The 65,860-nt window shown below is 39.3% G+C and overlaps 1 protein-coding gene across 1 annotated transcript; it reads left to right on the top strand.

Annotated features, from left to right (window-relative positions):
* The first annotated feature begins 26,048 nt into the window (after positions 1-26,048).
* On the top strand, positions 26,049-59,207 carry LOC138838628 (zinc finger protein 25-like). Its single transcript, XM_070038031.1, has 5 exons — positions 26,049-26,243; positions 31,267-31,393; positions 32,592-32,681; positions 35,075-35,416; positions 58,354-59,207. The coding sequence occupies exons 1-5, from the start codon at positions 26,049-26,051 to the stop codon at positions 59,205-59,207; spliced, it is 1,608 nt and encodes a 535-aa protein (XP_069894132.1).
* The last annotated feature ends 6,653 nt before the right edge of the window (positions 59,208-65,860 follow it).

The following is a 65,860-nucleotide window of genomic DNA, read 5'->3' as shown; positions in this document are numbered from 1 at the left end:
CTGGCCCCCAGCAGTGGTAGTATGCTTACCTAGCATGCATGAAGCCCTGGTTCAACTCCTCACTACCACATACAGAGAAAAAGCAGAATGTGGAAATGTGGCTCATGTAGTAGGGTGCTAGTCTTGAGCAAAAGAAGTTCAGTGGCAGTGTCCATGCACTGAGTTCAAGCCCCAGGGTTGGGACATAAAACACAAGAAATATAAGCTGGGTGCTGGTCCCTCATGTCTGTAATCCTGGCTTTCAATAGGCTGAAACTGAGGATCCCAGTTCAAAGTCAGACTAGCCAGCAACATGTGTGAGACACTTATCTCCAGTGACCACTAAAAATCCGGAAGTGTGTTGTGGCTCACATAGTAGAGCACTTGAGCTCAGTGATGGTTCCCAGGCTCAGAGTACAAGTGCCATGACCCAACAACAAACAAAAAGAGGATAAAAGTATAAATAAATGCATCAGAAATACAGGATGGAAAAGTGAAAACTACACTGCACAGATAATCTTGGAAGCACACCAGTGTTTCCTGATCCTTTTCTCCTTGCCTCTTAGGAATTTACTTTTACAGAATGAAATTAGGTTTTCTTTATATTATCAGAGGTGCTTTTCAGTTGAAGTCTATAATCCAAATATGGCCTTTGATTCCCAGTTTTCATGAGGAATAGTTCAGCTCCACAAAATGGACATGCAAAACCCATACACTGGAGAAATAAAATCAGGTAAGAAAGTTTCCAATCCAATCCATCCCAATTATGTTGTATGTAAAGGATCACCAAAAATCAAAATAAGTTTTAGGAGACAAGTATAGGATCTCTGATTATGAGAGAGAGAGAGAGAGAGAGAGAGAGAGAGAGAGAGAGAGAGAGAGAGAGAGAGAGAGAGACTGTTGCAGACCCTGGGGTTCCTGCAGGAGCAGGCAAAATGTGAGCAAAGGCTTCAGGGCCATTGACTCCCACCCTCAGGACTGCAAGCCCTTGCCCTTTATGGTTTGAGGAAGTGTGTGTTCTAGCTGATTGGACTGGGGCTTTAAGTGAAGGGAAGCTTTGGTGGAAAACTTAGATTGAAATAGAATGAGGAAAGAAGTGTGCTGTTTGCACTTTTTGGCAGAGTGGGCTTAGACCAATATTACACAAGCATTTGAGAGACATAGCAGAATTGTGCCATCAGCCCACTCTCTGTCTCCTTAATTACCATCCCATTGGACCACAGAAGTCTTGCTTGTGCTCTGATGAGACTGGGGCAGGAGACAAAAGATTTATTCCACAGCTTAATGGATAAGGTCTGAGAAGACAAGTCTGAGGTCCCCTAGATATGTAGCCTAAAGCTACTGAGAGGAACTTTAAGTTTCAGAGAGGAGGTAAGACTACTAAAGAGATTTTCACATGCAAAAATGAAAAGACAAAATCAGACTGATTTGCAAGTGATTAAGCATTACATCAACATAGACCTACCCTAAACTTCACTTTTCTACATACCTGCATTCATTCTGACCCCCCAAATCACTCTCTTTGTAGGAAAATCAGGGTAATGTGCCATGTACTTCAGAATCCCTGTGAGGAAACTTTTCACTACTTACCTGAAGAAATTATTAAAGGACATGCAAATAGAGCACAGCAAATGCTCACAGATAGTGTACAAGCTCTGAGTTCAAGCCACAGGACCAAGAGCAAAAACAACAATCATAACACCCTTAGATGAAAAGCAAACTGCAGAAACAACCTAAAACTCCTTTGATTTAATAGATAGAATTGGGGATGTTCTGGAAAACTAATTGTTAGCTTTTTTTCGAAATGCAAATCAACACAAGGATTATGCTGCTTTTCCAGGTAACAATCTTCCTATTCTATGCCCTTGTGTACATTACAGCAATGGGAATTGACCTGGTATAAGTTCAGTGTCTGTGAGTACCTTTGTAAGATGGGAGGGGAGATATTAAACAATTGAAGGCAAAAGAGAGATATAATTTACATTCAGCAGAACACAGGAATGGAACAAAAAGAAATATATGAGCAACACAGTCACATGAACTCAATTTCATTATTAGAACAAAGAACCAAACAGTCAATGCATCCACTTGTCCCCATATATTTACATTTTGTGGCGGGTTTCAGGAAGGAAATAGTGTTTTACAAGTAAAATTCAGCTTAGCTCCTACAGCAGGGAGAGAAAAGTCCCAATGCATTCAAGCACTCTTGTGACCAGGGTGGTGCCGGGCATTGTGGGAATTGTAGTCTCCAAGAAGGACATTTTCGTTTATAGTCCTGGGTTGTTTTTGTTGTTTTGGAGGGCAGAGGTGGGGCAGAAGATCCTTTTGTGCATGCGTCTCCCCGCCCACCATGGGCATTTTAAGTGGGCTTCTTCTGGATTCTTTCCCTTTGCCTTGCTGCTGGAAGTGCCCTGAAGTAAAGTTTGGCCTTCCATAGGTGGGAGCCAGGAGTCCGGCCCACAGCTCTGTGCAGTGGAGCTTGGGAGCTGTAACTTGAAGGAATCTCAGGCTTTGGAACTGATGTCAGGTAGGAACTGTGGGATTGCTGCCGGAGTCTCCCCTCCACGGATTTCTTTTTCTTTTTCTGTTTCTGTTTGGTCATTGGTGTGGCTTAAACTCTGGGCCTGCAAGCACCATAACTGAGCTCGTCAGCTCAAAGGGAGAACATTACACTTCGGTTAAAGCTCCTACTGCCCCCTCCAGACTTTTCTCCAGTCTGGAGTTGGTAATTTGCTTGAGGTTCAGGAGTTTGTGCTGTCATTAGGCTCTAGGCCCTGAGGTACAAGAACCTGGTTCCCAAATATCTGAGAGCAAGCTTGGTGATTCTGCAGATGAGGAGAGCCCAAGAGCTGTGCATTTGTATTCCAAGACCAAGGGATTCTTCTATTAACCCATATGACTTTATTTGCTTTGCCTAGGTGTAAAAGAGTAGAGGAAGAATTCTAGTGAAATTGTAGGGTTTGTGACTGCCTTGAGTCCTCTTACATTGAAGTTGAATTTATTGCTTCTGTGTTGTTTCTCCTAGAGATATTTTAATCTGTTTGGCTTGAGTTTTTAATCTCCTGGCTTGATTTCACAAGTGTTTGTGTTCGACTTTGTTTCTAGAGACAGTTGTACATGGGATATTGGATATTGGTCCTGTATTTTTATGAACGAAGCCTAGCAATGTTTGAAGCAGAGCACCCTATTAATAGGAATCTCCATCATAAATGGACAGACCCTGTCAATTCTGAGAATCCCTAAAGGGAAAAACAGAAAACCACAAGAAGGGGAAGATGTTGCTAGCTTCCTTTGCCTTATGCAAAAATTGTTGCTACTTCCCTGAGCACCAGATTCAGGTGGGACTCTTTCCTACACCACTCTCAATCACTTTGTGTTGTTGCAAGATTTAAACTAATTTCTAGGAGTCGTGATGAGCTGGATTGAGGAATAAGCCAGAGCAAAGTTATCAAAGGATATCTGAGGCTGTGGTTTGGGATGTTGGAATAACTGTTATGACTGAAAGTATCTAGTCATGTAGTAATCCCTAATCCTCTTCTTGCTAATTTATTCAGCCTGTTAACAATGATTTTTAATATGTCATCATGCAAACTTACATTAAGTGTGCCATCTATGGATTTGCTAATGCTAGCTCTAATCAGTTGGTTGTGCCTGGTAGTACAGAAAGTGTTGGTCTGGGACATGTGGCCTAAAAAAGAAAATTCACAGAAGAAAACTTGAGGTAATATGTCTTACTCAAGATTGTATGCTTTGTAGGTGTTACTTATCTTCAGGTGTGTCACGCCTATATCGATTATTTTATGTTATATCTTTAGGATGGCCAAGGTTCTTCGCATGACTGTTTAGGGAAATGAACGTTAGGGACTTCTCAAATCTGGGTTACCTCATGTTTACTCATGTCCCTTTGGACAAAGCATTTTAAATGGCAAATTGCTAATCTTTGCATATGTGTGCAATGGGTAGAGTGAAATGTGCCATTTGACACCCATTATTGAAATAGTATAACATAAGCAATATATTCTATATACATTTTTCTATCTAACTTTGGGTGAAAATTACTGTTACATCATAAATGCCTTCCATGGTGTTTAAATATGTAAATGAATGTGGTAGAACACAAAACCCAAGGATTCCGAGGATACTTTTGCATTAAAAAAGCATTTCATGGGCTGGAAAAGTGGCTCAGTGGTAGAGTGCTTGCCTTGCATGCATAAGGCCCTGGGTTCAAATCCTCAGCACCACATAAGCAGAAAATGCTGGAAGTGGTGCTGTGGCTCAAGTGGTAGAGCACTAGCCTTTAGCTGAAGAGCTGAGGGACAGCGCCCAGGCCCAGAGTTCAGGCACCAGGACTGGCAAAAAAAAAAAAAAAAAAGGAAAAAAAGCAGTTCATACATCCTGAAGTATATTCAGTAATAACGAATGACTTTTAGTGGAAATATATGTATTTGCTTTCAATTATTCAATAATTTCAGTGGGAACATTCATTTTTTCCAATTTAGTGTGTACATAAATATATAAATTAGTAGGTTAAATAATATCTATTTATCAGGAAACGGGCTGGATTTGTGTTTATTGGACACTTTAATGCTCTGCCTAAGACATTAAAAATTCTTCGCTTATAAGAAGGCTTTATGTTTTCACAATAAAAAATAAATAAAAATTAAAAAAAGAAGGCTTTACAGTTTTCCAGTCCATGTATCATGTTTGCAAGAGGAAATTCTGGGCCCAAAATCTCACAGATTCATTTCTGAATGCATCATTTCCCTTAAATCCCAGCCATGCTTCCCGAATCTTCTGCTCATTGTCAGCAGCAAGACAGAATGAATGGATCTCTGGTGAGTTGATTTTTTTATTTTTCATTTGTTTTCCATTCCACTATATCAACCTAAAGATGTCCAACAATTAAAAACAATACCAACCACACAGATTCATCCTCAGTAACATTTTCATAAATCAGATAAAGAAGGCTTGTAAATTAGCAGATAAAGATTGCTTGTAGGTTTAGCAGATTGAATGGTTATATTCTAAGTTGAATTCAGATTGGCTTCAGAATGTCTAGGTTTCAACTTGTCATAAAATGTAGTCACAGCTGTTATGTGATGTAATGACACAGAACAGGTTACTTCTCATGGAAGTTGAAGGATAGATTGCCACCAGATCACTTCCTCATGAGTAACATTAAACTATCTCAATGAAATTTTCCTGGAATTGCTGAAATATTGTGGTCATGCATACCTTCGTGTGTGCTTAAGGAATGATTAACCTATATGTACTTAAATTACTTTCTATATATAGTTCTTGGACTGCTTCATGGTCTTGGACTTACTTGAAACTTAGCCTATATTTGTTGCTAAGCTTTATGGTCTTTCTACACATTCCTGTTTGTTTTCTAAAGTATTCTCAAAAGATTTGTTTCCTCTATTTTCTCTCTCTATTTTTGAATTTCTACTCACTAGTGTTGGTTATTTTTCTTAATCTCTCTTTGTATCTTTTATCATTTTTTTCTTTTTTAAATCTGTCTTTCCTCCATATGTGACTCAGTTGTGTCTTTTCTTCAAATGATCTATCTGGAACAAGATTCTCTTAAAGATCAGCTTTATGTTGCTGACATGGCTCTTAGGATTGAAATTTTTCTTACCCATAGTATAGGAAAATTGTTGCCTAGAGAGTTCTACAGGATTCCAGAAATAAAGAAAATTAGAGAAACACAAAAACATAAACAGATAGACTTAGGGGAAACCAAGGTTCTGAAGGCTCTCTGGCACTTGGTCCCTGGGTGCCATCAAGCTAGCATAGTTCCTTGAGTTCACACAGGGAAGATTACCATTGATAACATGCCAAAATGAAGTATCTATATTAATAGTGCAATCAGAGCCACAACAGGTTGTGAGGAAAACATGTTTCCTTATTCTCCTGACACAGAAGACTGGCTTCAAGAGAAAATGCAGACATGGAGTTCACCTTACCTAGCTTTCAAGGTCAACAGCAGCTCAGTTTCAGATGCTATCTTTCCAACAGTAAGGAAAAGGCCTGTACTCCAGTCTCTTAACCCTCTCCAGAATTCTCTTTTAACCCTTCTGCGGCCAGCTCTCATTTCTTTCAGTGGTGTCAGGCTGGAATTCCAACCTCTCAAACCTTTTCCCCTTCAGCTCAACTTCAGAATTCCCTACAGAAAAGTACTTACTTCTACCAATTGATACACTGCAAGAAAATCTGTTTTCTCCTGATTTTGTGTTGGTCTAACTTCATTTGATGTGCTATTCAGTTTTGTTTTTCTTTCCTACTACTTTTGAATATTTTAATTCATTGCCAGTATAAGATTGGAACTAGTGTTGAAAAAAAAAATACAGTGACAAGATGTTCTCTATTAGAAATATCACTTGTCACAAAATCTCACTGATGTTGGCTCACTAATTGATTTTGACCTCTGAGGTATTTGACTATTAACTAACACATGTGAAAATATAACCTTAGAGATCTACTGGAGAAAGGACTCAGGAATATGTAACACATTTGAGCATTTGGTCATATTTATCATTTTTGTCATCTTGAGTGTTCCTTGAGCCTCTCTATATTTGCCTTCACCTTCCATGAAGGGCTATTAAAATGAAAACCTTGTAAGGAATATTTTTTTCCCTCCACCTTTATTTTGTATTGTAGAATGTAGGCAAAGTTTACAAAATTTCATGGTAGCAGTTCTTTTTTACATGAGAAGGAAATATCAGGGTATCTATGACCACATTTCAATATTTAGCATTTAAACCAAACATGGTAAACCTCGGATATTTTTATGTGGGAATTAAATCTTATAAGGGCCTAATCAATCATTAGTTACTTTCTGGAGTACTGTTACTGTTTTTTTTTTTTTAATATTCATGTGGACACTGCTTTTCATAGATCTAGCAATGTTCTATGTTCTGTATTCCATGTGATATCCTGAATGTGTGCTGCTTGCTTTTGAGAGTACTTGTTAATAGAAGGTCTAAATAGGATTTATGGTGAAGCAGTATGTGTCAAACAGGAAAAATATTGGTTTAATTCATTTTTACCCTGGTATGTACTGAAATTTTATCAAAAATAATAATATAATTTTTCAGACACCTCCTTAGATTTAATGTTATCATGCCAGATTATTGTCTCCTTAGAGTTTTGATCTTGTCTCTATTGCTAGCAGCAGAAATGTGTTTGCATGCATGATGGAAACTGTAATTTTTTATTGGTCTTGGGCTTCAATTCTGGGCCTGGCTGTTTTTCCTCAGCTCTTCAGGGTAAGGTGAGTGCTACCACTTGAGTGACAGTGCTACTTCCATTTTCTGGTGGTTTATTGGAAATAATAAGTGTCTCATGGACTTTCCTGCCTGGATTGGCCTTGAACTTTGATCCTCAGACCTCAGCCTCCTGAATAGCTAGGATTACAGGTATAAGTCACCAGCACCCTGCAAATCTGTGTATTTTCATGACCAGGTTTATGTATTGTCAAATATTTCTAGTTTGGTATTTAATTCTCCTAGTGAATAGATAACAAAGCTAGCTGCAAACATTTTATGTAAGACAAAAGCATACCTGCAGCATAATGAAATTCCAGGTTGGAATTCTCATAACCCAGGTCTAATTTCTTGATGGAAATGTGCCATTATAGAATCTGATATCATTTGATGATGTGGCTGTGAACTTCACCTGGAAGGAGTGACAGGATCTGGTTCCTGGTCAGAGGACCCTTCATAGAGATGTAATGCTGGAGATCTATAGCAACTTCATGTCCTTGGGTGAGCAAAGGTTATTTTCACTTGGAAGATCAAGTGCCTTTATTTTAGTAGACATTAGACTATTTATGTTATTTAGGGAGAAGATTCCAGTCCATTCCCAGGTAAAAAACTGCTACTATAAAAGTCAGTCAAATTTGAGTCTGAGAGCTTGGTGTTGTTTGTCTTTCACACTAGTGCTTGAGCCACAATTCTATTTTCACTTTTGTTTTGGGGTATATTCTGAGTTTCCGTGCCCAGGTTGGTTTCAAGCCTCCTCTTCTGATCTCACCTCCTAAGTGTAGGATTACAGGTGTAAGCATTTGGACCATTACAATTTCTAAAAAAAAAAAAGAATGTAAAAGATTACAGGCCATGGGAAATGTTATTTTTTTCTAAGGGAAACTTCAACTTCATTATATGTAACACAAGAGCTAATTTTATTCTCGTTCTTAAGCTATGATCCACTAATAGGAGACTGACTTCCCAGACTTGGGTAATTATTATAGGTGGATCTACAGTCTAGAATAGCACATACATTACTACTGATAGTATGCTCTGGAAATCAATAGGTAAAAGTTTGTATTTGTAAGCCAAACCTGCTACAGGTTTTAGTGCTTCATGCTACCAATCCTAGATACTCTGGAGGCTGACATCTGAAGGTTTCAGTTTGAAACCAGCAGCTGTAGAAAAATGACCATGAGACTCTTATCTCCAATTAACCATTCAAAAACTAGAAATGTAGCCAAGACTCAAACTAGTAGAATGCTATCTTTTAGCAAAAGAGCTGAGTTCAAGCCACACGGTTGGCAAAATAAACCCAAAGCTGGATGCTACTCCACCATGGAGCTGTTAAGAATTTAGAAACCATGGGCTGGGAAGGTGGCTCAGTGGCAGAGGAATTGCCTTCCATGCATGAGGCCCTGTGTTGGATTCCTCAGCACCACAGAAGCAGAAAAAAAAAGCCGAAATTGGCTATGTGGCTCATGTGATACAGTGCTAGCCTTGAGCTGAAGATCTGCCGGACAGTGCCCAGAACCAGAGTTTAGGCCCCAGAACTGGACCCCCAACCCCCAAAAAACAATTGAGGAACCAGATTTAGGAGCAACCTTGTGAACAGGATGTCTGCGACCTTACGTTAATGATGACCCAACAAGAGCAATAATTCTCCACTATTTCTTAATCATAGGACACGGTGTTCCTAAACCTGAATAGATTGTCAAGCTGGAACAAGGTGCAGATCCATGGATAAGAGAAGCCTCAGACAAGAATTTTACAGGTGAGTTAAAGCATCTTGAATGGTGATGATGGGTCCAGAGCCCAGTTGGACTGTTTATCTTGAGCTGTACAGAGCAATAGAATTCCTAGTACCCCTGAGTCATGTGTGGCAGAGAACTAGGTGATCCTTTGTCTCAAGGAATTGTCAATCCAGAATTCACATGGAGGCAAACTGAATTTGGTGTGCCAGTGTATTTAATGTTAGCAATTCTTTGTCTGTAAAGAAGTCATTCTTTTTTTTTTTTGTTTTGTTTTTGTCAGTCGTGGGACTTGAACTCTGGGCCTGGGCGCTGTCCCTCAGCTCTTCAGCTCAAGGCGATCGCTCTACCACTTGAGCTACAGCACCACTTCTGGTTTTCTGGTGGTTTATTGGAGATAGGAGTCTCACGGTCTCTCCTGCCTGGGCTGGCTTTGAACCGGGATCCTCAGATCTCGGCCTCCTGAGTAGGTAGGATTACAGGCGTGAGCCACCAGCGCCTGGCAAAGTCATTCTTTAAGAGAAAAAGACAATAAGAAATGTACAAAAGGAGATCTCATTTTCTTTTAAACTAGTATTATGCAGGTAGGAGGAAAATAGGAGAATGATAGTGCTGCTATTCTCTCATCAGGACAATAGCTTATGAGTTGTGCTGGGCATAGAGTGACATTCAGAATGGAACCATTAAGAGTATGTTGATGAATAATTTCAGTAAATATTTCCTAGAAAAAAATAGAAAAATCTGAAATACAGAAAAACATTATTTTCCATTTTAAAATGTCAGTACTACATTCATAGTTAGTACATGCAGAGAAAAGTTTATATTCTACATAAAAAAATGCTTTGATATTTGAAAATCTTGTAACAGTTAAAATGTGAGAAAATACCTTTACAGTAAGGAATTTATGGATCTCATTTATGTTTTTGTCTATTTTTCTATTATGCATTTTAGATGTCCCACAAATGGAGGATGTGATTAGCACCTGTCAGGAGAATCACAATAAATATCTCTCTGAAGTAGCAGTCATGAATATTAACCCAGAGGAGGAAAAAGTGAGACTTATAAGAAGTTTTAATTTAAGCTCAAAACAGAAGTCAGAACTGATTAAGAATAATGGGAATTCCTTACGGATGAGGACAGAAAAGGTCACTGGGTGTCAGAAAATGGGTGTTTTCAGTGAACCTGGTAAGATGTGTGCTGTACATAGTCCCCAGGTTTCTTCTGTAGTTGAAGAATATAAACAATGTAAAAGGTCTTTCACTGAGAAGACAACCCTATTGTTCCTCAGAGAACACACACAGGAGAGAAACCATATGAAAGTAAAATGTATCGAAAGATTTTCACCAGTAAGGCATACCTTACTGTCCACCAGAGAACACACACAGAAGAGAAACCTTTTGAATGTAACATTTGTGGAAAGTCTTTCACCTGCAAGACATATCTTACTGACCACCAGAGAACACACACAGGAGAGAAACCTTATGAATGTAACATGTGTGGAAAGTCTTTCACCAAGAAGTCAAACCTTACTGTACACCAGAAAACACACACAGGAGAGAAACCTTATGAATTAATATGTGTGGAAAGTCTTTCACACATAAGTCACCCCTTACTGTTCACCAGAGAACACACATAGGAAAAAAATCTTATGAATGTAATGTGTGTGGAAAGTCTTTCACCCAGAAGCTGCACTTTACTGTCCACCAGGGAACACACACTCGGATATAAACCTTATGAATGTAACATGTGTGGAAAGTCTTTCACCCAGAAGATACACTTTACTGTCCACCAGAGAACACACGCAGGAAAGAAACCTTATGAATGTAACATTTGTGGAAAGTCTTTCACCCAGAAGATACACTTTACTGTCCACGAGAGAACACACACAGCAGAGAAACCTTATGAATGTAACGTGTGTGGAAAGTCTTTCACCCAGAAGTCATACCTTACTGCCCATCAGAAAACACACAGGAAAGAAACCTTATGAATGTCATATGTGTTGAAAGTATTTCAGCCAAGATCTATACGTTACTGTCAACCAGAGGGCACACAGGAGAGAAATTTTATGAATGTAAGCTATGTGGAAAATCTTTCACCCAGAACATACACCTTTCTGTCCATCAGAAAAAAACCCACCAGAGAGAAATGTTATGTATGTAGCAGGCATGGAAATTCTTTGACCTGGAAGGCACAACTTAACATCCATCACAGAACACAAGGAGAGAAACTTTATGAATGCAACCAGTGTGGAAAGACCTGGAGGTCACAGCTTAACACACAGAAGTTGATTCACACAAATGAAATAACTTAGGATTGTACCAAATGGGAAAGTCTTGGACTTGTAAGACACAGCTCATGGTTCATCATAAAACACACAAAACACAGAGACACACAGACACACACATACCCTCACACACAAGGAGGAGAGAAATCCTATGTAGGAAAAATAAATGGAAAGATTTTCAAGAAAAAGTCCTAACTCAGTTTGCATCAGAGAACAGACACAGGTGAGAATATACAAATGTAACAATTGTGGAAAGCCCTTTACCATGTATTCATGGATCCAAGTTCATAAGACACACACAGCGGAGTAATCTTAAAAATATTACAAATGTGAATAAGGGAAACCATGGGACCTATTATTTGCAATATCTAGTATATGTATGAGTCAAGCAGAAAAGGTCAGATAATGTGCTGTTAGGAAAATGAACCTTAGCTATGTATTTAAATGTTTTTTTTTCTTTCATGCATTTCTTTCTAATGCATTTATAAGATTATTTCTTTGTTGCTTTGTATGTCCCTCCGCCACAGTATAATCCCTGCTTTCACTATATTTGATGTCAGTATAATTGGTGGAGGAGAAGGGGAAAAACAAGTTATTTAAGCATACAGGTGAATCTGTTGCAACTATGAGAAGTACAAGTTGTCAAGTCGAAAATGACCTTTACAACTTTGGTGGGGGGGGGGGAGAATAGGGTGGTGGAGTAGGGTAAGGCTGGGAAAGGATGTGAGGGTAAACAAAGGAGGAGGCTGCAATGCTTGATAAGAAATGTACTCATTATCTTGCCCATGTAATTTTAACCCCTCTGTACAGTATGCTCACAAAAAAATAAAATAAAATGAAAACTATTACAATGTGGAAATCCTTTGATCAGAAAGAAATACCTCATGTTTATCAGAGAACTGACTCACATAGGAGAAAAGAAAGTAGTGCATAGAACATATGTGAAATGGCTTTCAATCAGAACTGAGTCTTCAGCATATGTGAGAGCAGAGACAGGAGAGAAATTATGAGTATAGAAAACATTTTGCCCGAAGTCCCATCTGTACAGGTATCAGAGACCTGGACACATGACAGAATCTCTGTAAATATAAACATGAGAGGAAGTCTTTCAACCAAAAGCCAACCTTCAGCAAATGTTAGAACATTAACCCAGGAAAGGAGCCCAATGTAGGAAAATCTTTGTCAGAAAACCTCTGTAAATTGTACAAAGAAATCCTTCATGGAAGAGGTAAGCTAGGTGTGAAGGGAAACCATTCTTCACTCTTCAGCTTTCTTTGAGCCAACATTTCTCATCCTCTCATCACGTTGAGTGGGGATGGTGTCATTCAATATTATCCTTTGGCAAATACTTTTGCTTGAGCTCAAATTTTAAGGGACTTACTGCTCACTGAGTTGGTAAAGTACCCTTTCTTTCTTTTAATTTAAAACCTGCAATTAAAAATGAGCAATGACACTACCTCATGCATGGTATCTTAGCTACTCAGGAGGCTGAAATTAGAAAATTAGTATTTGTAGGCCATTCAATGCAAAAGCTTCATGAATATGTTTTCTTAGCCAATAAAAGGATGGATCTGGTCATATGTGCCTATCTTGTTTGCTACTTGTGATATGTAAGTATAAAATTAGTGTGTTGAAAGGCACAGACAAAGAAGCAAGACTTTAAGGTGAAAAATCCGTGATACAAAAAGGCATCTGGTATAGAAAGTAAAGGAAGCCTCACTAATTTTGTCCCTGAATTCAACCTGAGGACCACTAATATGATCTGTGCAAACAATGCATTCTTCCAAATATTTAGTGGAAGAATTTGGACGTGGTTTACAGAATGATAGGTAAACAGTCCTTTACCAAGTGATTGCAAAAGGACCTTTGCCTATGTCAATATGATGTTATGAATTTTATATCGTATTCTGTGGAAACCATGAGTCCTGCTTGGATCAAGTAGTTAAGATCTCCTGATCTAACAGGGCACTGGTGCTTCACATTGGAATTCTTAATTGCTCAAGAGTATGAGTTTTAAAATCACAATTGAAAGGCCAACTAGGTAGGAAATGCTCTGAGACTGTTTTCACCTAATTTCCCACAAGTAGTGCTGTGAATCATGTTGATAGACTGTCATCACTTTTGGTCCTTTATTACAAAATCTCAGGGACAGTACCCAGGCCCTGAGTAGAAAATACTTCAAGGCCGGGGAAGGTATTTTTAAAAATGGGTTCTTTGGTTTTCGTGCAGGAAAGTTTCCACTCCTATAGAAACCTAAAATTCTCCATAGGGTATAGTCATTGTCCGTCAATTGAAGTTGGTATTGAAATGTCTTAAAGCCTGGGTAATGATAAATTGTCACAAATAGTTTGGTATCTTTTGTCATGTGAATAGACATGCATATACCTTTATATTTCTGACTAGTTCATAGGTCCTTGCAGAGGTTCAAGTTACTATGTAGGACAATGTGGTCCACATCTGTAGGAATTAGACATTCCAAGAGAGATCTCAACATATAAAATGTGGCCAAATATTTCAATATGCTTGAATCAGTATCATAAGAAAAGAAGGTGTCAATAGTGATCATTTATGATCCCAGAATACCAATATATTTGAATGAGAAAACAGTGGTCTTCTACTGTGTGCACACAGATGTAGGAGAAATAATCTTTTCAGTCTGTTCTGTCTATATGTGTAGAAGCAATTTTGTTGTTCTTCCCTTATGGATTACACTTTATTTCTAGGCCACACCCAGGGGTGAATGACAGGATGTTTAGTTTCAGCTCATTCTAAAAGCTCCTATGTCCTGAGAAGAAAAGTGGTGAACCGTGACTTGGGTACATATCCATCCTAGACCTAATCACTACAAGTGGGTTAAGTTGTATAATTTTTCAGAATGTCAATGGTCCTACCACAAGGTTCATCCTGTAGCAATATCCAAAGTTATGCTTTAGAAGATTTGTGCCTTTCTTCAAAGATTTCAACTCTAAATTAGATTATTTTCAATAGCCATTCATTGAACATTACTGGATAAAGTATACAAACAGAGTCACATCTATGTTACAGAATATTGTGATAGGCTGGGAAGGGATGTGAAGGGTAAACCAAAGGAGGAGGGTGCAATGCTTGGTAAGAAATGTACACATTATCCTGCCCATGGAATTGTAACACCTCTGTACAGTATGTTCACAAATAAAATTAAATTAAATTTAAAAAAATGAACATTGTGATATCATCAGCAGGGGCAGTTCATATGACCCAAAGTCATGACCCTGAAGAGTCTGCTCTCCAGAGGTCTAAGTATTTAACTAAAACCCTCCAGTTCCCAAGCAATCTTGATCCCAATGAGAGAGCAGGATTTTAGGTGAATCCTTGTTTCTTCCTGAGGTTAACCAGGAATGATTCACTTCAGAGTGACTGGAAGGGACAGAAGCTGGGATACTGAGCACAGTGGATACTGAACAAGGCTCTCATAGGATTTTCACTATAACCTCAGGGACCACCCAAGGCCTCCTTCCATTACCTTGAGCACTTATATCTTTATTGTTGTCCACCTCTAGGTCATTTTTCCTCCCATAATTAGCATGGTATTAAGTGTACATTTTTCCTCCTCCTTTGAGAAACATCTTACCCTAACCTCTCTTTTCTGTTTCCTCAATGAATTCTGAGGTTCTTTTAAATTTTTTTTGTTCAGGTTTCTGGATCAGAAACATCCTTGTATGAAGTCCCTGTTATAGAGTTGTCAGTACTTTGAGAAGATCACTACCTGGGGCATCCACAGCTAACCATCTTTTCTTCACTTGTCCATGGGGTCTGAGCAAAACCAGACCAAATCTTTATATGTGCATTCTAACTTAAATGTTTGTTACCAAAAGTTTGATATGGAGACTTCATCAGGTGTGTTGGAAGTTGGCTGGGCTCATAGTCTAGGCCAGAACTCAAAATGGAAGATACAGGAAAGAAAATATTGGTGAGGACACAGCCGAGGAAAGGAGCACAGTGCCAAAGTCTTCATGAAATATGCAAGCCTGGCAAGCCCCTTGGAACAGGAGTGAGGAGCCCAGAACAGGGCCTGTGCTACCCATCAGTACACCACCAGCACCACCTGGCAAATCTAGCATGGGACATGGTGTGCCCAGGTTTCAGGAGGGTTGATTGTTGACACAGGGACCTGTTAGTCAAGTTAAGCCAGTGGCCTGATGTAATTGTCTTGTCTTGTATAGATGATACAATTGCTGTGGACAAGAAGAATTGGTAATAAAACTATTGTCTGATGATCTAGTTAAAATTCTTCAGGATATTTGTGTGTGTGTGTGTGTGTGTGTGTGTGTGTGTGTGTGTGTGTGTGTGTGTGTGTATGTGTGTGTCCTAAGAGAAAACAAATTGAAACATAGTTCAGAGAGAACTCAAATGACAAGAGTGTCCAACTTAATTCATCAGCAAGATAGATCCATTACAATCACACAATAAGTGAAAAGGAAAGGTTTCCTTCACTTATTTTTACCTATCTTCACAAAGGCCATTGTGTTTAAAATAATAAGAAGAGAAATGTATGTGTTGCTGCTTACTGTTGTACAACAGTAGTTTACAAGTGACAGCAGAGGCAGAGAGTCTCTTCTGTGTGCGGCCCCTGCACTCACTGGAAAGGAGGACAGTAGTATTGGAAGTGAACTAAAGTCACTTGTAAGTTTGTCTTTTAAATTGCAGGGGAAGCATTGACTAAATGAGCAGATGTTTTGTTTTGCTGGTCCTTAGGCTTGACCTCAGAGGCCAGGTGCTGTCCCTGAGCTGCTTCTGCTAAAGTGTAGCATTCTACCACTTGAGCCACAGCCCCACTTCCAGGTTTTTCTGTGCATGTGGACCTGAGGAATAGAACCCAGCTCCTCATTCATGCGATGCAAGCACTATACCACTTTGCTACCTTGCTTGTACTATTAGTAGAGTTTTTATGTTAAAAGAAAAAAGAATAGGTTGGTATGGAGTATCCACCTTCCATGTGCAATTCCCAAGGTTCAATTACCCAAAGTGAAAGGAAGAAAGTAGAATATGGAATGATATGAAGTATACAGTTACAATAACAAAGAAAAATAGAAGAACAAAGGCAATGAGCAAGTATTTAGGTTTTTGTTTGTTCATAATTGTTTCTTTTTTCTTTTAATTGTTAGCTGTGGGGTTTAAACTCAGGGAGGGCCTGGCATATTCCCTAGGCTTTTCACTAAAGGCTGGCATGCTACCACTTCCAGCCAGAATGTCACTTCTAGTTTTGTGGCATTTAATTGGTGATAAGTCACAATGAATTTTCTGCTGATGAGGGGCTGAGGAGTGGAACCCAGTGCCTCATGTATGCAAGGCAAGCACTCTACCACTGAGCCACACTCCCAGCCCTGCCTCCTTACTGAAAATAGTATGGTTGGGGCTGGCAATGTGGCTTAGTGATAAAGTGCTTGCCTAACATGCATGGGGCACTAAGTTTGATATTTCAATACCTAACAAACAACAAAAACTACCAAACACCCCTAGAAGCACTGGTGTTGTAGCTCAAGTCGGACAGTGGTAGCCTTCAGCATAATGAAATTCAGGAACAGTTCCCACACCTTGAGTTCAAGCCCCAGGAATGTCAAACAACAACAACAAATGAGCAAATGAAAACAAAAAACCCAGTGTCAGCAAGTTTCATTGATAAACACCACACACACACACACACACACACACACACACACACACACACACACACACACACACACAAACACACACACACACACACTTTTTTTTTTTTAACGATATTTACCTCCTTTACTGTGTGTGCTCACCCTCCTGGCTCCAAATGCTACCTACATCCATAGGAGAACTTATTCTATGTTTCTGTTGTTTTTGCATTCTTATAAAAATTATTTTGGGGCTGGGAAGGTGGCTCAGTGGTAGAGCACTTGCCTTGCATGCCTGAGGCCCTGGGTTCAATTCCTCAGCACCACATAAGCAAAAAGAAAATAAAAAGCTGAAAATGGCACTGTGGCTCAAGTGGTAGAGTGCTAGCCTTGAGCTGAAGACCTGAGGGACATGGCCCAGGCCCCGAGTTCAAGCCCCAGGACCAGACCCCACAAAAAAATTTATTGTAAATGTGATATATATACATATACATCTGTACATACATATATCTGTATGTCTATATATACATATACATGTACATACACATATCTATGTACATACATATACATATGTATGTATATCATACATATTTACATCTATGTATATATACATATGTGTGTATACATATATACCTCTATGTATATATACATATATACATATATACATATATACACCTATGTATATATACATATGTGTGTGTATATATGTATATATATATATAGAGAGAGAGGTATATATGTATGTCAAAGTTACATAAGCCAGGTATTGATTTCATTACTTGATTGATTACTCAATTGATTTCATTACTTGTTGAACAATATGCATTTTTGCACAATTCCATCCCCTTTCGAAAGCAGCATTTATTTCCATATAACACAGTAAAATATACCAATATTAGGTATTGATCTCATTGTCTGGGTGCTGTCCCTGACCATTTTATCTTAAGGATCTATCACTGGAGCCATCTATCAATTTCTACCCCTGGATTTTTAGGTGATTAATTGTAGATAAGAGTTTCATTGACTTTTCTGAAAGGGCTGGATGAAATCACAATCCTCGGGTCTCAGGTTTGCTACCATGAGACCCTTGTGTCCAGCACCTTTAAATATTATTATATGCACTATGTTATTTGTGGTAAGTTTTCTCTTTTCATCATTCACGAGATTTGATCTCTGGGCCTGGGCTCTGTCCCTCAGCTCTTGAGCTCAAGGCTAATGCTCTACTACTGGACCCACAGCACCACTTCCAGCTTCTTCTGTTTATGTGGTGCTGAGCAACCTAACCCAGGGCGTCATGCATGTAAGGCAAGCATTCTCCACTGAGCCACCTTTCCAGCCCCTACAGTAGCATTTTCAAAGGAATATATTAGGCCTTATATATTTGTTTGTTGCACTGATTCAACAAACCATAGAACCCAAAGACTTGACAAAGTATGGTACCTATAGTAAACGTGCAGCCTTTGAAAAAACCGTCATTATCCAATGAACAATGCATTGTAACAACTATTTAGTAGGATTTAAATTGTAATAGGTATCAGAGGTGATTTACGGTGTATATAATATTCCCTGGAAATTATATGAGAGGTGATTTGCACTGTGTAGAACGATGTGTGCAGGTTACATGAAAGCAAACTAAGAAATACACATCAGATGAGACAAACATAATAAATAGCAAAGTAATCACTAAAATGAAACCATGTTAATATTGTAATATAAAAATAGTAACTATATCAGGTACTGTCTGATTTGAACAGAAGAAAACATACTCAAAAAACTCAATAAGCCAAAAAGACATACATTAATTATTGAGAAATAAAAGTAAATCAGTATAAACATACCATAAGCAACAATCAATACTGAAAAATACAAGTAGTCATAATAGGAAAGGAAAAGAACCTCAGCACAAATTGTGTTACCACAGATACAGAGCATTGATAATAACAGGCAAATTATAAATCTGTATAACAAAAGTTCTATTCTGAAAAGTAAAGTCTACAAAGACATGATTAAAAGGCCAAAGAATGATAATTTCTTTAATCTATCATTATGATGGGAGAAGTAATACTCCTCTTAATGACTGAGTAACTAGACAAAAGGTCACTAGAAACACATGGATTGCATTATCTTTACAAAATGCTGTTTATAAAGCACTATGCTCTTATATTTACCAAGACAGACACACTGAGATTAGATCTGAAGACAAATTGTCTTGAAATCAGTATGACAAATAAATCTATGATATAAGTACAATGAAATCCAACAATATGTTGCTAATAATCTAACAGTACAACAAACAGAAGGAAACTAGAATGAATATGTAAAAACATATGTATGCTCTCATTGTGATTTATTCAATATTCAAGGGAGCTACTTTCTTATTTCACTTGTGAAATAAAAACAATTGCTTTCAATTATGTATGGTGTTTTCACATGTGTATCTTCTGGTGTGTATGGCAGAGCCATAAAATGTGAGGGAAATAGGGTGATGAAAGTAAAATATACAATTCAAGAGTAGAGATAGGAGGGAGAGATTGGGAGAGATTGAAGGCATGGAAGACAATGTATGAAAGGAAGGGTATTTTTTACCTCACCGATATCATTATATCTCTCTATACATCACCTCCACAATAACATTAAATTACATTAATTATAAAAAATACCTCCAGCATAAATGATTTGCTTAGTGAAGAAATATACTGCAGTTAGAACAGTTACAATTGTTAGAAACACAATACAACACTTAATTTGAAAGATAAACTATTTCAGTTTATTTTGAATATTAATTCTACATAAACCAGTAACAATAAACTTTCATTGTAGTATCCAATTAAGTGTTAATGTTAAATGTTGAGGTAAGAAAAATCAAGGCAAGAACTTCTTGCTCAAGACTGTCATTTTAGCCTAGCTACTAAGGAGGAAACTGAGGTCTGCAAGCCAGCCTGGATAGACAACTCAAACTAAGCAGCTAATGAACAGGTTAGAGGTATGGCTCAAGTGATAGTGCCAACAGTGAGTGAGGAAGGTGACTGACTGTGAGACCTGCAGTTCAAGCTCCAATAGTAGCTCAAGAAAACCATGAAGTATGTGTATTACATGTGTTTCGAACTGTACTGATACTCGCAAGTCTTCATCTCAGATATAAAGGGAAAAGAAGATGAGTGGAGAAGGTGGGGAAGGGAAGCAAAAGGTTAGGGAAAAGAAGGAAGAAGAAAGAACAAGAGAGTAGTGGAGAGGAGGGGAACAGAGGGAAAGGGAAAAGAAGAGAATAAGAGAGAAGGGGAGGAATACTTCATGACATCAGATTTGATAGTTACTGGTCTGGGAAGATTGCTCAGTGGTAGAGTGCTTGCTTAGCATGCATGAGGCCCTGTGTTTGAATCCTCAGCACCACATAAGCAAAAATGTTTGAAGTGTTCCTTTGGTTCAATTTTTAATGTACTCACCTTCAGTACATTAAAAAAAAAGTACTTGCAGACAGTAAAATGATTGATTCTGGCATCATCTTCCCCTGCTCTAATATATATACTGCAATAAAATAACAGAATTTAAAGACAGATATAGTTTATAATGAATTAAATTGATTTGTCAAATTTTACTCATTACTTTCCCAGTTACTCCCAAATATCGTGTATGAAATTTTAAGAAGTTTTTGGTTATTTGTGTCTGAAATTTGCCTTTCCTTATAAAGTTTTTCCCTCATTTTTTATTGGTCCTGTGGCTTGAACTCAGAGCTTGGGCACTGTGTGCATTTGCGGTGCTGTACTTACTTGCCTTTCTTTTACTAATTGCTTCAGGAGACTAGTGAAAAGTTTCCTCCCAGGAGTTTCTTAGAAAATGGTACTCCTCCTCCAAGACTCTTCAAAAAAAAAATGGTTGTCTAGGTAGATCAGTATGAATGTGGGAGGAGGTAGAGTACAGCGCAGGTCTATGTTCATGTGAAGCTTGATTACTTCCTGCAAACCAGTGTGTTTTTACTTTTCTGTTTTTTATATACTATTTTGTTTTGATTTTCTACCTCTTCTCTGACCCTAGAAGTTCCTGTCAGCAAGTCTAGGTCACATATCTAGGGGACCTAAGACTTGTTTTCCCAGACTGTATCCATTACACTGTGCAATAAATCTTTTGCCTCCCTACCTCATATAAGACATGCTAAGCTTGTCTCTTAAGGGTTTGTTGTGATTGTTGATGATCCTTTCCCCACATTATGATTGGGAAGGATTGTGTAGGAAATTTTCATGCCTGTTATTCAGTCCTCCAATGTAAGGTTTTTCCATCCCTCTTTTAGTGGACTTTAGCTATTCCTCATGAAAATGGAGATCCTGAGGCACATTTGGATGGATAGACGGCAACATTGGAGCAACTATAAAATATGAAGGAAAAATAATTCTTCCTTTCTGTAAAAGTTAAAAGTAAGTTCCTGAGAGGGAAGGACATAAGGATCATGTAAAAATGGGTGCTTCCTAGACTAGCTGTTTCCCATAGTTGTCATTGTTCTTGGTTACATTTTTCAAACATTCATTTCTAAGTATTATGTTTGTTGTACTTGTATAAATAGAATTTACTTCGTACATTATTTTTGAATTGTTCATTGCTCACAGATGTAAGTCTCATTATTATACAAATATTATATCCCCTTTCTTCATTGATCACAGTTATTGACTATTGCAGATCCTGAAGTAGAAGGTACAAGTATGGTAAGGTATTCAGGGATAGATTATGGATCTGACTTCCTCTGGAGGAAAAGATGAACCAATGGAAAAAGATGGACCTTATGCATAACACTTGTAGGATTCCTTTGGCAGGAGATGTGGTGCATCCCTCTTGGATTCCACTATGCCCAGCGATTCCCATGGTTGTGATGATCCATCGCCCTGGATGGCCAGTGGATTTCACATCTTGTCCACTGTTCTGGTGGTAGGAGTCTCCCAGTATGTAAGGCAGGACTGGTCTCAGAGGAGTGTTGTGATTAGTGGTACCTTGCTGGCTCCCATATTTGTCTGTTTGTGTGGACAAGCTCACCCTGACAGCTTGAGCCTGGCTGCTGCCATGAGGCCTATTTGAACCAATGCCACTCACCATCCCATACCTCTGTTTCAGAGACCTGTCCTGTTTCATGGTTTTGTATCATTTACTGTGCAAGCTTGTGTTATGTATCCATACATGTTAGTAGTTGGGCTGGGTATGGTTTTCATGGGTGAGGTGGTGTTTCCTGCCTCTTGCAGGAACAATTGTGTTCTCACTAACTGCATGAGTAATCCTAGCTTACTATGGAAACCCCCTAACTTACATTGCATGTTCTGTTCATAGAACCATGGTATAATAAGTTTGGGTCTCGGTTTGCTTTTGAGGTTCAGAGGACTCTTAGCCATTGCTGCAGATTTTTGGGAATATTGGTTGCCCTCATTATTGCTACCCTGACTCTTGTTGCTAGCGCTACTGCTTCTCCTGTGATCCTTGTAGAAACCATATATACAGCAAACATGTTAATGCTTTAGTTTGAAATGTTTTTGGTACCCTTGATATGCAGGTGGGAGTAGATAAAATGATTGTGATATGTTTTATGATTTGGAAACAGCAATGATGTATGTTGATAATCACATAGACCTGCTAAAGACCCAGTTAAAAATGATGTGTCATGCTAATCGTCAGTACATCTGTGTTATCCTTCTTAAATATGATGGAAATATGACTTGTACCAATACCTAGTGACATATTTGAGGAACCTTGCCCTCTGATCATTTAAGCTTAGGCATTATGCAGCTTCAGGGTCAGATATCTGGTATTGGTCACTCCACCACGCAGGCTTAGCTGTATCACTTCTCAATTACCTTCAGGGATTCACCTGGGGAATTAGCACTCTTTTTTCTATTTCTTAGGCATTTTCCTGTTTATTGTTTTGGTATTTCTTCTTTCTTCCATTCTTCCTGAGATGTATGATCTGCTGATTTTCCAGGTTCAGGCTGATAAACACTTGCTCAATTTACAAAATGAAATAAGGGGAAGTGGTGCAGACCATGAGGTGCCAGGAGCTGGCAAGGGTGAGCAAAAGCTCCACAACCATGGATTCCAATCTTCAGGGCTATAAGTACTTGCCCTTTTTGTAGGAGGGAGTGTTCCTTTTAGCTTCTAGGCCTGTAGGCTTACCTCTAGGTGTTTCATGGACAAAGGTTGAAATAGAATGAGGAAGGATGCATATGGTCTGCACTTGTTGGCACAGTGAGTCCTTCAAAAATGTGATGCAAGCACTGGACAGATCTAGAAAGTGTCTATAGCTAAGGTTATTGCTGGAATAAAGAGAGATTCGTCATTGGCCTTCTCTCAGTCTGTTCCATTATCATCCCATTGCCCTTCCAGAGCACTGTTGTTGTTGTGGCTGTCCTGAAACAGTGGTAGAGTGCTTACTTAACCTGCATGAAGCCCTGGTTCAAGTCCTCAGTACCACATACATAGAAAAAGCCAAATGTCGAATTGTGGCTCCAGGAGTAGGGTGCTAGTTTTGAGCAAAACTTTAGGGACAGTGTCCATGCACTGAGTTCAAGCCCCAAGGCTAGGACATAAAAGAAAAGAAATGCAAGCTGTGTGCTGGTATATCATATCTTTAATCCTAGCTATTCAAAAGGCTGAAACTTGAGGATCGCAGTCCAAAGTCAGCCTGGCCAGCATTGTCTGTGAGACACTTATCTCCAATAAAAACCAGAAAACCAGAATTGGTGCTTTAGCTCACAATGTAGACCACTTCACTTGAGCTGAAGAGTTAAGGGATGGTTCCTAGGCTCACAGTTCAAGTGGCATGACCCAAAGCAAAACCAAACAAAACAAAAGGATAAAAGAATAAAGAAATTCATCACAAATGTAGGCTTGAACAATGAAAACTATATTTCAGGGATGGGAAGGTGGTTCAGTGATAGAGTGCTTGTCTTGCATGCATGAGGCCCTGGGTTCGATTCCTCAGCCTAGGCCCACACTTCAGGACCCATGACTAACATAAAAAAAAAAAAGAGGGCTGGGAAGGTGGCTCAGTGGTAGAGCGCTTGCCTTGCATGCATGAGGTCCTGGGTTTGTTTCTTCAGCACCACATAAACTAAAATAATAAAGCCAGAAGAGGCTCTGTGGCTCAAGTGGTCGAGCGCCAGCCTTGAGCTGAAGAGCTGAGGGACAGAGTTCAGGTCCAGAGTTCAGGCCCCATGACTGAACCCCCCCACCAAAAAAAAAAAAAGAAAAAGAAAAGAAAACTACATTTCACAGGTACTCTTGAGAGCACCCCAGTTTTTACCTGATCCTTATCTGTTTGTGTCTCAGGAATTTAGATTTAGGGAGGATTCTTTTTTTTTTTTTGGTCCTTGGGCTAGAACTCTGGGCCTGAGCACTTGTCCCTCAGCTCTTCAGCTCAAGGTGAGCGCTCTACCACTTGAGCCACAGCCCCATTTCCCAGGAATTTAGTTTTAAAGAATGAAATTATTTTTTCTTTATATTGTTAGAGGTGCTTTTAAGTTGAAGTCTATACATTCAAATATGCTCTTTGATTCCCATTTTCATGAGGAATAGTTCTGGTCCACAATAGAGACATGGAGAACCCATACACTGAAGAACTAAAATCAAAAGTGAAAGTTTCCAATCCAGTCTTTCCCAATTATTTTTTATGGAAGGGATTACAAAAAAATCACAATAAACACCTAAGAGACAAATGTAGGTTCTCTGATAAGAGAGAGGGAGACTGTTGTAGACCCTGGGGTGTCTGCCAGGAGCAGACAAAATGTGAGCAAAGGCTTCAGTGCCATTGACTCCCACCCTCAGTACTGCAAGTCCTGGTCCTTTCTTGGTTTGAGGAAGTGTGTGCTCTAGCTTTTGGCCTGGGGCTTTAACTGACAGGAGGCTTGGGTGGAAAAGATATATTGAAATAGAATGAGGAAAGATGTGTGCTGTTTGCACTTTTGGGCACAGTGGGTCTAGACCAATATTACACAAGCATTTGAGAAATATAGCAGAATTGTGCCATCAGCCATCTCTCTGTCTCCTTAATTATCATCCCATTGGCTCTCAGAGCCTTGCTTGTGCTCTGATGGGATTATGGCAGGAGACAAAGATTTACTGCATATTTAATGGTTAAGGTCTGAGAAGACAAGTCTGAGGTCCCCTAGATATGTAGCCTAAAGCTACTGAGAGGAACTGTTAGGATCAGAGAAGAGGTAAGAATTCTAAAGAGATTTTCACATGCAAAATGGAAAGACAAAAGCAGACTGATTTGCAAATGATTAAGCTTCACATCAACATAGCCTAGCCTAAACTTCACTCTTCTATCTCTCCTGCATTCATCCCTGACCCCCCTAACCACTATCTTTTTGAAGGGAAATGGAGGTGATGTGCCTGGTTCATAAGAATCCCTGTTTGGGAAATTTTCACTAGTTACATGAAGAAATTATCAAAGGAAATGCACATAGAGCATAGCAAATGCTCACAGACAGTACCCAAGCTCTGAGTTCAAGCCACAGGACCAACAACAAAACAAAACATAAAATCCTTAAATGAAATACAAAATTCAGAAAAAAACAAAAACTCATTAGATTTAATAGATAGAATTGGGGAGTTTCTGGAAAATTAATTGTTAGATTTTGTGACATCCAAATCACCGGAAGTATTATGCTGCATATTTACATAACAATCTCACTATTTTATGCCAGTGTATACATTACCGCAATGGGAAGTGACCCAGGTATAAGTTTAGTGGTTGTGAATACCTTTGTAAAGTAAGAGGGGATGTATTAAAAAAATTTAAGACAAAACAGAGATATAATTTACATTCAGCAGAAGGCAGGCATTGAATAAACAGAAAGGTATAAGCAACACAGTCACATAACCTCAATTTCATTATTAGAACTAAGAATCGAAAATCCAATGTATCCAATTCTCCCAAATATATCCATTTTCTGCGTGGTTTTAGGTATTTCAAGAGGAAACAGTGGTTTTCAAGAAGAAACTGAGCTTAACTTCCACAGTAGGCAGAGAAAAGTCCCTATGCACACAAGCACACTTGTTCCCAGGTATGTAGCAGGGTGGCACTGAGCATTGTGGGAATTGTAGTCTCCTTGGAGGATATTTTCTTTGAAAGTCCTGGGTTGTTTTTGTTTTTTGGAGGGTGGAGGTGGGGCAGAAGATGCTTTTGCGCATGCGTCTCCCCGCCCACCATGGGTGTTTTAAATCTGCAACTTCTGGATTCTTTTCCTTTGCCTTGCTGCTGGAAGTGCGCAGAAATACAGTTTTGCCTTCCATAGGTGTTAGTCAGGAGCCCTGGGCCCAGCTCTGTGCAGTGGAGCTTGGGATCTGTAACTTGAAGGAATCTCAGGCTTTGGAACTGAGGCAGGTAGGAATTGTGTCATTGCTGCAGGAGTCTCCCCTCCATGGGTTTCTGTTTGTTTTTCTGTTTCTGTTTATTTGGTGGGGGGTGAACTCTGGGCCTGAAAGCAGCATTCCTGAGCTCCTCAGCTCAGAGGGAGAGCTTGATACTTGAACCAAAGCGCCTACTTCCCTCTCCATGCTTTTCTCCAGTATGGAGTTGATAATTTGCTTGAGGTTCAAATGTCTGAGAGCAAGCTGGGTGATTGTCCAGACCAGGAGAGCCCAAAAATTGTGCACTTGTACTCCAAGACCAAGGGATTCTTCTATTAACCCATATGACTTTATGTGCTTTGCCTGGGTGTAAGAGGAGTACAGGAAGAATTCTAGTGAAATTGTGAGGTGTGTGAGTGCCTAGAGTCCTCTTACATTGAAGTTGTATTTGGGGCTTCTGTGATTTTTCTCCTAGAGATATTTTAATCTATTTGGCTTGAGTTTTTAATCTCCTGGCTTGATTTCACACGTGTTTGTATTCGACACTGTTTCTAGAGACAGTTGTACACTGGATATTGGAGTAGTGAGTGCTGGTCCTGTACTTTTAGGATGAAGCCTAGCAATGTTTGAAGCAGAGCACCCTATGAATAGGAATCTCTATCCTAAATGAACAGACCTTGTCAATTCTGAGAAGCCCTAAAGGAAAGAAGCAGAAAAGCATGGAAGGGGAAGATGTTGCTAGCTTCCTTTGCCTTATGCAAAAATTGTTGCTACTTCCCTGAGCACCAGATTCACGTGGTACTCTTTCCTACACCACTCTCAATCACTTTGTGTTGTTGCAAGATTAAACTAATTTCTAGGAGGCATGATGACCTGGATTGAGGAATAAGCCAGAACATGGTTATGAGAGGGTACCTGAGGCTGTGGTTTGGGATGGTGGGGTAATTGTTATGACTGAAAGTATCTATTCATGTAGTAATCCCTAATCCTCTTCTTGCTAATTTATTCAGCCTGTTAACACTGTGATTTTTAGTATGTTATCATGCAAACTTACATTAAATGTGCCATCTATGGATTTGCTAATGCTAGCTCTAATTGATTGGTTGTGCTTGGTTGTACAGAAAGTGTTGGTCTGGGACATGTGGCCTAAAAAGAAAATTCACAGAAGAAAACTTGAGGTAATATGTCTTACTCAAGGTTGTATGCTTTGTAGGTGTTACTTATTTTCAGGTGTGTCATGCCTATATCGATTAGTTTATGTTGTATCTTTAGGACGGCCAAGGTTCTTCGCATGACTGTTTAGGGAAATGAACCTTAGGGACTTCTCAAACCTGGGTTACCTGATCTTTTCTAATGTCCCTTTGGCCAAAGCATTTTAAATGGCAAATTGCTAATCATTGCATATGTGTGCAATGGGTAGAGTGAAATGTGCGATTTGACACCCACTATTGAAATAGTATAACATAAGAAATATACTTTATAAACATTTTTATCTCTAACTTTGGGTGAAAATTACTGAGTTACATCATACATGTTATCCACGGTGTTTAAATAGGTAAATGAATGAGGTAGAACACAAAATACAATGGATGCCTAGGATACTTTTGTATTAAAAAGACAGTTCATGGGCTTGAAAGGTGGCTCAGTGGTAGAGTGCTTGCCTTGCCTGTATGATGTCCTGGGTTCGATCCCTCAGCACCACATAAGCAGAAACTGCTGGAAGTGGTGCTGTGGCTCAAGTGGTAGAGCACTAGCCTTGAGCTGAAGAGCTGAGGTACAGCGCCCAGGCCCAGAGTTGCGGCACCTTGTCTGGCAAAAAAAAAAAAAGGAAAAAAAAACCAGTTCATACATCCTGAAGTATATTCAGTAATAATAACGTTTAGTAGAAATATATGTTTTTGCTTTCAATTATTCAATAATTTCAGTGGGAACATTCATTTTTTGAATTTAGTGTGTACTTAAACAAAGAAATTAGTTGCTTTAATAATATCTAACAGGAAATTGACTGGATTTGTGTTTATTGGACACTTTAATGCGCTGCCTGAGAAATTAAAGTTTCTTTGCTTATAAGAAGGCTTTATGTTTTTAGGAAAAAATAAATAAAATTTTTTTAAAAAGTTTATGGTTTTGCATCCCATGTATCATGTTTGCAAGAGGAAATTCTGGGCCCCAAATCTCACAGATTCATTTCTGAATGCATCATTTCCCTTATATCCCAGCCATGTTTCCAGAATCTTCTGCTCATTGTCAGCAGCAAGACAGAATGAATGGATCTCTGGTGAGTTGTTTTATTATTTTCATTTGTTTTCCATTCCATTATATGAACCTAAAGATGTCCAAAAATTAAAAACAATACCAACCACACAGATTCAGCCTCAGGAGCATATTCATAAATCAGATAAAGAAGGCTTGTAAATTAGCAGATAAAGATTGCTTGTAGGTTTCATAGATTAAATGGTTATATTCTAAGTTGAATTCAGATTGGCTTCAGAATGTCTAGGTTTCATCTTGTCAAAAAATGTAGTCATACCTGTTATGTGATGTAATGACACCAAGCAGGTTACTTCTCATGGAAGGTGAAGGATACATTGCCACCAGATCACTTCCTCATGAATAACATTAAACTATCTCAATGAAATTTTCTTGGAATTGCTGAAATAGTGTGGTCATACATACCTTCATGTGTTCTTAAGGAATGATTAACCTATATGTACTTAAATTACTCTCCATATATAGTTCTTGGACTGCTTCATGGTCTTGGTCTTACTTGAAACTTCGCCTGTATTTGTTGCTAAGCTTTATGGTCTTTCTACAAATTCCTGTTTGTTTTCTAAAGTATTCTCACGAGATTTCTTTCCTCTATTTTCTCTCTCTATTTTTGATTTTCTACTCGCTAGTGTTGGTTATTTTTCTCTTTCTCTCTCTTTGTATCTATCTTTCTATAATTTTTTTCTTTTTTCATTCCCTCTTTCCTCCATATGTGTCTCAGATTTTCTTAGTGATCAGCTTTAAGTTGCTGACATGGCTCTTAGGATTGACATTTTTTTTTCCTGTAGTATAGGAATATTATTGCCTAGAGAGTTCTACAGGATTCAAGAAACAAAGAAAATTAGAGAAACACAAAAACACAAACAGATAGACGTACGGGAAACCAGGGTTCCAAAGGCTCTCTGGCACTTTGTCCCTGTGCACCAGAAAGCTAGCATAGTTCCTTGAGTGCACACTGGGAAGATTACCATTGATAACATGCAAAAATGAATTATCTATATTAATAGTACAATCAGAGCCACAACAGGTTGTGAGGAAAACATGTTTTCTTATTCTCCTGAAACAGTAGACTGTCACCCAGAGAAAATGCAGACATGGAGTTCACATTACCTAGCCTTCAAGGTGAACAGCAGCTCAGTTTCAGATGCTATCTTTCCAACAGTAAGGAAAAGGCCTGCACTCCAGTCTCTTAACCCTCTCCAGATTTCTCTTTTAAGGCTACTGCAGCCAGCTCTCAGTGCTCTCAATTCTGTCAGGCTGGAATTCCAACCTCTCAAACCTTTTCCGCTTCAGCTCAACTTCAGAGTTCCGTTCAGAAAAGTACATCTTTCCCCCAATTGATAAACTACAAGGAAATTTGATTTCACCTGATTCTGTTATTTTGGTCTAACTTCATTTGTCGTGGTATTCAGTTTTGTTTTTCCATACCACTACTTTTAAATATTTCACTCACTGTCAGTATAAGATAGGTAATTTTGATAAAAAAAAAAATACAGTGACGAAGTTTTCTCAGTTAGAAATATCATTGGTTGCAAAATCCCACATATGTTTGCTCAGGAATTGATTTTAATCTCTGAGGAATTTCACTATTAACTAACACAAGGGAAAATGTATCCTTAGGGCTCTACTGGAGAAATGACTGAGGAATATGTAACACATTTGAGCATTTGGTCATATTTATCATTTTTGTCATCTTGAGTGTTCCTTGAGCGTATATTAATTTGCCTCCACCTTCCATGAAGACCTATTAAAATGAAAATCTTCTCAAGGAACATTTTATTCTCCTCCCACCTATATTTTGTATTGTAGAATGTAGAGAAAGTTTACAAAACGTCATGATAGCAGTTCTTTTTTACATAGGAAGGAAATATCAGGGAATCTATGACCACATTTCAATATTTAGTATTTAAACCAATCATGGTGAATCTAGGATATTTTTATGTGGGAACTAAATCAAGTCTTATAAGGGCTCAATAAATCATTAGCTACTTTCTGGAGTACTGTTACTGTTTTTTAATATTCATGTGGACACTGCTTTTCCTTGATCTAGTAATGTTGTAGGTTCTGTATCCCATGTGATATCCTGAATGTGTTCTGCTTGCTTATGAGAGTACTTGTTAATAGAAGGTCTAAAAAGGATTTATGGTGAAGCAGTATATGTAAATGCAGAAAAAATATTTGTTTAATTCATTTTTATGCTGATATGTACTAAAATTTTATCAAAAATAATAATATAATTTTTTAGACACCACCTTAGACTTAATGTCACTATGCCAGATTATTGTCTCCTTAGAGTTTTTATCTTGTCTCTATTGCTAGCAGCAGAAATGTGTTTGCATGCATTAGGGAATCTGTAACTTTTTATTGGTCTTGGGGCTTGAATTCTAGACCTGGTTGTTGTCCCTCAGTTCTTCAGGTCAAGGTGAGTGCTCTACCACTTGAGTCACAGTGCTACTTTCAGTTTTCTGGTGGTTTATTGGAGATAAGTGTCTCATGGACTTTCCTGCCAGGGCTGGCCATGATCCTTGATCCTCAGACCTCAGCCTCCTCAATAGCTAGGATTACAGGCATCAGCCACCAGATGCCCTGCAAATCTGTGTATTTTAATGGCCAGGTTTATGTATTGTCAAATATGTCTAATTTGCTATTTAATTTTCCCAGTGAAAAGATAACACAGCCAGCTGCAAACATTTTAAGTAAGATAAAAGCATACCTGCAGCATAATGGAATTCCAGATTGGAATTCTCATGACTCTGGTCTAATTTCTTGATGGAAATGTGCCATTACAGAAGCTGATGTCATTTGATGATGTGGCTGTGTACTTCACCTGGAAGGAGTGGCAGAATCTGGATCCTGGACAGAGGAACCTTTATAGAGAAGTAATGCTGGAGACCTATAGCAACTTAATGTCATTGGGTGAGCAAAGGTCACTTTTAATTGGAAGATCAAGTGCTTTTATTTTAGTAGACATTTGACTGTTTATGTTGTTTAGGTATAATATTCCAGTCCATTCCCAGGTAAAAAACTCCTAGTATAAAAGCCAACCAAAGTCAGGTCTGGGAGCTTTTTATTGTTTGCCTTTCACACTACTGCTTCAGCCACAACACCATTTTGGCTTTTGTTTTGGGGTATAGTCTGAATTTCCATCCCAGGTTGGTTTCAAGCCTGCCTCTTCTGATCTTACCTCCTAAATGTAGTGTTACAAGTGTAAGCCTTTGGACCATTACATTTTGTTGAAAAAAAAAAAGATTCCAGTCCATGGGAAGTGTCATTTCTTTCTAAGGGAAACTTCAACTTCATTATATGTAACTCAAGAGCTAATTTTATTCTCATTCTTTAACAAGGCAAATTAGTAGTTGGACAAAAGTTCTAAACGATTATCCACTAACAGGAAACTGACTTCCCAGACTTGGTGTGATTATTATAGGTGGATCTGCAGTCTAGAAAGAATATATATTACTAGTGTCAGTACGATTTGGAAATAAGTAGTTGAAAGTGTGAAAGTGTGTATTTGTAAGCCAAACCTGACATAGGTTGCATTGCTTCAAGCTTGGAATCCTAGATACTCTGGAGGTGGAAATCTGAAGATTTTGGTTTGAAGCAAGCAACTGTAGAAAAATGAACATGAGACTCTTATCTCCAATTAACCATTCCAAAACTAGAAAGGTAGCCAAGACTCAAAGTAGTAGAATGCTAGATATGAGCAAAATAGCTGAGTTCAAGCCACACAATTGGCAAAATAAATGCGTAGCTGGGGAAAAGTCCACCATGGAGCTGTTAGAATTGAGACACCATGGGTTGGGAAGGTGGCTCAGTGGTAGAGCGCTTGTCTTGCATGCTTGAGTCACTGTGTTCGATTGCTCAGCACAACATAAGCATAAAAAAATCAGGAATTGGCGTTGTGGCTCAAGTGATAGAGTGCTAGCCTTGAGCTTAAGAGCTGAGAGACAGCTCCCAGGTCCAGAGTTCAGGCCCCACAACAGAACCCACCCACCAAAAAATAAAACAATTGAGAAACCAGATTTAGGAGCAACCTTGTGAGCAGGATGTCTGCAACCTTCTATTAATGATGACCCAGCAAGAACAATAGTTCTCCACTATTTCTTAATCACAGGCCTCTGTGTTCCTAAACCTAAATTGATTGTCAAGCTGGAGCAAGGTACAGATCCATGGATAAGAGAAGACTCAGAAGAGAATTTCACAGGTGAGTTAAAGCATCTTGAAGGTGATGATTGGTCCAGAGCCTATTGGTCTGTTTATCTTGAGCTGTTTAGAGGGAAATATGCCTTGTACGCCTGAGTCACGTGTAGCAGAAAAGTAGGTGATCTTTTGTCTCAAGGAATTGTAAATCCAGAATTCACGTGGAGACAAACTGAATTCGGTGTGCCAGTGTAGTTAATGTTAGCAATTCTCTTTTTCTGTAGAGAAGTCATTCATAAAGAGAAAAAGACAATAAAAATTGTAGAAAGGAGATCTCATTTTCTTTTAAACTAGTATTATGAAGTTAGGAGGAAAATAGAAGTATGCTAGGGCTGCTATCCTCTGCTGTGACAATTTCTCATCAGTTATGCTGTGTATAGAGTGAGATTCAGAATGGAAGCATTAAAAGTACATAGATGAATAATTTGAGTAAATATTTCCTTGACAAAAAAAGAAAAATCTGAAATACAGAAACACATTATTTTCCATTGTAAAATGTTAGTACTACTTTCTCAATTACTACATTGCATAGAAAATATATATTCTCAAAATTGGTTAACTACATGTAGAAAAATAAAGCTAGATCCTTATATATCACCCTGTACCAGAATCAACTCCAAATGGATCAAAGACCTTGAACTCAAAGCAGACACTCTGAAAACATTACAGGATGGAATAGGAGAAACCCTAGGTCTCCTTGGCTCAGGCCGAAATTTTCTGAATAGAGACCCGGAAACACAACAAATAAAAGAAAGGTTGGACAAATGGGATTGCATAAGGTTGCAGAGCTTCTGCAGGGCAAATGACATAGCTAGCAAGATCAATAGAAAGCCCACCGATTGGGAGAAGATCTTTACTAGCCATACACTGGACAAGGGTCTCATATCTAAAATATACTTGGAACTCAAAAAATTAAATCCCCAACAACAAATCCTCAAAGAAACAACTGCCCAATAAATAAGTGGGCGAAAGACTTAAAGAGAAGCTTCTCTGAAGAAGAAAGAAGGATGGCCAATAGACACATGAAGAAATGTTCAACATCCCTAGCCATAAAAGAAATGCAAATCAAAACAACATTGAGATATCACCTCACACCAGTTAGAACAGCAAAAATCAAGAACTCTAACAACAACAGATGCTGGAGGGGATGTGGACAGAAAGGAACCTTACTTCATTGTTGGTGGGAATGTAAACTTGTTCAACCACTTTGGAAAGCAGTATGGAGGTTCCTCAAAAGACTTCACATAGAACTCCCCTATGATCCAGCAATCCCACCTTTGGGCATTTACCCAAATGTTTACAAACAAGACCACACTAAAGCTACCAGCACAACTATGTTTATTGCAGCATTATTTACCATAGCTAAGATATGGAACCAACCCAGATGCCCCTCAGTAGATGAATGGATCAAGAAAATGTGGTATATATACACAATGGAATTCTATGCCTCCATCAGAAAGAATGACATTGCCCCATTTGTTAGGAAATGGAAAAACTTGGAAAAAATTATATTAAGTGAAGTATGCCAGGCCCAAAGAAACATAGGTCCCATGGTTTCCCTTATTTGCAATATCTAGTATAGGTATGAGTCAAGCGGAAAAGGTCAGATAATGTGATGTTAGGAAGACGAACCCTTAAATATGTATTTTAAAGTTTTCGTTTCTTTCATGCATGTGTTTCTAATGCATTTATAAGATTATTTCTTTGTTGCTTTGTATGTCCCTTCCCCACAGTGTAACCCCCGCTTTCACTATATTTGATGTCAGTATAACATGTGGAGGAGATGGGGACAAACAAGTCGTTTAAGGATTCAGGTGGACCTGTTGCAACAATGAGAAGTACAAAATGTCATGTCAAAACCAGCTTTACAATGTCGGTGTGTGTGGGGGAGAGGTATGATTGGGTGGGGGGGAGGGGGGAGGCTCGGAAGGGAGGTGAAGGGTAAACAAAGGAGGAGGTTGCAATGCTTGGTAAGAAATGTATGCATTATCCTGCCCATGTAATTGTAACCCCTCTGTACAGTATGTTCTCAAATAAAATAAAATAAAATAAAATAAAAAAAGAAAATATATATTCTGAATATATATAAACGAATGCTTTGAATAAAGGAATGCTTTGATATTTGAAAATCTTGTAACAGAGTGTGAGAAAATACCTTTACATTAAGGAATTTATGGATCTCATTTATGTTTTTGTCTATTTTCCTGTTATTCATTTTAGATGTCCCAGAAATGGAGGATGAAATTAGCACCTGTCAGGAAAGTCACAATAAATATCTCTCTGAAGTAGCAGTCATGAATAGTAACCTAGGGGAGGAAAAAGTGAGACTTATAATAAGTTTTAATTTGAGCTCAAAACAGAAGTCAGAACTGATTAAGAATAATGGGAACTCCTTAGGAATGAGGACAGAAAAGGTCACTGGGTGTCAGAACATGGGTGTTTTCAGTGAACCTGGTAAGATGTGTGCTGCATATCGTCCTCATGTGCCTTCTGTAGTTGAAGAATATAAACAATGTGAAAGGTCTTTCACTGAGAAGACATACCCTATCATCCCTCAGAGAAAACAGACAGGAGAGAAACCTTATGAATGTAACTTGTGTGGAAAGATTTTCACCTGTAAGGCATACCTTACTGTGCACCTGAGAATTCACACACGAAACAAACCATATGAATGTAATGTGTGTGGAAAGCCTTTCACCCAGAAGTCACACCTTACTGTCCACCAGAAAAGACACACAGGTGAGAAACCTTTTCAATGGAACATGTGTGAAATGTCTTTCACCTGGAAGTCAAACCTTACTACCCACCGGAGAACACACACAGGAAAGCAACCTTATGAATGTAACATTTGTGGAAAGTCTTTCAACTGGAAGTCAAACCTCACTGTCCACCAGAGAACACACACAGGGGAGAAACCTTATGAATGCAATGTGTGTGGAAAGTCTTTTGTCAAGAAGGCATGCCTTACTGTCCACCAGAGAACACATACTAAGGAAAACCTTATGAATGTAACATGTGTGGAAAGTCTTTCACCCAGAAATCAAGGCTTACTAGACATCAGAGAACACACTGGAGAGAAACCTCATGAATGTAACAGGTGTGGAAAGTCTTTCACCAAGAAGTCATACATTACTGGCCACAAGACAAAACACACAAGAGAGAAACCTTATGAATGTAACATGCATGTCATCTATCACCTGGAAGTCAAAACTCACTGTCCATCAGAAAAGACACACAGGAAAGAAACCTTATGAATGTCATATGTGTGAAAAGTCTTAGCCAGAAGCTACACCTTACTGTCCACCAGAGAGCACAAAAACAGGAGAAAAATTTTATGAATGTAAGCTATATGGAAAGTCTTTCACCCAGAACATACAACTTTCTGTCCATCAGAAAAAAACCCACCAGAGAGAAATGTTATGTATGTAGCAGGCATGGAAATTCTTTCACCTGTAAAGCACACCTTAACATCCATCACAGAACACAAGGAGAGAAACCTTATGAATGCAACCAGTGTGGAAAGACCTGGAGGTCACAGCTTAATACACATAAGTTGATTCACACAAATGAAATAACTTAGGATTGTACCAAATGGACAAAGTTTTCGATCTGTTAGAAAATTGAAATTGCAATACAGAACTAATACAGGATAGAGACCTTATCATATAGCAGATGTGGAGTCCTCCAACTAGAAAACACAGCTCAAGGTTGATCACAGAACACACAAAACACACAGACAGAGACACACCATCTCACACAAAGAGGAGAGAAATCCTATATAGGAAAAATAAATAGAAAGGTTTTCAAGAAAAAGTCCTAACTCAGTTTGCATCAGAGAACAGACACAGATGAGAAAATACAAATGTAACAAATGTGGAAAGTCTTTTACCAAGTATTCATGGATCCAAGTTCATAGAACACACACACTAAAGAAATCTTACAAATATTACAAATGTGGAAATCCTTTGATCAGAAAGGAATACTTCATGTTCATCAGAGAACTGACTCACGTAGGAGAAAAGAAAGTAGTGCATAGAACCTATGTGAAATGACTTTCAATCAGAAATGAATCCTGAGCATATGTGAGAGCATAGACAGGAAAGAAATTATGAGTATAGAAAACATTTTCCCGGAAGTCATATCTGTACAGGTTCCAGAGACCGGGACACATAGCAGAATTTCTGTAAATATAAACATGAGAGGAAGCGTTTCAACCAGAAGCTGTCCTTTAGCAATTAGTAAAACATTCACCCAGGAAAATAGCCCAATGTAGGAAAACATTTGTCATAAAACCTCTATAAATTATATAGAGAAATGCTTCCTGACAGAGGTAAGCTAGGTGTGATGGAAAACCATTCTTCACTCTTCAGCTTTCTTTGAGCCAACATTTCTCATCCTCTCATCGTGTTGAGTGGATATGGTGTCCTTCAATATTATCCAAAGCATGTGGAAACAACCAATCACAACAAGTAATTCAGAGATTGAAGTTATTAACTTGTGTCTTTTATACTAAGGAATGGTGTGTCAGGGTAATTTGATAAACTCTTCTTAGAAACATGAGCTCTGGCCCTTTGGGACTGGATTCAGGTCATCTCCAAAATGGTTAGGGGAACAATAGATAGGTAAAGAATGTGATGATTGGAGGCAAGAACATGAGAACAACCATTTTTCAATTGCTCCCTTTAGTCTCCCTCCGTATGTGTGATACATGCCTTATAGTACAAAGGCCTAACTTATTCCAGTTCAGTTTCTGAATGGAAGATCTAATGGAAGATATTAGTCCTTATTGCAGTACATACATAGTAGTAAATTCTTTCTCGGAGGGGTAACAATGATCAATAGGAAATGTATTCATGACGTAACTCATATAATGGTATAACGAATCTATATAGTATATCTACAATATATATTTTAAAAAATATGGTGGGGGGCTTGGAAGGTGGCTTAGTGGTAGAGTGCTTGCCTTGCATGCATGAGGCCCTGGGTTCAATTCCTCAGCACCACATAAGCAAAAAGAAAAAAGCTGGAAGTGTTGCTGTGGCTCAAGCTGTAGAGCACTAGCCTTGAGCTGAAGAGCTGAGGGAGAGTGCACAGGCCCAGAGTTTAGGCCCCAGGACTGGATGAAAAAAAAAAAGAACAAATGAAAAAATATGGTTGATAAATAAACAAGAGTCTCTGCATTTTGCCTTGGGGCAGAACCCCAAAGTGTCTTCAGTGCTTGATCTTTTCTTTATTTAATCACTGGTGATGAGCAACTTGTGATTGATTCACTCTTAGCCCATTTAGTTGTTCTGCTGAGTAAGCTATAATGAAACACCAGTGTGGACGATGTGTCATGCCTGTTTTATCTCATAGAGGGCCAATGTAGATATGACATTAGGGAAAATAATCAGGCACAAAAAGATATTGATCAATCTCACAAACATTGAAGTTAACAAAAAAATAAAACGATCTGCCACTTGAGCTACAGCATCACTTCTAGGCCCTGAGACAAGCGAAGGAAGGAGGGAAGTGAGAGAGGGAAAGAGGAAGGGAAGGAATGAGGAAGAAGGAAGAAATAAACTATTCAAAAGAAGAATGTTTAATTTTTGGTGAATGTGAGAATTATTCTTTCAGAGGTGGGACTCAAGAAAAATGGCTTTTACAAAAAGCAAATTCTTTAACTGTTTACAAAACGATAAAGAGGATGTAACATTTTGTAAATTAATTTAATAATTCAGTAATATTAAGTAAGGAGGTCAGGAGTGGCTGGTGCGCTATTGGCCACAGGGTGGTTGGTGGTGTCTGCCGTCTGGTATTTATGCTCGGGGAAGGAAATGACAACATACATCACTTGCCACCCAACAGATGGGTGTGTCTGGTTTCCTGGAAGCAGGGGTGAGCATTTGGCTGATATGTTACTCAATCTGTTAGTCTAGTGCCTGGGACTGGAATTTCCTGTAGACCTGCCTCCTTCTTAGGTCCTATTTAGGCTTGACCAGCAGTGGCACCAGATACAATGCCACATGTCTCTGTGATCATGTCCTGTGTCCTTTCCCCTGGCTTGTCTCTGGTCATCCTAGTGTCCCAATTCAACACTCTCTTGGTGCTGATTGGTTTCTTGGTGTTGGTTTTATTCTTTTTTTTCCTTTCTGTCCTATTTCCAAGCTGTCTAAGTGTATTTGTGGACTTCAAGTCTTTGTTACTACAGGCTGCTTGCAGACTGCTAGCTGTGTAATAAACACTGTAGTATTCCATTTTCCAAAATGTGGCTTCCAACAAATATACTGTCTTCTTTTACAGAAACACAAAGGTGGACCTAACATTAGAATTTCTAGAGCCAAGATAGATGCCACAGTATAGTGATGTAATTAAAGATATCCTGGAGGCATTTACAAAATATGTCTGTTACATCAGAAAGTGCTTAATTAGTAAACCAAGACCAAGACTCCAGATCCTATATAAGCCAGTCATTCTAGATATGTCCAGAGCTGTTTGGTTACATGAAGAGCTCTACTTTCACACTTTCTTTTTTTTAATTTTAATTTATAATTTTATATTGTGAAAATACTCTACAGAGGAGTTACAATTACATGGGCGATATAATGAGTACATTTCTTATCAAGCATTGTAGCGTAGCCTCTTCCTTTGTTTCCCCTTCCCATACCTTCCCTTCGTCCCCGCCAGCTCCCCACCCAATCATCCCCACTTACCCCCCTGTCCCCCCCCACCAAAGTTGTAAATTTCATTTTTCGACATAACGACTTGTACATCTCATTGTTGCAATGGGTCCACCTGTATCCCTATTTACTTTCACACTTTCATGAAGGAATGCTTTTGTGCCAATATGAGGTGTTGAACTCAGGAACTGAGTTGAAGCCAAGCTGGCTTCAAAGGAGATTCTTTCATCTTGGCCTCCATAAAAGCTAGGAATCAAAGCATGAGCTCTGTGGGCTGTTCTGAAGAAATCTCTCTCTGGTAACAGGAGGTTTCCTTCAGTGCTTTACCTCATGCTTCCTGTGCCTTCAACAATTTCAGTATTTATTTTAATTGTTCAAAGAGAATCCTTAAATCCAGCTTATGATTCCATGTACAAGAAAAGGACAGTGGACTTCACATTGCAAGATTTAGCTAGTTGCTAGCTTAACCTCTTCCGTCACACTGTTCACCCTTTTGCTTTTTTGCGGGGGGGAAGATACGGTTGTGTGGCCTGAACTCTGGGCCTGGGTGCTGTCTCTCAGCTCTTCAGCTCAAGGTTAGCACTCTACCATTTGAGCCACAGCACCACTTCCAGCTTTTTTTTTTTCTTTTTGCTTATGTGGTGCTGGGGATTCGACAGGGCCTCATGCATGCAAGGCAAGCACTGTACAAATGAGCCACCTTCCCAGCCCAACACTTCTGCTTATCTACAGAGGAATAGTGAAAAAAATTGGGGGATTGGGAGGCACCTGTGCCCTTGCTCTTCCTACTTGTACCCCCCCCCACACACACACCATCCATTTGGAAATAGCTCATTCTCCCATGTTTATAAACTGGATGCTTTCTGAGAAGGGATGGTTCACAGACTGGAGTCCTACCTTGGCCTGTTTTATAGCTCAATTTATGAACCAACATACCACATTCATTTAAAGTATGCCTGATGATAACATTTTATTAATGTTTTCTATTATTTTGTTATTATCATGTGGCCAACTCTTTGCTTGAACTCACAATTTAAGGGACTTAATGCTCATTGAATTGGTAATGTACCCTATCCTTCTTTTAATTTAAGACCAGCAATTAAAAATGAGCAATTACACTCCCTCATGTGTGGAATCTTAGCAACTCAGAAAGCCGAAATTAGATAGAATTTGTAGGGTATCCCATGGAAAAGCTTAATGAAAATGGTATCTTAGCCAATAAAAGTGTGGCTCTGGTTATATGTGCCTATCTTGTTTGCTACTTGTGATATGTAATTATAAAATTAGTGTGTCGAAAGGCCAAGGCAGAGAAGCAAGTCCCTAATGTGAAAAATCAGTGATACAAAAGGGCATCTGGTATAGAAGGTAAAGGAAGCCTCACAAATTTTTGCCCCTGAATTCACCTTGAGGACCAATAATAGGATCTGTGCAAACAATACATTCTTCCAAATATTTAGTGGAAGCATTTGAATGTAGTTTACAGAATGATAGGTAATCAGTCCTTTACCAAGTAATTGCAAAAGGAAATTTGCATATGTCTATATGATGTTATGAATTTTATATCCTGTTATGTGGACACCATGAGTCCTGCTTGGATCAAGAAATTAAGATCTCCTGATGTAACAGGACACTGATGCTTCACATGTGAATAATTAGTTGCTCAAGAGGATGAGCTTTAAAGATCACAATTGAAAGGCAAACTAGGTAGGAATAGCTGTAAGAGTGTTCTGGCCAATTATCACCAAATTTCCCACAAGTAGTGCTGTGAATAAAATTGATAGATTGTCAACACATTTGTTCCTTTATTACCAAAGCTCAGGGACAGTACCCGGGCCCTGAGTAGAAAGCACTCCAAGGCTAGGGAAGATATTTTGTAAAATGGGTTCTTTGGCCCTCATGCAGAAAAGTTACCATTCCTGAGAAAGCCTAAAGTCCTCCATATTGTATAGTCATTGACCTCAATTGAAGTTGATATTGAAATGTCTGATAGATTGTCATGAATAGTTTGGTATCTTTTTTCATGTGAACCCACATGCACATACCTTTATGTTTCTAACCAGTTCATAGGTCCTTGCAGAGGTTCAAGTTACTATGTAGGACAATGTGGTCCACGTGTGTAAAGTGCAGAATGAGACCTTCAAAGAGAGATCTCAACAGAAAATATGGCCAAATATTTCAGTATCCTTGAAACAGTATCATAAGAAAAGCCATTTGAAGAAAAGTAAAATTAAGAGAAAAATGGAGGAAAGAGAAGCAGAGAGAATGAAAGAGAAAAAGAGTCATAGAGAGAAATAGACAATGAGAGAAGAAAGAGAGAAATAAAACTAGTGAAGCCACATGGTGGTGGCTCATGCCTGCAATCCTAGCTAGTCAGGAGGCTGAGATCTGAGCATAGAAGTTCAAAGCCAGCCCAGGCAGGACCATCTGTGAGACTCTTATCTCCAATTAACCACTAGAAAATTGGATGTGGTGATGTGGCACCAGTGGTAGAGTACTAGCCTTGAGCTGCAGAGTTTAAGTATAGCGCCTAGGCCCAGAGTTCCAGAACTATGACTGAAAAGAAAAAAAAAGAAAGAAGGGATGGTAAAGGGAAACAAAGGAGGAGGCAACAATGTGTGATAAGAAATGTACTCACTATCTTGACCATGTAATTGTAACCTCCCTTTATGGTATTTTCACAATAAATAAATGTAATGCAAAAGAAAGAAAGCTAATAAACATTAAAAATAGAATGAATTGGGAAAATAGGTAAGAGAACTCCTATGAGAGCACCATAGAGAAAAACAGAGATTTCTATAAATACCACCAAGCTCAGCCTAAGTTTCAAGTAAAACAAAGACCACAAAGCAGTCCAAGAGTATTTACAGAGATTAATTGAAGTACTTAAAGCTCACTCAGTCCTGTAGAATATTTGAAGTTATGTTTGACCACACTATTTCAGCAAATCCAGTAAAATTTCATTAGGATAGTTTAATATTACATATGAGGATGTGATGTCTGAGCAGTTGCTAGCCATCCTTCACCTTCAATGAGAAGTCATCTCCTGGGTGTCACTGAATCACATAACTAGTGGGACAACTTTCTCTCACACTAGAAAATGTAGAAACAAACAAGCATATCTGCACTTAACTTGGAATGTCAGATTTTATAATCTTCTAAATCTCCAAGCCATTTTTAGTATAGTTTGTTTTTTTTTTTTGTCCATCGTGGGGCTTGAACTCTGGGCTTGGGTGCTGTCCCTGTGCTCTTCAGCTCAAGGTGAGTGCTCTATAGCTTGACCCACAGTGCCACTTTCCTTTGTCTAGTGGTTTATTGGATAAAAGAATCTCACAGACTTTCCTGCTCGGGTTGGCTCTGAACCCTGATCCTCAGCTCTCACCTCCTGAGTAGCTTGGATTACAAGTGTGAGCCACCCGCGCCTGGCTACATCTTTAGCATTTTTAGAAACATGTTCCTGAAGCTGAATCTTTTTTTTTCTCTTCATCCATCTTGGACATCCTTAGGTTCATAATGGAATGTCAAACAAAGTGAAAAATAAAAGAATCTCACTAGAGATCCTTTCATGCTTTCTTGCTGTTGACAATGAATAACGATTCTGGAACCATGGCTTGGAGTGAAGGCAAATAATGGAGTCAGAAAAGAACCTGTGTGATTTTACCCTAGATGTTCCTGTTCAAAACATGATATGTGGCCTGGAAGAGCCTTCCTATGGGAGAAGAATCATTCCTGTCTTAAGTAGAGTATTAAATTTTCGACTAAAGACATATGCATGGGGGCTGGGAAGATGGCTCAGTGGTAGAGCACTTGCCTTGCATGCCTGAAGCCCTGGGTTCAATTCCTCAGCACCACATAAGCAAAAAGAAAAAAGCTGCAAGTGGCACTGTGGCTCAAGTAGTAGAGCGCTAGGCTTCAGCTGAAGAGCTAAGGTACAGGGCCCAGGCCCAGAGTTCAGGCCCTAAGACCAGACCCTCCCCCCAAAAAAAGAACAGAAAAAAAAACTAAAGCTCCTACAAAAGATTGTTGAAAAATTGAACCCAAAAAAGGAAAACAGGTAACTTGTTCACTAAAAGTAATTATCACTGAAATACACCTAGGGATATATAAACTATTTTTCTATTAATGTAAAGATATCTTAGGACTCCATTGATTATTTGTACTCTACCTCATTTATTTACATATTCAAACACATGTATGTTATGAACAGTATTTTCACACAGTTATAGAGATAAAATTTATACAACACATATTTTTGTTTTATAATATTTCAGTAATGGTTGTCATATGGCACATTACCCTTTATGCAAATAATTAGCATACCTTGGTACAATGACTTGCAATTTGAGTTTGAACCTGCTTTGGCCAAAGGTACATCAGTACTGATGATATAAACACACATTGAGAAGTCCCTCACTTTCCTAAGTAGTCATATTAAGAATCATGTCCATTCTGCTGGAGATACAGGGCCTAATAAAGATGCAACATAAAATGCTGGTCAGAGAAGTGACAAAATCCCAGTCAACCATCCCCAGCCAAGGCACCAGTAGATTGAAGTCTTATGTGTTACTAAACAACATTAACAGAAAATACACCCCAAAATGTAGATCCATCAAAATTAAAACCAACAAATTATATCCCGATGTGCTTTTGCTTGTACTTATTGGTTGATTACACAGGATATTCTGTTATCGAGTAGTGATGTAGTTTTTACAATTATGTAGAATGGTAATTGTTAATATAAAATACATCACCTTCACAGTGACATATACAAAAAGTGAAAATCTATTCTGTATACATCATTGAGGTTGTTTTTGCTCAGAAAGACACTATGAATCCTTTAAAAGCAATACTTGCACATTACTACTCGGTTTTTCTGTCACAAGAATGTTTTCTCACTGTGAAAGACTTAAAAGAATTTATTTTAGACTAAGTATTCACATTCACAATTCTTAAGATCAGGAGTGTTACAGATTTCAAGGTGGGGGCATTTTCTGTGTGTTTTGGGATTTGGACTGTCCTCATACACATTAGTGACTGATCATCCTTCCTTGAAAATGTCAAGTTTTCTATTTCATATTATTGCATTAGAATATAATCTGAATTTAAAAAAGAGCATTGTAACTGGGCTATCATGTGTAATAGGTGTAATCTTAGTTATTCAGAAGGCTGAGTTCTGAGGAAAGTTAGTATTATCCTCACCTTTACTTCTCAGCTCCACCAAGACCTGAGCTCTTCCCAGACCTAGAGTTCCCTCAGTACAGCTGGCCACTCCCTCTCTCATTTCAGACTCACCTGAGCATGTATTTAATTCACATCCTGCCCCCCAGATCCTGTTGCAACCAGAAGAGGGACAAATGCTTGTGCTCCCTGTCCTGGGAAATATGGTCCTTCTAATAAACCTTATAATAAATTTTCTCCCATGCCTGCTTGTGGCTCCCTGGGATGGACATGAAGGAACGATACAAGGATCACAGATTGAAGCCAGGGCATATGAAAGTCTGAGAGACTTATCTCCAATACACTACCAAAGTAGTGGGAAGTGCAAATGTGGCTTAAGTGGTAGAACATTAGCATGGAACCAAATAATTTCAAGGTCATTTTCAGACCCTGAGTTCAAGAATCAGGACAGCACACATATATCAAGTGCATTGTATTGTATTCAAATTATGTTTTAACAATTGTTTTTGGTGTACATGTATAGGAAATCTCTCTGATATTTTTTTTGTCGGTGTAGGGCCTGAACTCTGAGCCTGGGCACTGTCCCTATGGCCTTCAGCTGAAAGCTAGCACTCTACTACTTGAGCCACAGTACACTACTGGCTTTTTCTGCTTATGTGGTTCTGAGGAATCAAACCCAGGACTTCATTCGCACAAGGCAACCACTCTACTACTGAACCACCTGCCCAGCCAGTCTCTCTCATTTTAAGTGATGTAATATAGGCTAATTAAATTAGTGGAGAAATTGTAATTTGTCAAGAACAGACACATTAATTGGAGTATATTGGTGCCAGCAGCATTTTGAAAGTTTCAAAAGCCCTAGAAAGTGCAGAGGATGAAAAGAGGATCAATATGTTTATATAAGACTTTTTCAAGGAATGTTTACCATTCATTGACTTCAATTCAAAAAACCAAGTTCATAAAGTCATATGTGTGCATACCAGAATCTCTAGGTTCAGGAGTATAAACACACAACTCCTGACTCTCCTTGTCTCAAAAATCAGAGTTTTGTGAGCCACTTTCTGGCACCTGGAGGAACAAGTGCTAATGGCAGCACAAACCTATGAGCTCATAAAATATCATCCACCCCAGACTGGGGAAAGATGGGAAGGGCAGACTCTGGCTAGGAGCCTCAGATCGCTTCCAGTTAAAGCTCCAAAGATCCCCTGAAAAAGAGAAGCTGGGCTTCTACCTCTTGGCTCTGACTATGGAGTGCAAAGCTCTACTTCAGAGCACTTCCAGCAGCAAGGGAAAAGCAAAGTAACCCGGATTTGCAAACTAAAAACACCAACAGTGGGCAAGGAGGGACTGGTGCCTCTTCCTCCCAACCCTGCCTCCCTGATTTCCCCCCACACCCGACCGCTCCCTCTCCCCCCCCCTGCACACACACTTTAAAAGGATCTATACCGCCATAGAAACTACAATTCCCAGAATGCATGCACAATTCACCTAGAGGAAGTGGTCTTGTTACAGGGTTTTGATTGGCACAAGGCACTTGGTCCTAAGTGTGCAAGGATGCCTGGGGACCTTTCTCTTCCAGCTGCGGAATCTTAGGTGAGTTTCTTCTTGAAAATTCAGTTTACCAACATAAATATTGTGAGACCAATTAAAAACACAAATGTATTAGGATCACTGCATAATTTGGCTTTTTAATTCTTAGTTCTTTTAATATAATTGAGGTTATGAAACTACGTAGTTTTTGTTTTTGTTTTTGTTCAAAAATTACGTTCTGCTGTGTAGAGAGCTGCGAGAGGCCGCACCTGGAAGATGGTGCCGGCTTCCGCCCTCCGCCTTCCCGATGGCGAGTGCTCTCGTGGTAAACAACTCCTGATATGGCTAAGGCAAAGAATCTGGCTTGCTTCCGCGCACCTGAACCTAATGGTGGTTCCCACGTGGCGTATCAGGGTTGGCTACCCAGCGGGTACTTAAGGCTGTGGGGAATTCTCCCCGGGGTTGGGGTCACAAGATTACAAAAAGGTCCTGAATAAACTGCAGAGAGAAGAGTCCGGTGTCGCGTCTTCCTTGCTGGTTGAGGCGGTAGCGACACGTGGTGGCCCGTACGGGGAATCAGCCATAACCCCAACGAGGACTCAGAACTCTCTGCGGTCAGGGTGGTGCACCGGTAAGTCCCCAGGTAAAAGGGGAATCCGCCACAAGAGCGGGGAGTAAGTTCCCAGGTAAAAGGGGAATCCGCGACAAAAGCGGGGGTAAGTCCCCAGGTAAAAGGGGAATCCGCCACAAGAGCGGGGAGTAAGTTCCCAGGTAAAAGGGGAATCCGCCACAAGAGCGGGGGGATTTTTGCTCTTCTCAGTAGATAAAGAGAGAGTGAGAACCCGGGGCTAGTCAATAGAGTAGCCAAAAGTGAAAGTAAAAGTTTGTTTACCAGCTTTAAATGTTTAAAACATGGGCGCTTCTTCTTCGCACCCAATTTTTTGGGCTCTCAATGAGCTACTGCACTCAAAAAAGTTAAAAATAAAAAAGAGTACTTTAGAGAGATTTTTGAATGAATGTGACATCGTTGCCCCGTGGTTCGCTGTCTCCGGAAGCCTCACGGTGGCCTCTTGGGAGAAACTAGGGAGGGACCTAGATTTTGCCTCTGAACAAGGAACGCTTAAGAGCGGAGTGAGACCAATATGGAAACTGATAAGAGGCTGTCTCGAGGACCAGCGTTGCAGTGAGGCGGTAGAGAATGGTCAGGCCGCCTTAGAAATGCTGCAGGAAGAAAGATCAGAAAGGGCAGACAGCGAAAAGGAGGAGAGCAGGGGGGGGTCATACCCTGATTTTGCCGAACTAGAGACCTCTGAGTCTACAGACTCAGAGGAACTACAATCACTCATAGAACAAATAGAAAAAACAAAGATAAGAAAGAGGAGGAAAGGGAAGGAGAGAGAGGACCCAGATAAAGACGAGTGCACGCCCTCCGTGCACCGCCCCACACCTTCGGCCCCTCCGCTCTATGCGGAGGACCCTGGAAGTGGCAGCCCCGGCTGTTCTTTCAGCCCAGGCGTGTGGAAAGCGGTCAGAACCGATTTACATCTAGCCTGTCCAATATTTCAGGATCCACAGGGACAGCGGTATCATGAACCCTTAGATTTTAAGGTGATAAAATCTTTAGCTGAGTCTGTGCGGACATACGGAATCACGGCCTCCTTTACTGTAGCCCAGGTGGAGGCCCTAAACAGACACTGCATGACACCCGGTGATTGGAGTGGGCTCGCACGAGCTTGTTTGAGCCCAGGTCAGTATTTAGATTGGAAGGCTTTTTTGATTGAATTTGCTAGTGAAGAGGCTGCGGCCAATCAGGCTGGGGGAAACCCAGCTTGGGACAGAGATATGCTGCTTGGACAGGGGAGATTCGCCAATCAGCAGATAGGCTACCCGGTTCAAGTTTATGAACAAATCAATAAAATTGGCATAAAGGCATGGAAGGCCTTACCAAATAAAGGCGAGGTGAGTGGCAATCTCACCAAAATCCTGCAGGGCTCTATGGAGCCGTTTTTGGACTTTGTTGCCTGTATGGTCGAGGACACTGGCAGAATTTTTGGTGACCCAGACGCAGCCATGCCATTAATTAAACAGCTTGTTTACGAGCAGTGCACTAAGGAATGCAGAGCCGCCATAACCCCATATAAGAATAGGGGACTAGAAGCATGGATGAAAGTTTGCAGAGAGCTGGGCGGACCACTAACTAATGCTGGATTAGCTGCTGCTGTGGTGCAATTAACCCAGAAGAAAGGGGCTGGGAAGGTGGCTCAGTGGTAGAGCATTTGCCTTGCATGCATGAGGCCCTGGGTTCGATTCCTCAGCACCACATAAGCAAAAAGAAATGAAAAAAGCCGGAAGTGACGCTGTGACTCAAGTGGTAGAGCGCTGGCCTTCAGCTGAAGAGCTGAGGGACAGCGCCCAGGCCCAGAGTTCAGGCCCAGGAAAAAACCTATTCAAAAAACGCTGCAAATTTGTCTAAACAGTTGTTTAGTTATCTTTTAGGTAATTGAACTGGGGAGTTCGACAGCCTGATGGAACAGCTCAGGCTTGCCATCGTCATGGTGAACTCGACCCGAGTGGATGCCGGATTGGTGGAGGGGTTATCTTCATGGATCTCCACTGCTATGATTCATCTCAAGGAGGGGGCGGGTTTGGGAGCCCTGACAGGCCTCCTGGTGTTAGCCTCCTTGGTATGTCTGTGGTGCATTTACCAAATTAGAGGTTCTCAGCGTTGCAGTGCAGCCATGATTATCCAAGCCTTTACAGTCATTGGAGCAGGTCAGTCCCCCTAAGCGTGGCTTGCCACCCTAAAACAATGAACACAGATTGCAAAGCCAAAGTACTGCAGTCGAGAGGCATGAGTTTTGCCCTCGAGGAGAGCATGTTTGATTGCACACGGGTTCGATTCGCCTTTTCCCGTCCTTGTGAAAAACGAATCAATGGACAGGCTGAGTCATCCCTAGAGAAGGCGCCCTCTGGGAGAAGGCATGTATGCAGTCCTTGCAATTGCACAACAGGGATCAGACCTCTGTTCTCATCTGTGTTCTTTAAACAAAAAAGGGGGAACTGTAGAGAGCTGCTAGAGGCCGCACCTGGAAGATGGTGCCGGCTTCCGCCCTCCGCCTTCCCGATGGCGAGTGCTCTCGTGGTAAACAACTCCTGATATGGCTAAGGCAAAGAATCTGGCTTGCTTCCGCGAACCTGAACCTAATGGTGGTTCCCACGTGGCGTATCAGGGTTGGCTACCCAGCGGGTACTTAAGGCTGTGGGGAATTCTCCCCGGGGTTGGGGTCACAAGATTACAAAAAGGTCCTGAATAAACTGCAGAGAGAAGAGTCCGGTGTCGCGTCTTCCTTGCTGGTTGAGGCGGTAGCGACACTGCTGAACGTAAATTATGTCTCTGTTTTTCCTTAAAGTGTTGAATATCTCCCCTCTCATTTTACAACAGTATTTGCAGCTGGGTGCCAATGGCTCATGCCTGTAATCTTAGGTCTCAGGAACCTGAGATATGAGGATCCCAGTTCAAAGCCAGCCTGGAAAGTTCATAAGTCCTATCTCCAGCTAACTACCAAAAAAAAAAAAAAATGGAAGTGGCCTTGTGGCTCAAGTGGTAGAGAGCTCACTTTGAACTAAAAATGCAGGGACAGCACTCAGGCTGGGTTCAAGCCACAAGATCGACCCCCCAAAAAAAAAAGGGGTACTTGCGGACAGTAAACTGATTGATTCTGGCACCATCATCCCCTGCTCTAATATATATACTGGAATAAAATAACAGAATTTAAAGACAGATATACTTTATAATCTTCGAATTAAATTGATTTCTCAAATTCTACTCATTACTTTCCAAGAAACTCCCAAATTCAATCTATGAAATTTTAAGGAGTTTTTGGTTATTTGTGTCTGAAATTTGTCTTTCCTTATAAAGTTTTTCCCCCCTTTTGTTGTTGGTCCTGTGGCTTGACCTCAGAGCTTGGGCACTGTCTGTGAGCATTTGCTGTGCTGTACTTGCCTTTCTTTTATTAATTGCTTCAGGGGACTAGTGAAAAGTTTCCTCCCAAGGCTTTCTTAAAAAATGGTACTCCTCCTCCAAGACTCTTCAAAAAAAATGGTTGTCTAGGTAGATCAGGATGAATGTGGGAGGAGGTAGAGTTCAGGGCAGGTCCATGTTCATGTGAAGCTTGATTACTTGCTCCAAACCAGTCTGTTTTTACTTTTCTGTTTTGCATATCCTATTTTGTTTTGATTTTCTACCTCTTCTCGAAACCTAAAAGCTCCTGTCAGCAACTCTAGGCCGCATATCTAGGGGTCTTCAGACTTGTCTTCACAGACTGTATCCATTACACTATGGAATAAATCTTTTGCCTCCTTTCCTCATATCAGACATTCTAAGCTGTGTCTTAAGGGTTTGTTGTGATTGTTGATGATCCTTTCCCACATCATGATTTGGAAGGACTGTGTAGGAAATTTTCATGCTTGATATTCATTCCTCAAGGGTTTTCCATCCCTCTTTTAGTGGACCTGAGCTTTTCCTCATGAAAATGGAGATCGTGAGGCACTTTTGGATGTATAGAGGGCAACATTGGAGCACCTATAAAATATGAAGGAAAAGTTAAAAGTAAGTTCCTGAGAAGCAAGACATAAGGAACAGGTAAAAATGGCTGCTTCCTGGACTAGCTGTGTCCCATAGTTGTTATTGTTCTTGGTTACATTTTTCAAACATTTATTTCTAAGTATTATGTTTATTATACTAGTTTAAATAGAATTTACTTTGTACATTATTTTTGAATTGTTCATTGCTCACAGACGTAAGTGTCATTATTATACAAATATTATATCCTCTTACTTCATTGATCACAGTTATTGACTATTGCAGATCCTGAGGTAGAAGGTACAAGTATGGTAAGGTGTTCAGGGATAGATTATGGTTCTGACTTCCTCTGGAGGAAAAGGTGAACCAATGGAAAAAGATGGATTTATGCATAACACTTGTAGAATTCCTTAGGCAGGAGATGTGGTGCATCCCTCTTGGGTTCCACTATGCCCAGTGATTCCCATGGTTATGATGATCCATTGCCCTGGAGGGCCTGTGAATTTGACACATTGTCCACTGTTCTGGTGGTAGGAGTCTCCCAGTATGTAAGGCAGGGCTGGTCTCAGAGGAGTGATGTGATAAGTGGTAGCTTGCTTGCTCCGATGTTTTTCAGTTTGTGTGGACAAGCTCACCCTGACATCTTGAGCCTGGCTGCTGCCATGAGGCCTATTAGTTCATAATGCCTCTCACCATCCCATACCTCTGTTTCAGAGACCTGTCCTGTTTCATGGTTTTGTATCATTTACTGTGCAAGCTTGTGTTATGTATCCATACATGCTAGTAGTTGGGCTGGGTATGGTTTTCAAAGGTGGGGTGGTGTTTCCTGCCTCTTGCAGGAACAATTGTGTTCTCACTAACTGCGTGAGTAATCCTAGCTTACTATGCAATCCCGATAACTTACCTTGTATGTTCAGTTGATAGAACAATGGTATAATAAGTTTGGGTCTCTGTTTTCTATTGAAGTTCAGAGGACTCTTAGCAAATGCTGCAGATTTTGTGGAATATTGGTTGCCCTCATTATTGCTACCGTGACACTCCTTGCTACTTCCCTCTCCACACTTTACTCCAGTCTGGGGTTTGAAAATTTGCTTGAGGTTCAGGAGTTTGTGCTCTCATTAGCCTCTGGGCCTTCAGATGCAAGAACCTGGTCCCAAATATCTGAGAGCAAGCTGGGTGATTGTCCAGACCAGGAGAGCCCAAGAGCCCTGCATTTGTACTCCAAGACCAAGGGATTCTTCTATTAACCCATGCGACTTTATTTGCTTTGCGCAGGTATAAGAGGAGTACAGGAAGAATTCTATTGAAATTGTGACAAATATGACTGCCTTGAGTCCTCTTACATTGCACTTGTATTTGGGGCTTCTGTGTTGTTTCTCCTAGGGATAAGTTAATCTGTTTGGCTTGAGTTTTTAATCTCTTGGCTTGAGTTCACAAGCGTTTGTACATGACTCTGTTTCTAGAGACAGTTGTACATGGGATATTGGAGTAGTGAGTGCTGGTCCTGTATTTTTAGGAATGAAGCCTAGCAATGTTTGAAGCAGAGCACCCTATGAATAGGAATCTCCATCCTAAATGGACAGACCTTGTCAATTCTGAGAAGCCCTAAAGGCAAGAAGCAGAAAAGCACAGGAAGTGAAAGATGTTACTAGCTTCCCTTGCCTTATGCAAAAATTGTTGCTACTTCCCTGAGCACCAGATTCAGGTGCTACTCTTTCCTACACCACTCTCAATCACTTTGTGTTGTTGCAAGATTTAAACTAATTTCCAGGAATTGTGATGCGCTGTATTGAGGAATAAGCCAGTGCATAGTTATCAGAGGGTACCTGAGGCTGTGGTTTGGGATGGTGGGGTAATTGTTATGACTGAAAGTATATATTCATGTAGTAATCCCTAATCTTCTTCTTGATAATTTATTCAGCCTGTTACCACTATGATTGTTAGTATGTCATCATGCAAACTCATGTTAAATGTCCTATCTAAGGATTTGCTAATGCTAGCTCTTATCGCTTGGTTGTGCCTGGTAGTACAGAAAGTATTGGTCAGGGACATTTGGCCTTAAAAGAAAAATCACAGAAGAAAACTTGAGGTTATATGTCTTACTCAAGGTTGTATGCTTTGTAGGTGTTGCTTATGTTCAGGTATGTCACTCCTATATGCAGTATTTTATGTTGTATCTTTAGGATGGCCAAGGTTCTTCCCAAGACTATTTAGGGAAATGAACATTAGGGACTTCTCAAACCTGGGTTTACCTCATCTTCACTCATGTCCGTTTGGCCAAAGCATGTTAAATGTAAATTGCAAGTTATTGCATAGGTGTGCAATGGGTACAGTGTAATGTGCCATTTGACAACCGTTGTTGAAATATTATAACACAAGAAATATATTCTGTAGACATTTTTTCTCTAACTTTGTATGAAAACTACTGAGTTACATCATACATGCTTTCCCTGGTGTTTAAATATGTAAGTGAATGAGGTAGAACACAAATGCCAATGGATTCCTAGGATACCTTTGCATTAAAAAAAGCAGTTCCTACATCCCCAAGTATATTCAGTAATAATTACTTTTTGTGGAAATGTGATATGTTTTTGCTTTAAAGTATTCAATAATATTTGTGGGAACATTCATTTTTTCCAATTTAATGTGTACATAAACATAGAAATTAGTTGGTTTAATAATATCTATCTACCAGGAAATGGACTGGATTTGTGTTTCCTGTAGACTTTAATGCTTTGTCTGAGATATGAAAGATTCTTTTAAGACAGCTTTATGGTTTTGCAGTCCATGTACTATGTTTGCAAGAGAAAATTCTGGACCCAAAATCTCACGCATTCATTTCTGAATATGTCATTTGCCTTATATCCCAGCCATGCTTCCAGAGTCTTCTGTTTATTGTCAGCAGCAAGACAGAATGAATGGATCTCTGGTGAGTGTTTTTTTATTTCTCATTTGTTTTCCATTCCATTATATGAACCTAAAGATGTCCAAGAATTAAAAATACTACAAACCACACAGATTTAGCCTCAAGAACATATTCATAAATCAGATAAAGACAGCTTGTAGATTAGGAGATAAAGATTACTTGTAGGTTTAGCAGATTAAATGGTTATATTCTTTCTAAGTTGAATTCAGATTGGCTTCAGAATGTCTAGGTTTCATCTTGTCATAACATGTAGTCATATCTGTTATGTGATGTAGTGACACCGAGCAGGATACATCTCATGGAAGGTGAAGGGTAGATTGCAACCAGATCTCATCCTCATGAGTAACATTAAACTATCTCAATGAAATTTTGCTGGAATTGCTGAAATAGTGTGGTCATATGTACCTTCGTGTGTTCTTAAGGAATGATTAACCTATATGTATTTAAATTACTCTCCATACATACTTCTTGGACTACTTCATGGTCCTGGTCTTACTTGAAGCTGAGGCTATATTTGTTGCTAAACTTTATGGTCTTTTTACAAAATCTTGTTTGTTTTCTAAAGTATCCTCACAAGATTTCTTTCCTCTATAATCTCTCTCTACTTTTGGTTTTCTACTCACTTGTGTTGGTTATTTTTCTCTTTCTCTCTCTTTGTATCTATCTTTGAATCATTTTTTCTTACTTTTCTCATTCTCTCTTTCCTCCATATGTCTCTCAGTTTTTTCATTTCTTCAATGATCTATCTGGAAACTAGTTTTTCTTAGTGATTATTTTTAGTTTGCTGACATGGCTCTTAGGATTGACATTTTTCTTACCCACTGTATAGGAAAATTGTTGCCTGGAGAGTTCTACAGGAATCCAGAAACAAAGAAAATTAGAGAAACACAAAAACATAAACAGATAGACTTAGGGGAAACCAGGGTTCTGAAGCCTCTCTGGCACTTGGTCTCCGGTTGCCAGTAAGCAAGCATAGTTCCTTGAGTTCACACAGGGAAGATTCCCATTGATAACATGCAAAATCGAAGTATGTATATTAATTTTACAATCTGAGCCACAACAGGTTGTTAGGCAAACATGTTTCCTTATTCTCCTGAGACAGAAGCCTGATGCCCAGAGAAAATGCAGACATGAAGTTCACCTTACCTAGCTTTCAAGGTGAACAGCAGCTCAGTTTCAGATGCTATCTTTCCAACAGTAAGGAAAAGGCCTGCACTCCAGTCTCTTAACCCTCTCCAGAATTCTCTTTTAAGCCTTCTGCAGCCAGCTCTCAGTGCTCTCAATGCTGTCAGGCTGGAATTCCAACCTCGCAAACTTTTTTCCCCCTTCAGCTCAACTTCAGAGTTCCATACAGAAAAGACGTCCTTCCTCCAATTGATAAACTACAAGAAAATTTGATTTCACCTGATTCTGTTATCTTTGCTCTAACTTCATTTGTCATGGTACTCAGTTTTTTTTTCCATACCACTACTTTTAAATATTTTCATTCACTGCCAGTATAAGATACGTAGTTTTGATTTAAAAAAATTAATACAGTGATGAGGATTTCTCTATTAGAAATATCATTTGTTGCAAAATCTCACAGAAGTTTGCTCAGGAATTGATTTTGATCTCTGAGGAATTTCACTATTAACTAATAAAAGTGGAAATATATCTTTAGGGATCTACTGGAGAAATGACTCAGGAATATTTAACACATTTGAGCATTTGGTCATATTTATCATTTTTGTCATTTTGAGTGTTCCCTGAGTCTCTATCAATTTGCCTCCACCTTCCATGTAGGCCTATTAAAATGAAAATCTTCTCAAGGAACATTTTATTCCCCTCCCACCTATATTTTGTATTGTAGAATGTAGAGAAAGTTCACAAAACTTCATGGTAGCAGTTCTTATTTACATAGGAAGGAAATATCAGGTTGTCTATGACCACATTTCAATATCTAGTATTTAAACCAAACATGGTTAACCTAGCATATTTTTATGTGGGAACTAAATCAAATCTTATAAGGGCCCAATAAATCATTAGCTACGTTCTGGAGTACTGTTACTGTTTTTTGAGCATTCATGTGGACACTGCTTTTCTTTGATCTACTAATGTTCTATGTTCTGTATCCCATGTGATATCCTGAATGTGTTCTGCTTGCTTATGAGAGTACTTGCTAATAGAAGGTCTAAATAGAATTTATGGTGAAGCAGTTAATGTAAATGCAGAGAAAATATTTGTTAATTCATTGTTACCCTTATATGTACTAAAATTTTATCAAAAATAATAACACAATTTTTAGACACCACCTTAGACTTAATGTCATCATGCCACATTATTATCCCCTTAGAATTAATGAAATCCAGATTGGAATTCTCATGACCCAGGCCTAATTTCTTGATGGAAATGTGCCATTACAGAAGCTGATATCATTTGATGATGTGGCTGTGGACTTCACCTGGAAGGAGTGGCAGTATCTGGATCCTGGTCAGAGGACCCTTCATAGAGAAGTGATGCTGGAGACCTATAGCAACCTAATATCCTTGGGTGAGCAAACGTCACTTTTATTTGGAAGGTCAAGTGCTTTTATTTTTGTAGACATTTGACTATGTTATTTAGGTATAAGATTCCTGTCCATTCCCAGGTAAATAACTGCTAGTATAAAATGCAGGCAAATTCAGGTCTGGGAGGTTGATGTTGTTTGCCTTTCACACTACTGCTTGAGCCACAACTCCATTTTGGATTTTGTTTTGGGGTATATTCTGTGTTTCTGTGCCCAGGTTGGTTTCAAGCCTGCCTCTTCTGATCTTACCTCCTAAATGTAGTGTTACAAGTGTAAGCCTTTGGACCATTACATTTTGTTAAAAAAAAAAAAAAAGATTCCAGTCCATAGGAAGTGTCATTTCTTTCTAAGGGAAACTTCAACTCATTATATGTAACTCAAGAGCTTATTTTATTCTCATTCATTAAGAAGGCAAATTAGTAGTTGGACAAAAGTTCTAAACTATGATCCACTAACAGGAAACTGACTTCCCAGTCTTGGGGGTGATTATTATAGGTGGATCTACAGTCTAGATAGAATATACATTACTACTGTCAGTATTATCTGAAAATCAGTAGTTGAAAGTGTCGAAGTGTGTATTTGTAAGCCAAACCTGACGTAGGTTGCATTGCTTCAAGCTTGGAATCCTAGATACTCTGTAGGCTGAAATCTGAAGATTTTGGTTTAAAGCCAGCAACTGTAGAAAAATGAACATGAGACTCTTATCTCCAATTAACCATTCAAAAACTAGAAATGTAGCCAAGACACAAACTAGTAGAATGCTAGATTTGAGCAAAAGAGCTGAGTCCAAGCCACACATTAGCAAAATAAACCCAAAGCTGCGGGAAAGTACACCATGGAGATGTTAAGAATTGAGAAACCATGGGCTGGGAAGGTGCCTCAGTGGTAGAGCGCTTGCCTTGCATGCTTGTGGCCCTGTGCTCGATTCCTCAGTCTGAAAAAAGCAGAAAAAAAAAGCCAGAATTGTGGTTGTGGCTCAAGTGGTAGAATGCTAGCCTTTAGTTTAGGAGGTGTGATACAGCTCCCAGGCTCAGAGTTCAGGCCCCACAACCGATCCCTCCACCCAAAAATAAAACAATTGAGAAAGCAGATTTAGGAGCAACCCAGTGAACAGAATGTGTGCAACATTACATTAATGATGACCCAGCAAGATCAATAGTTCTCCACTATTTCTTATTCACAGGGCACTGTGTTCCTAAACCTATATTGATTGTGAAGCTGGAGCAAGGTGCAGAACCATGGATGAGAGAAGGCTCAGAAGAGAATTTCACAGGTGAGTTAAAGCATCTTGAATAGTGATGTTGGGTCCAGAGCCCAGTGGGTCTGTTTATCTTGAGCTGTACAGAGCAATAGTATTCCTAGTGCCCTGAGTCATGTATGGCAGAGAATTAGGTGATCCTTTGTCTCAAGGAATGGTGAATCCAGAATTCTCGTGGAGACAAACTGAATTTGATGTTCCAGTGTAGTTAATGTTAGCAATTCTTTTTGTCTGTAGAGAAATCATTCATAAAGAGAAAAAGACAATAATAAATGTAGTGAGATCTCATTTTATTTTAAACTAGTATTTTGCAGGTAGGAGGAAAATAGGATCAGGACAATTTCGTATCAGTGGTGCTGGGCATAGAGGGAGATTCAGAATGGAAGCATTAAGAGTACGGAGATGAATAATTTGAGTAAATATTTCCTTGAGAAAAATATAAAAATCTGAAATACAGAAAAACATTATTTTCCATTGTAAAATGTCAGTACTACTTTCTTAATTACTACATTGAAGAGAAATATATATATTCTGCATAAATCAATGCTTTGAAATTTGAAAATATTGTAACAGAATGTGAGGAAATATCTTTACATTAAGGAATTTATGGATCTCATTTATGCTTTTGTCTATTTTTCTATTATTCATTTTAGATGTCCCAGAAATGGATGATGTGATTAGCACCTGCCAGGAAAGTCCCAAGTATCTCTCTGCAGTAGCAGTCATGAATAGTAACGAAGGGGAGGAAAAAGTGACACTTTTAAGAAGTTTTCATTTGAGCTCCATACAGAAGTCAGAACTGATTAAGAATAATGCGAACTCCTTAGGAATGATGATAGAAAAGGTCACTGGCTGTCAGAGCATGGATATTTTCAGTGAACCTGGTAAGATGTGTGCAGCATATAGTCCTCATGTGTCTTCTGTAATTGACGAATGTAAACAGTGTGAAAAGTCTTTCACTGAGAAGAAACACCCTGTGGTCCCTCAGAGGACACACACAGGAGAGAAACCTTATGAAAGTAACATGTGTCAAAAGTCTTTCACCCAGAAATCAAAGCTTACTGTCCACCAGAGAACACACACAAAAGAGAAACCTTTTGAATGTAACATTTGTGGGAAATCTTTCATATGCAAAGCATATCTTACTAGACAGCAGAGAACACACACAGGAGAGAAACCTTATGAATGTAACATCTGTGGAAAGTCTTTCATCCAGAAATCAAAGCTTACTGTTCATCAGAGAACACACACAAAAAAGAAACCTTTTGAATGTAACATTTGTGGAAAATCTTTCATATGCAAGGCATATCTTACTAGACACCAGAGAACACACACAACAGAGAAACCTTTTGAATGTAACATTTGTGAAAAGTCTTTCTCCTGGAAGGCAAATCTTACTAGACACCAGAGAACACACACAGGAGAGAAACCTTATGAATGTAACAAGTGTGGAAAGTCTTTCACCCAGAAATCAAAGCTTACTCTCCACCAGAGAACACACACAAGAGAGAAACCTTATGAATGTAACATGTGTCGAAAGTCTTTCACTGAGAAATCAAAGCTTACTGTCCACCAGAGAACACACACCAAAGAGAAACCTTTTGAATGTAACATTTGTGGAAAGTCTTTCTCCTGGAAGGCATATCTTACTCTGCACCTGAGAACACACACAGGAGAGAAACCTTATGAATGTAACAAGTGTGGAAAGTCTTTCACCCAGAAATCAATACTTACTCGCCACCAGAGAACACATACTAGAGAGAAACCTTATGAATGTAACGTGTGTGGAAAGTATTTCACCTGGAAGTCAAACCTTAATGTCCATCAGAATACACACAGGAAAGAAACCTTATGAATGTCATATGTATGGAAAGTCTTTCAGCCAGAAGCAGACCTTACTGTCCACCAGAGAGCACACACAGGAGAGAAATTTTTATGAATGTATGATGTGTGGAAAATCTTTCACCAAGAAATGAAATCTTAATCTCCACCAGAGAACACATAATAGAAAGAAACCTTATGAATGTAACTTGTGTCGAAAGTCTTTCACCCATAAAAGAAAACTTACTGTGCACCAGAAAACACACACATTAGAGAGACCTTATGAATATAATATGTGTGGAAAGTCCTTCTCTTGGAAGTCAAGCATCAATGTCCATCAGATAATAGACACAGGAAAGAAACATTATGAATGTAACATATGTGGAATGACTTTCACCTGGAAGTCAAACCTCACTGTCCATCAGAAAACACACAGGAAAGAAACCTTATAAATGTTGTATTTGCGGAAAGATTTCAGCCAGAAGCTACAACTTACTATCCACCAGAGAGCACACACAGGAGAGAAATTTTATGAATGTAACCTATGTGGAAAGTCTTTCATCCAGAACATACCCATTTCTGTCCATCAGAAAAAAACCCACGAGAGAGAAATGTTATGTATGTAGCAGACATGGAAATTCTTTCACCTGGAAGGCACATCTTAACATCCATCACAGAACACAAGGAGAGAAACCTGATAAGTGTGACCAATGTGGAAAGACCTGGAGGTCACAGCTTAACACACATAAGTTGATTCACACAAATGAAATAACTTAGGATTGTACCAAATGGGAATGTCTTTGATCTGTAAGAAAAATTGAAATTGCAATACAGAACAAATACAGGATAGAGACCTTATGATATAGCAGATGTGGAGTCCTCGAACTACAAGACACAGCTCAGGGTTCATCACAGGACACACAAAACACACACACACACACACACACACACACACACACACACACACACACACAAAAAGAGGAGAAAAATCATATGTAGAAAAAATGGAAAAGTTTTCTAGAAAAAGTCATAACAATAGTAAAGTCTTTCTTGGAGGTGTAACAATGCTCAATAGAAAATGTATTAATGACCTAACTCATATAATGGTATAACTAATCGATACAGTATCTTTACAATAAAATATATATTTAACAATATGATGGATTAATAAAGACTAGAATCTCTGCATTTTTTCTTGGGGGAGAACCCCAAAGTGTCTTCAGTGCTTGCACTTTTCTTTAATTAATCACTGGTGATGAACAACTTGTGATTGATTCACTCTTAGCCCATTTAGTTGTTCTGCTGAGTGAGCTATAATAAAACACCAGTGTTAACATGTGTCGCACCTGTGTTATCTCATAGAAGGCCAAAGTAGATATGACATTAGGGGAAATAATCAAGAACACAAAGATATTGATCAATCTCTCACAAAAATTGAAGTTAACAAAAAATAAAACCATCTGCCATTTGAGCTACAGCATCACTTCTAGGCCCTGAGAGGAAGGAAGGAAGGAGGAGGGAAGTGAGAGAGGGAAAGAGGAAGGGAAGGAGTGAGGAAGAAGGAAGAAATAAACTATTCAAGAGAAGAATGTTAGGAAATGGAAAAACTTGGAAAAAATTATATTAAGTGAAGTAAGCCAGGCCCAAAGAAACATAGGTCCCATGGTTTCCCTTATTTGCAATATCTAGTATATGTATGAGTCAAGCAGAAAAGGTCAGATAATGTGATGTCAGGAAAATGAACCCTTAGATATGTATTTTAATGTTTTTTTCTTTCATGCATGTGTTTCTAACGCATTTATAAGATTATCTCCTTGTTGCTTTGTATGTCCCTCCCCCACAGTATAACCCCTGCTTTCACTATATTTGATGTCAGTATAACTTGTGGAGGAGATTGGGAAAAACGAGTTGTTTAAGGATACAGGTGGACCTGTTGCAACGATGAGAAGTACAGGTTGTCATGTCCAAAATGAGCTTTACAACGTAGGTTTGTGGGGGGGAGGGTTGGGGAGGGAAGGAGAAGGATTGGGATTGCGGGGTGAGGGGGGGGCAGCCGGAGACTAGGAAGTGATGTGAAGGGTAAACAAAGGAGGAGGCTGCAATGTTTGGTAAGAAATATACGCATTATCCTGCCCATGCAATTGTAACCCCTTTGTACAGTATGTTCATAAATAAAATTAAATTAAATTTAAAAAAAACAAAATAAAAATAAAAAAAGAGAAGAATGTTTAATTTTTGGTGAATGTGAGAATTATTCTTTCAGAGGTGGGCCTCAAGAAAAATGGCTTTTAAAAAAGCAAATTTTTGAATGTTTACAAAATGATAAAGAGGATGTAACATTTTATAAATTGATTTAATAATACAGTAATATTAAGTAAGGAGGTCAGGTGTGGCTGGTGCCCTATTGGCCACATGGTAGATTGTGGGGTCTGGCATCTTGTTTTCATGCAGGGGGAAGGAAATGCCCCATCCATCACTTACCACCCAACTGATGTGTGTGGCTGGATCCCTGCAAGCAGGCATGGGCATTTGGCTGATATGTTACTCAAACTGATAGTCCAGTGCATGGAACTGGGAATTTCCTGTAGACCTGCTTCCTGCTTAGGCCCTACTTAGGCTGGCCCAGCAGTGGCACCAGATGCCATGCCACATGTCTCTGTAATCATGTCCTGTGTGCTGTCTCCTGGCTTGTCTCTGGTCATCATAGTGTCCCAATTCAGCACTCTCTTGGTGCTGATTGGTTCCTCATTGCTGTTTTTATTCTCCCCCCCCCTTTTCTTTCCTGTTTCCAAGCTGTCTAAGTGTATTTTGGACTGCAAGTCTTTGATACAACAGGCTGCTTGCAGACTGCTAGCTGTGTAATAGATTCCATTATTCCATCTACCATAATGTGGCTTCCAATAAATATACTGTCTTCTTTTACAGAAACACGAAGTTTGACCTAACATTAGAATTCAACCTGAGGACCAATAATAAGATACGTGTAACCAATACATTCTTCCAAATATTTAGTGGAAGAATTTGGGTGTGGTTTACCCAATGATAGGTAAACAGTCCTTTACCAAGTGATTGCAAAAGGACCTTTGCATAGGGCTATATGATGTTATGAATTTCATATCCTGTTATGTGGACACCATGAGTCCTGTTTGGATCAAGTAATTAAGATCTCCTGATCTAACAGGGCACTGGTGCTTCACATCGGGATTCTTACTTGCTCAAGAGTATGAGGGTTAAAGATCACAATTGAAAGGCAAACTAGGTAGGAATTGCTATGAGAGTGTTATGGCCAATTATCACCAAATTTCGCACAAGTAGTGCTATGAATGAAGTTGATAGACTCTCCACACTTTTGTTCCTTTATTACCAAAGCTCAGGGACAGTACCCGGGCCCTGAGTAGAAAGAACTCCAGGGCCAGGGAAGATATTTTGTAAAATCGGTTTTTGGCCCTCATGCAGAAAAGTTACCATTCTTGTTTAAGCCAAAAGTCCTCCATAGGGTATAGTCATTGTCCTCATTTGAGGTTGATATTGAACTGTCTTATAAGCCAGGGTAATGATAGATTGTACGAATATTTTGGTTTCTTTTGTCAAGTGAATCCACATGCATATACCTTTATGTTTCTGACTAGTTCATAAGTCCTTGTAGAGGTTCAAGATACTATGCAGGACCATGTGGTCCACGTCTGTAAAGTGGGGATTGAGACGTTTAAAGAGAGATCTCAACATATAAAATGTGGCCAAATATTTCAGTATACTAGAAACAGCATCATAAGAAAAGAAGTATCAAGTAGTGATGATTTAAGGTCCCAGAATACCAATATATTTGAACGAGAAGACTGTGATCTTGTGATGTGTGCACACAGATGTAGAAGAAAACCTCTTTTCAATCTGAGCTCTTCAGATGTGTACAAGCATTTTTGATGTTTTTCCCTTTCTGATTGCACTTTATTTCAAGGCCACTCCCAGGGGTGAATGACAGGATATTTAATTTCAGCTCATTCTAAAAGCTTTGTCCTCAGAAGAGAAGTGGTGAACCATGACTTAGGTACATATTCACCCTAGACACAATCACAAAGAGTGGGTTAAGTTACATAAGTTTTCAGAATGTCAAGGGTCCTACCACATGGTTCATCCTGTAGCCCTTTTCAAAATTAGGCTTTAGAAGAGTTCTGCCTTTGTATGAAGATTTCAGCTCTAAATTAGATTATTTTCAATAGTCATTCAGTGAATGTTACTGGATAAAGTAAACAAATGAAGTCCTATTTATTTTAGAGAAAATTCTGATATCATCAGCAGGGTCAGGTAATATGACTCAAAGTCAGGACCCTGAAGAGTTTGCTCTCCAGAGATCTCAGTATTTAACCAAGAACTTCCAATTCCCAATCCATCTTGATCCCAATGAGAACAAGATGTTAGGAGAGCCCTTGTTTCTTCCTCAGGTTAACCTGGAATGATGCACCTCAGAGTGACTGGAAGGGACAGAAGCTGGGATACAGAACACACTGGGTACTGAACAAGGCTATCATAGGATATTCACTAGACCCTCAGGGACCACCCAAGGCCCTCTTGCATTCCCTTGAGCACTTATATCTTTATGTTTGTCCAGCTCTAGGTCATTTTTCCTCCCATAATTAGCTTAACATTAAGTGTACATTATTTTCTGTTCCCTCAATGAATTGAGAAGTTCTTTTAAATTTTTCTCTTTCATTTTTCTGGATCACTTACACCCTTGTATGAAGTCCCTGTTATACAGGTCTCAGTACTTTGAGTAGATGACTACCTGGAGCATCCACAGCCAACCGTTTTTGCCACACTTGTATGTGGGATCTGAGAAAAACCCAGCCAAAACTTTATATGTGCATTTTAACTTAAATGTTTGTTACAAAAAGTTTGATGTGGAGACTTCATCTGATGTGGTGGAAGTTGGTTGGGCTCATGGTCTATGCCAGAACTCAAAATGGAATGTACAGGAAAGAAAAGTTTGGTAAGGAGCCAGCTGAGGAGAGGAGGGCAGTGCCAAAGTCTTCATGCAATAGGCAAACCTGGCAAGCCCCTTGGGACAGGAGTGAGAAGCCCAGAGCAGGGTATGTGCTCCCCATCAGTCCACCACCAGCACAGCATGGCACCTGCAGCATGGGCCAAGGTGTACACGTGTTTCCTGCAGGGCTGACTGTTGACACAGGGACCTGTCAGAGAAGTCAGTGGCCTAATGTAATAGTCTTTTCCTATGTAGATGATACAATTGCTTGTGGACTAGAAGAATTAGTAGTAAAACATTGTTAGATGAACTAGTAAAAATTCTTCAGGATGTGTGTGAATGTGTATGTCCTAAGAAGAAAAGGAATTGAAAAGTAGTTCAGAGAGAACTTCTATGACTAGTGTGGGACTTGAGTGCACAGCAAAATAGATCCATTATTATCACAACAAATAGGTGAAAAGGAAGGGTTTCTTTCACTTATTTTTATCTACCCTTACAAATTCCATTGTGTTCAAAATAATAATAACAGAAATGTATGTGTTGATGCTTACTGTTGTACAACAGCTAGTTTATGCATGACAGCAGAGGCCTAGGGTCTCTTCTGTGTGTGGTCCCTGAACTCTCTGGACAGAAGGACAATACTACTGAAAGTGAACTTATGTCACTTGTAAGTTTGTGGTTTAAATTCCAGAGGAATCATTGATTAATTTAAATGAGCAGACTTTTTGTTTTGCTGGTCTTTAGGCTTGAACTCAAGGGTCAGGTGCTGTCCCTGAGCTGCTTTTGCTCAAGGGTAGCACTTGAGCCACAGCACCACTTCTGGCTTTTTCTGTGTATGAGAACCTGAGGAATAGAACCCAGCTCCTCATTCCTGCGATGCAAGCACTGTACCACTTAGCTACCTTCCCTGTCTTATAAGCACACTTTTTATATTAAAAGAAGAAAGAATAGGTTGGTATGTAGTATCCACTTTCCATGTGCAAGTCCAAAGGTTCAAACCCTCAAAGTGAAAGGAAGAAAGTAGAAAATGGAGTGACAGGAAGTATTCAGTTACAACTACAAAGAAAAATAAAAGAACAAATGCAATGAGCAAGTAATTAGGTTTTTGTTTGTTTGGGATTGTTTCTTTTTTCTTTCAATGGTTAGTTGTGGGGTTTAAACTCAGGGAGGGCCTGGCATATTCCCTAGGCTTTTCACTAAAGGCTGGCATGCTACCACTTCCAGCCAGAATGTCACTTCTAGTTTTCTGGCATTTCTGCTGATGTGCTGGGGAATGGAACTCAGTGCTTCATGTATGCAAGGCAAGCACTCTACCACTGAGCCACACTCCCAGCCCTGCCTCCTTTCTTAAAACAGTGTGGTTAGGGCTGGCAATGTGGGTTAGTGATAAAGTACTTGCCTAGCAGGCATGGAACATTAAGTTTGATATCTCAGTTCCTAATAAACAACAACATCCCCCAAACACCCCTAAAAGCAATTGTGCTGTAGCTCAAATGGTAGAGTGGTAGGCTTCAGCATAATGAAATTCAGGAACAGTTTTCAAGCCCTGAGTTCTAGCCCCAGGAATCTCAAACAAAAACAACAAAAAAAAGATGAAATGAGCAAATGAAAACAAGAAACCCACTATCAGCAAGTTACATTGATAAACACAACACACAAACACACAAACACACATATAGACACACCCACAAATATAGTTTTATCAAACC

Source organism: Dipodomys merriami, unplaced genomic scaffold (assembly GCF_024711535.1).
Source record: "Dipodomys merriami isolate MVZ:Mamm:240054 unplaced genomic scaffold, mDipMer1.0.p SCAF_286, whole genome shotgun sequence".
Classification (NCBI taxonomy): domain Eukaryota; kingdom Metazoa; phylum Chordata; class Mammalia; order Rodentia; family Heteromyidae; genus Dipodomys; species Dipodomys merriami.
The sequence above is the reverse complement of the archived record's forward strand: the minus strand, read 5'-3'. Positions and strand labels throughout refer to the sequence as shown.

Bases quoted from the DNA above. Each gene is read 5' to 3' on its own strand.
- LOC138838628 (XM_070038031.1), top strand. From the start codon at position 26,049: ATGCGTCTCCCCGCCCACCATGGGTGTTTTAAATCTGCAACTTCTGGA. The intron at 31,394-32,591 runs GTGAGCAAAGGT...TCTTAATCACAG, and splicing joins TAGCAACTTAATGTCATTGG to GCCTCTGTGTTCCTAAACCT. The intron at 35,417-58,353 runs GTGAGAAACCTT...GGACACACACAG, and splicing joins CCACCAGAAAAGACACACAG to GAGAGAAACCTTATGAAAGT.